This window comes from Chiloscyllium punctatum, chromosome 46 (assembly GCF_047496795.1).
Source record: "Chiloscyllium punctatum isolate Juve2018m chromosome 46, sChiPun1.3, whole genome shotgun sequence".
NCBI lineage: Eukaryota > Metazoa > Chordata > Chondrichthyes > Orectolobiformes > Hemiscylliidae > Chiloscyllium > Chiloscyllium punctatum.
This window is the reverse complement of record NC_092784.1, coordinates 59,193,015-59,261,470: the sequence shown is the minus strand read 5'-3', so window position 1 is coordinate 59,261,470 and position 68,456 is coordinate 59,193,015. Positions and strand designations below refer to the sequence as shown.

Below are 68,456 nucleotides of genomic sequence, written 5' to 3'. Positions count from 1 at the left end.
TCCGGATTAACACTGAAATGAAATATGCTGCAAATCTGAAATAGGAACAGAACATTTTGGGAATGCTCAGCAGGTCTGGTAACTCGTGTACATTTTATTTGATTTATTATTGTCACATGTACCTCAGGACAGTGCAAAGTTCTGTTTTGCGAGCAATCACAGGAAGCTCACACCAAACAAGGACATGGGGTATTAGATTAGATTAGATTACCTACAGTGTGGAAACAGGCCCTTAGGCCCAACAAGTGGACAAGATCGAGGGTTACCCTGGGTAATGCACCCCACCCTGATCAGAGGTGTCCCAGTCTGCAGTGGATGGCGACAGAGGGGTTTGAAGGGGTCCTGACATTAACCTTCAAACCGCAGGAGGACAGCAAGTGTGGTCAAGAAGAGAGGTCGGAATAAACCGAGAAGAGCTCCAAACTACTAAGTCTAACATCTGTGAGGGGGTAACCGTTGGACGCAATTCTGAGGGACAGAATTCATATCCACTCGGAGAGGCAAGGGTAATCAGCGAGGGAGAAAACGAGGACTGCAGATGTTGGAGGGCTTATGCCCGAAAGATCAATTCTCCTGCTCCTCAGATACTGCCTGACCTGCTGTGCTTCTCCAGCGCCACACTTTTCAATGATAGTCAGTGTAGCTTTGTCAGGGGAGATAGTGTTTAACACATCAGGTGATTGGGTGCGTAGATTTGGGTAGTGTAGTTGATTCAGCCTATTTGGACTTCAGTAAGGCTTCTAACAAGTCATTGCATGGGAGACTGATCAAGAAGGTAAGACCCCACAGGATCCAGGGTAATCTGGCAAATTGGATACAAAACTAGCTTAGTGCAGGAGGCAGAGGGTGATGCTTCAAGGTTATTTTCGTGACTTCGTCCAATAGTTTACCACAGAGTTTCGGGCTGGGTCCCTTGCTATTTGTTGTGTACATTATACCACCTAACTTCATGGGTAAATCATTAATCAGTCAGTTTGCAGATGATGAAAATTAGTGGTGTAGCAAATAGCAAGGAGGAAAGTCTTAGACGACAACACAATATTAATAGGCTGATCAGATGGTCAGAACGATGGCAAATGAAGCTTAATCCTGGTAAAGGCAAGATGATGCATTTTGAAAAGACTAACAAGGCAAGGGAGTACATGACAGATTATAGGATCCTGGAAGTACTGAGGTTCAGAGGGACCTTGGTGTGCATGTCCACACATCCTTGGAGACAAAGGATAGATGAATAAGGTGGTTAAGAATGCATAGGGATACTTGTCTTTATTAGCGGAGATATGGAATAGAAGATCAGTAGGGTTATGCTGGAATGGTATAAAATGCTAGTTAGATTACAAAGGAGTCAAATAAGGTTGCAAGAAAAAGTAGCAACCCTGAGGCCTGGAAGCAGTTTAGAACTTAACAATGGAGAACAATGTTGTGAAATTTGAAAGGGTTCAGAGAAGATTTACAAGGATTTTGCCAGGGTTGGAGGATTTGAGCTATAGGGAGAGGTTGGGGCTGTTTTCCCTGGAGCATCAGAGGCTGAGGGTGACCTTTATAGAGGTTTACAAAATCATGAGGGGCATGGATAGGGTAAATAGATAAAGTATTTGCCCTGGGGGTGTGGAGTCCAGAACGAGAGGGCATAGGTTTAGGGTGAGAGGGGAAAGATATGAGAGAGACCTATGGGGCAACCTTTTCATGCAGAGGGTGGTACGTGTATGGAATGAGCTGCCAGAGGAAGTGGTGGAGGCTAGTATAATTGCAACATTTACAAAGCATCTGGATGGGTATATGAATAGGAAGGGTTTGGAGGGATATGGGCCGTGTGCTGGCAGGTGGGACTAGATTGGGTTGGGATATCTGGTTGGCATGTACCGAGTTGGACTGAAGGGTCTGTTCTGTGCTGTACATCTCTATGACTAAGTTAAGAGGGAGATAATCCAGAATGAGTGTAAACTTGCAAGGAATTTACAAGCAGACTGCAAGAGATTCTACAAGTCTGTGGAAAGAAAGGCGAGTGAAGACAAGTTAAGACCCCTTACAATCTGAAATGGGAGAATTAATAATAGGGAAACAAAGAAATGGCAGAACAATTAAACAACTATTTTATTTAAAACAAAAACAGAACTTGCTGGTGAATTCAGAGGGTCTGGCAGTGTCTGTGGGGAGAAATGTTTCATAACTGACAGCAGCAGTTAATTTGTGTCTTCTTATGTAAAGTCAGAACTAACTGCCAGGAATGCTCGAAAAAGGGAAGGTCCTTTGGGGAGGAGGAACTTAAAGAAATTATTGCTGGAGAAGTGAAAGTAACTGAAAACTGGTAAATCCCCAGGCCCTGATAATCTACACTCTAAGGTGCTAAATGTGGTGACTATGGAAATAGTGGGTGTGTTGGTTATCTTCCAAAATTCTGTAGATTCGGCAACACTCCCGGCAGATCAGAGGGTGGAAATCTTAATGAGGAAAAGGAAATGAGAAAACCAGAAATTACAAGTTCGTATAACATCAATAGTAGCAAAAATACTGGAGTTTATAATAAAGACTGTGAATACAGGACACTTAGTAAATACCAAAGAGATTACACAAAGTCAACATGGATTTATTAAAGGAAAATTGTGTTTGACAAACTGGAATTTTTTGAGAATGTAATTGGTTGACTAGATGAAGGAGAACCAATGGATGTGGTGGTACTTGGTTCATCAGAAAGCTTTTGATAAAACACTGAGGTTGGTGTGCAAAATCAAAGCACATACGTTTGAGAATTGGTCTGCAGACAGGGAATAAATGGTTCCTTTTCAGAGTGCAAGGTTATACCAAGTGGGATACCACAGGAATCAATGCTTGGAGCCCAACTATTCACAATGTATGTCAATAATTTGGATAAGAGAATCATAATATTTCCGAGTTTTACAACAACAAAATTAGGGGAGCTGATAAGTGGTGAGGAGGAAGTAAGAAGGCTTACAGATAATTAAGACAAGTTGCATGAGTGGACACATAATACAGGGCAGCGAAATAAAGTGTTGAGAAATGTGTAGTTGTCCACTTCAGTAAGGAAAACTCTTCTCTAAGGGTTCAGAGACTTTGGAATTTTCAGGAATGGAACCAGTCTTTTAAGGCTGAGGCAGCTAGATACGTGATAAGCAAGGGGGTGAAGGGGTAGAGAAGAACACCAAGAAATTGGATCAGCCGTGAAATTATTGAATGGCAGAGCCGAGTGGCCTACTCCTAATTCATATGTAAACCACATCAAGTTCCCCTGAGATTATGGAAGACGCTTCATAAATACAAGTTCTTTCTTGTCAAAATGATGAATGGGGGGAGGAAACCTTTTGCCCTTGGCATTTCCTGGGTTATATCCAGCACTGGTTCCAGCAAGAGTTATCTCCCTCTGTTCTGCTTTAATTGACAGAATGCACTGTTTTTGTCACAGAGCAACATGTGCCTGTGATAGGCCATGTTCAGTTGTAAGTTACTGACAGAGGGGCATAGCAAAGTCCCTCAAGGTAGATCTTTGCCATCTTTTTGACAGATTACATAGTGGTTTCCAGTGCTGGGCAAGGAATTTACACATTTCCAACCAAGACACTGACAACAGGTAGATGACCACTGATGCAAGATAAAAAAAACCCAAGAAGCTTTAAAATTTTATTTTAGAGCAGTGATTTAAAGCAGGGTATTATGTAATCTCCAGATGATGCTAATATTAGACTTCTAAACATACAAAACAGGAAACGTGACCATAAACACACCAGTACCGATGCAATAACGGAACAGAAATACTTGGTTTTTGTAACAGAAACTGCTCTGGAAGGAAAATTTGAAGGGGAGTGCATTGGGGACTATGAGTTATTTACTTAAACTGGTTGAAGCATGGCTCATTACACTTAAATTATTTAATAAATTACTAAAGACACTGAAAATTGTATAAATGAAGCCAGGTATTTGGTTGTGAGACAATCACCAGATTACCACTCACTCGGTACTAAGCTTATGTAGTAACGGAGCCTCCATCCCTGCTAGTGAACTATGGCAATTCTTCTGGTAGCATCTGTTGTTAACTACAGTGCAACAACTACAAGGATACATGGCCGAGAGGTTTCTTCAAATTGAGTACTAGGAAGCCAACAGTTCCAACAAACAAAGGATCGAAAAATTTGTTCAAAATACTCCCAGAAAACGCACATGAGCCTGCCAGTTGTGGAGAAAAATAACACCTGATGCACAGGCCTGGTACTCAGCTGGCAGGATTAATACAAGAGACACTCTCCACTGCTGGTTCATCAGATTCATGGGGTGACTTTCCTGTGGAATTTCAGGAACCCTGGTAAAAAAAACAATGACCTTGTGGAAATTTGTACCCGCCCATTACTCGGTGCATTTGAAGTGGACGTGCTTGATTGTGTTGGTACCAAAGCCCATTTTCACAGGATCATTGAGGATAGTAGGATACCATTTAGCCCATCACGCCCCAGCTGCTTTATGCAAGCTTTATGGACTTTGTCCCACTCCCCTGCACTTTCTCTCTAGCTGTCCAACATTGAAAAAAAACTTCTCCAAATCTGTTTGAAAGATACCATTGAGTCTATTTCCCCAATGCTTTCCAGATCAGAACTCACTGCATTAAAAAAAAAAATCATCTTATCTACAGTTCTTTTTGCCAAATACCTTAAACCTGTGGCCTTTAGTTACTAAGTCTCTGAACAATGGAGACTTTTTTTTAAAAACTGTGTCTCCACCATGTTTGTCACTTAACAAATAGAGAGTATGGGATGAGTGATAGTAGGCACATAAGCACTCAGTCACCAATGTGCACTACAAATCCTGCAAAAGTCTTTCAACTTGCCCATGTCACCAGAACAAATCCTCTTTACAGGCTCCTGTTTATCTTTAGTTAGATAACTGGAAACATTGTCGAAAAGGGTGGGGCTGGAAAAGCACAGCAGGTCAGGCAGCATCCAAGGAGCAGGAGCGTCAACGTTTTGGGCATAAGCCCTTCAGCAGGTTCCTGATGAAGAGCTTAAGCCCGAAACATCAACTCCTTGGTTGCTGGCTGACCTGCTGTGCTTTTCCAGCACCACCCTTTTTGACTCTCATTCTCTAGCATCTGCAGTCCTCACTTGGTCCTAACTGGAAATATTGTTTCTGTTGTGAATTCAGTGTAATGTAAAGGGGAACATTTTATATTGATTGGATAGCAAGTGGGCAACAAGTGAATTGGTTGGTGATTAGATTAGATTACTTACAGTGTGGAAACAGGCCCTTCTGCCCAACAAGTCCACACCGCCCCGCCGAAGCGCAACCAACCCATACCCCTACATCTACCCCTTACCTAACACTACAGGCAATTTAGCATGGCCAATTCACCTGACCTGCACATCTTTGGACTGTGAGAGGAAACCGGAGCACCCGGAGGAAACCCACGCAGACACGGGGAGAACGTGCAAACTCCACACAGTCAGTCGCCTGAGGCGGGAATTGAACTCGGGTCTCTGGCGCTATGAGGCAGCAGTGCTAACCACTGTGCCACCGTGCTGCCCATGATCTTGATAGTTAACTGTCAATTATTCTAGATTAGAGTGGTGCTGGAAAAGCACAGCAGTTCAGGCAGCATCCGAGGAGCAGGAAAATCAAATCAGGAATAGATGAAGGGCTATTTCTGATGAAGTCTATTTCAGTCTATTCCTGATGAAGGGCTTTTGCCCGAAATGTCGATTTTTCTGCTCCTCGGGTGCTGCCTGACCAGCTGTGATTTTCCAGCACCACTCTAATCTAGAATCTGGGTTCCAGCATCTGCAGTCCTTGTTTTTACCTAACTGTCAATTATTATCTAATTGGTGAATTTTTTTATGGCAAGGCCTTATTCAGAGTCCAGCTGCTAACCAGTTATAACGGTCTTGTATAATATAAAATGTAGTTCTGCTTTGGTATTCTTGCGCATGTCCTGAGGAGTGTTAACAATGACAAGCTTTAATAAAATGTCAGTTTCTTCCTGCAATGGGTGTGATTCATTTTAGTCTCCCAAAGACTACCCAAATCACTAGTAGTTGCAAAGATGCCAATACTAGCTAATTATAGAAAGTTTATGACACATATATATTTTTAAATAACAATTAGCAGGTTTCACAAGTGCATTTTACTTGGAAGTATCCATTAGTCCAAAGAAAATCATTTTCGGTGCCTGAGGTTTTGTAACGTATCAATGTTGCACAGAATCGACATTTTGCAAATCTGACTTGGCCTTGAAAAGTCACTCTGTATCCATAACAGACCTGAAACCAACCACTGATTTTATTTTTAAAACTTAAGAATAATCCCTGTCCAGCCATTTAAAAAAACTTAATACAATAATACCATTTGTCTTTTCTATGTTTCCGACGTGTGCTTTGTAACTTCCAATGATCTTTTCTGTATCATCTGCAACCTGGGTCACCAATATTATTGGAAACACACCAGCATTGCGATAGGAGTCAGAGGTTCCTTACCCATAGGTTCTACTCTTGAGTAATAGCACAACCCAAAGCTAGGAGAGTTATTTTTAAATTCCCTTTATTCTTTCACAGGATATACATAAAATTCTCTGTACAGTCTATGACTTCCTGAACGTTAGTCATGGAGCTGATCATTCACTAGAAAATAACCCAAAACCTTAAAGCCTTTTGATTGCATTTTCTTTTAACGAAGTCTGTGTTTAGTAGGTAATCACTTTTTTCCCCCACCAGTTTACCACTGTTTAACTGGTAAAGAAAACAGAATTGAATGGTACCTGACATTGCAACATTGGGATTTTCTTCATTACAAAGTGGGTGGCATGGTGGCACAGTGGTTAGCACTGCTGCTTCACAGTGCCAGAGACCCAGGTTCAATTCCCACCTTGAGCAACTGTCTGTGTGGAGTTTGCGCATTCTCACAGTGTCTGCGTGGGTTTCCTCCGGGTGCTCCTGTTTCCTCCCACTGTCCAAAAAATGTGCACGTTAGGTGAATTGGCCATGCTAAATTGCCTGTAGTGTAAGGTGTAGGGGAATGGGTCTGGGTGGGTTGCTCTTAGGAGGGTCAGTGTGGACTTGTTGGGCCAAAGGGCCTGTTTCTATACTGTAAGTAATCTAAAGTAATCTAAAGTGAATTACTCAGTTTGATCATGTCATTAGCATTACAAAGGCCTTGTACGTTATTAACTACTTATTTTTCGGTGAATGATTTTGATTTTTCTTCTTCAAAATGTATAATTTGGAGATCTGAAACAAAACACAGTACTGGAGAAATAGGTCTCACAGTATCCATGGAAAGAGAAACAGAGTTAACATTTCCGGACTAATATGATTCCTCCCAAGAGTCTCAGAACTGGTTCTTTTGGCACAGCTGTTGCTGATCTGTGAAGTTTCTTCAGCACTTAACAGCAATTAGTTTCGGTGAGCTTTTACCCAGTGCCTCTCTCCTGGCCATATGGAACCTTGCTAAAAAAAACCTCTTAATCTTACAAACCTTGTTAGATTAATGCATTCAATTTTTTTGAATTGTTATTTTAACTATGCCTCCTTATACTCAGTGTCAGTTACTGAGAGTTGATTAAAGCCAACACTACAGTCGGTTCTCGAAGCTCAGCTAATGAAAGGAGATATACCAGAGTGGGTCTGCTTGGTGATCCTTTTCAAGTGCTCCTCCGAGGTCAGAGGGCCAACTCACACAGTTTGTAACAGGTGTACTCTGTTCCTACCTCCTACCTTGTACTTGGCACTCCTCCAGCTGTCACTTATTCATGTACTGGTTGACTATTTCATCGAGCATCCAAAAAGCCTCTACTGGGGATCTGTGGATCAGATCCCAGTATGAGAAATGCTACTGTACAAATAGACCAAGAGGTGACTTAATTGAAGCTTTTAATATCAAGAGATTTATTAGGTTTGACATAGAGATGAAACCAGGTGAAACCAGAAGTGGACCATAAAATGTAAGCCAGTCACAACTTCTTACACAAAGCAGGGACAATGTGGTACCCATTAACACATGGAATAGTTGGAGGTGAATAAGACAAACCTCTAGAAGCACAATGGCAAAAGGAATAAAGGGATCTGTTGATGACTGAGATGAAGAGGGGTGGAAGAAGGCTCATCTAGACCAAAAACATCAAACAGATCAGAATGTAATTGCCAGGCTACTGAGGCGTTGAAACATCAACCATTAGCACATGGTATGTTTAACTGAACGACCACTTAGACCAGTCTTGATCATCGTTTTATCGCCCAAAACAAAAAAACACCACTCACACTAAACTTGTTTATATTTTATTGAAGTTCACAGGGGAGGAACATATTATAAATTATGCAACAGCTTAATATGGAATTGTTACACCTCTACCTGGAATCCTGTCAAACCAAGAATTCCACAGGGTTATTTTACTCAGGGAATGTTGACTTCGCTGTGCAGAGTTCACATGACCTCCAGTGACAGATACTGTTCCTGGTCAGAAAAAAAAAAGTGAACTGGGAGGATTTAAGGAAGGAATCTATCCAGCTCTTTGCATTTTCAAGTGAGATCCTAAATAGTGTTAAATATGATAAACTACATTTAAAAAAAAAGAAAGATGAACACTTCAGTTAAGCGGCTTGGATGCTCTCAAAAGACATTCACATAACACAGACTAACGAAATTCCAAATTAGATGTGAGGTAATGCAGACATCAACACTTTGGTATGGGGGTGGGATGGCAGTAGTTGTGAGATATGTATCACCCTCAAAAACCCCAAAATATCTGATATCTTGCACACACTTGGAAGATCTTATAACTTTTACAAAGTTCACATATTTTAAAACCTCCAAGAGCCTGGCGCCATTTTTGGGCCTTAGAAGGAATGATTGAAAAAAAAAACTGAATGAAGAGGTAGCTGCTTTAAAAATATAAAATTTTTTAAACCACCAATTTGTGGCTGACTTTGTTCTTGAAACTTGGGCTCTTCTTTGCTCCCTTTTAAATAATCGTAGGTGAAATGGACGGCGGTAATCATCACCACTACAGGACAATCCACATGCTGCGACCACTGTCTGCCAAACGCTTCAGCGAGCGGCCTAGAGAAAAGCCAACATTGAAACTGAATCACCATGAGTGGTCACTGTGCTGTTCAGGCTGGGATTTCAATGCAGATCCAGAACTAATGAGACCAGTTACTCACTGGCAGTCACTGAGATTGAAAACCAACACAAACAGAATAGTCATGTGATTATGAGCCACTGGGAGTGGTTTACCAGGCCTGTGACATTTTGAAGTGTGGGGTGATCATCTGTCCATCCATCCCCACCCCTCCTTATGGCAATGGATTTGAAGACTTAATACATGACCTGAAGGTAAAACCCTGTGATCCAACTCTGCTGGAGTGCAGCTATTCGAACCCTGACGAGCATTTTCCCCAAGACCATTAACTGAACTACCCTTGTCTTGGAGCAGCTGGCTGTGATGTATCATAACTGACTGCAGCACAGAGTGACAGGGCACAGGTATACACAGGTCATTCTACTATAACACACGCATCGTTAACGCAAATTCGCTGTAACACAATTGACGAATTGGGGACATTGTTTCTAAAGTGTAAGCTTTTAAAACGTGTGTTGGCAGCAATGCAATTACATTGCCAACGCTTGAAGCACTGTTTCTAAAACGTGATTTTTCTATAATGTGGGGTTGCACAAGAACACAACCATCGTGTTATAGAAGAACTACCTGTACCAGAGATTCCCCACAAAGGACTGTTTTATTGTTGATCAGGCACTTCCTCAATAGATGAGCAAAATGTAAGTGACATGCCCAGAATTCAATTCTGTTGTTAACTCTCACCCCCACCAGGACTCTTTCAATTTCTTTGACCTGCAGAATCAAAAAGATAGCAGTCTTAAATGGTAGTTCAGGCAAAATCCTTCAACCAAGCAATAGGGGCATTGAGACTATTGGAACTATGTGTTTGCTTGGTGAACTGGAGAAAGCAGGCTGCAAGTGGTCCCCGGTTAGATCACAAACATTGCTGCATTGCAATAAGTTTACACATAGGTTAGGGCCGCGCACACACTCTTGGCACAAAAACATACCTTTATGCAGAGCTTCATTTGTCATTCTGTTGACATTGCGAAAGGTACTTTCAGGGACCAGCCATCTCATTGCTATATCAACACAGCTTTTCCGGAAGGTACTCCAAACACTGCCACTATATAAAATGATTGCCAAGGAGAGAGAATGGGAGGACGGTGGTGGTGGTGGTGGGGGGGGGGGGGGGGGGGGGAAAGAGAGAGAGAGAGGTACATTAGTCTAAATTTTCATTCCAAGGTCTTATTGAATGAAATTCACTACGTAACTTACCTTGTTTGCCCCTGTACTGCAGTTAAGTCACCAACTCCCATAGTTGCAAAGATACCAGTGTTTAGATTCCATGTGCCCTTCAAACAAGTATGATAGGTCTTAGGTCTGAAAAATCAGTGACAGAGTTTGATAATATTTCACAGATACACATTCAGCTTACTAACACAGGATTGTTTTGGGGGACACTCAAAACTAAATTGTAATACACAATGGTTCCAGTGCTGAGTGTGGGAACATACTGCCAGAGTCACAATGTGGTAGCTAGCCAGAATAGAAAATTTTAGTCTAGAATTCTGCAACTCACTCCTTGAGTGCGTGCTGGTATTCAATAATAATTTTAACAAAGAGGAGAGGATATATACTTAAAGGAGAGAAAACTACAGGGCCTGTGGGAATGAACACAGAAATAGAACTGATTAGATAGGTCTTTCAAAGAGCTGACATAGACACAATGGGCCAAATGGCCTCCGCCTGTGCTATAAGATTCTGTTCTATGTTCTTTGAGGCCAAGGGAATATTGATGTGGACCTTTCCTTCAGCTGACAAAAAGGAAACATGATCTGTGAAAGTAGTAGTTTCCAAAGATCAAATGAGCTACTGCTCCAGAATGTACTGACTCCACTATCATATGGTGGTTAAAATAAATCATAACACATCCATCCATTCTCATGTAATTGAACATCAGGTTCACCCGGATGCTGCCTGGTACAGAGGGTTCTAACTATGAGGAGAGGTTGAGTAGATTAGGATTATTTTCGCTGGAAAGGAGGAGGTTGAGGGGTGACCTGATTGAGGCCTACAAAATCATGAGAGGTGTAGACAGGGTGGATGGCAAGCAACTTTTTCCCCCCCAGAGTGGAGGACTCAATTACTAGGGGTCATGAATTCAAAGTGAGAGGGGAAAAGTTTAGGAGAGATATACATGGAAAGATCTTCACGCAGAGGGTGGGATGCATTGCCAGCAGAGTTGGTAGGAGCAGGAATGATAATATCATTTAAGATGTATCTAGAGAGATATATGAAGGGGCAGGGAGCAAAGGGATACAGATCCTTAGAAAATAGGCGACAGGTTTAAATAGAGGATCTGGATCAGCGCAGGCTTGGAGGGCCGCAAGGCCTGTTCCTGTGCTGCAAGGTTCTTTGATCTTTGAATTTTCTCAGCCATACTAAATATATGACCTTGTTTATATATTCAAATATGAGCTCTCCAACCATACAACTTTCAAGATCACTACACTCCAGTCCTAGCTTCCTTACATTCTGAATCAATATCGCCCCACACCATGGGCAGCTGTGCCTTCAGAATCCCTGAGCCTTAAATCCTTCTCAGCGTGTCCATCTCCAAAGATGCTCCTTAAAACCCAGCTCTTTGACAAAAAATTAAGTTTTGGTAAAGCTTCTGTAAAGTGCTTTGGAACATTTTAATTTAAAGGTGAATTGTGATTACAAATTGTTATTTGCTGTTTACTGCTCAGTGGTATCTCAATTCCTGAAATCTACAGTACTATATAGAATGGACCTTCTGTATTGCATTCCTGTAATAAACATGTCTAAACTTGAATCATACTCACTCATTAGGACTTGGTTGCAAGAAAACCAAACCTCGAAATGGACAGCCAATTAATATTGCATGTGAAGAGGATACTGACTGATTGGAGGATGTTTGGCATAGGGATGCAGCAGGAACTGCTGTCAATCTCAATTGATTTAATTCATGCTTTTTATCCACCTTGTCCATGCCAACACCCTTCTCTGCTCCAATAAAAACAATGCAAGCTTATTCAGTCTTTCCTCAACTTATATTTTCCACCCCTGGTATCCCCTCCAGTGCAATCACATTCTTCCTGTAATTCACACCGGGCAAGTAGATTTTGATTCAACAGGGTTTTCCAGGGGGAATGTGGCAGGGATTGGTAGTCTCCATAACACCATCCTCAGTGAAAAAAGTGCACAGTGCACACTATTGCAGTTTGGTTTCTTGCTGGAATGCAAAACAAGCAACTTTGACTTTTTGAGTCTTTACAGCATTTAATTTCCTGATGTAACAGAATTTATTATTAGGTTATTTACAACAGAAGCAGGAATAGAATAGAGCTGGTCAACTCTCTCCCAACAAGGTATGCAAGCCCAACGTCAGAGCAGAAGCCCTACAGCAGCTTCCCAGCACTTCCAATTCTGATCCAAGCCACCCACAAGGCAGACTGACAAGCTAACATCAACTGATGCAAAACAGAGACTGCAACTCTACAAGTATGGGCACGAACTACCAACTGAGCTCAAACTCATTGCAGATTCCACCTTTAGAAGTAACAAAGCAAGAAAACTTGTATTTCGTCAGCCTGGACTGGATCTCGATCCCACAGCTGGAAAAGTCAGTGTGGAAACCTACTCAATGAACTCCTGAAAGGAACAATATTTCAGATTTCCCACAGAAATTAAGCATATAATGCAAGTCCAACAGGTCTACCATGTTTCATAACTGAACAGCACACACACTGAAGGTTAATTTCCCTTACCTTATTTGCCCTTCTTCATCAGAAGGGTAAGCCAAAAGTAGCAGTCCTATGTTAATGATGACATGGTTGGTTATAGGGCACACCTTGAAACAGAAACAGATCACTATCATACTGATGTTCATGACAGTCCCAAAATCCAAGGAAACAAGAATTCAGTGCACTGTACTTAGTCTGAAATCAACTGGTTTAGGTGCACACCTTTCCAATTTGCCAAACACAGCCTTTTAAGAAGTCAGTATAAAGATATCCAAAAGACTATTTAGTAGAAAAGGGAGCATGGGGTGGGGGCACTTGTGGGCTGGATTGGGGGGGTTAGGGGTGGGAGAGGGAGGAATGCAGGGATGTGTGTGGGTGGGTGTGCACGCACAAGGGTGGTGTGTGTGTGGGCGGTTGCTGCTTAAAACAAGGAAATGCTCGGACTTTAAGAAAATTTTGACCTTCCAGCGTCTGCTGTATTAAAATCAGATTACTGATCAGTAACAGTAGTCCTACAAACTCAAACTTATTTTGTAAGTTTTGTAGCCATCTGAAAGCTTTTTAAATTTATCACACTAGAAGAAATCTACACAGTTTCTAAATTCCACGTTACCCCAAAAGTCCCTCAATCTATAAACTCAGCACACTAAGAGTTACTGTGAAGCCATGTCCTATTCCAGGCTGTCCCAAAACACATTGCTTGTCTGGTCTAAATTTACTTACCTCTAGAATGACAATATCGTAGTCACTGAAGGAACAGTATCGCTTTGACCAGGATGCATCATTCCTTATAATCTCATTAATGACATATTCAAAATCAAGTGTCAGCTGCTCCACAGTGAGATACTTGCCCTGGAAATTCACAAGATATAGGAGATGGGTTGCCAGGGAATAGAGAAAGGCCAGGCACAAGACAGTCATGTATCTGTCTTAGCCATATGTCACACTAAAGAGATTCCTCTCATGGAAATGAGAAGTAGTCAACATAAATCCACCCTCGCACCCCACTCCCCCCTCTCAATACAGCAACCTTGATTACGCAGTAGGCAACGTATACCAGCATACACTCACTCCAGACTGCAATAGCTGTGCCTCACTGAATAGGCCTCTCATCCAAGTCAGAAGGTTGTGGGCTCAAGTTCCACTCCAGAGACTTGAGAACAAGGAATGCAGGCTGATAATTCCAGTTCTGTACTGCAATATGTATATCTGTAAAGATATACAAATTCTATGCAATACAGTTTAATTATTCACAATAATTTGTTCACTGATATAGCAGATTTACCACTTTTTAATCACAAAATCAACTCAGGCCAGAATGCCCTCAGCTAATATTCATCAAGAGAAGATGATAAACTTGGGACCATAATACTTACAGCCAGAAGCAGCCAGTAATAAAGGCGATCTACTTTCGAGCTGTGCCTGTTATAGTGCAGAATTGTCACTAGGTACAGAATACTGATACTTCAGAAATTTACAAAAGAAATGCACAAATTGAAATACTCAAATGTCATTACGTTCCCAGCTGATAGTACAACTGGACAAGTCATATTCCAAAATGAAATCTAGGCTGATTGATCATTTTTAAAAAATATTAATGTGATGGTCATTCACCAAACATCTCATAAGGCTGCAAAGTTTCTTTAACAACAGAAAAGAAATTTATTACATGAAAGACAGCAACAAATATAGAAAACCAAGCTATCTAGATACAGCACATAGAAGAGTTTCAATCACCCAGCAAAGATTTATGCTGTCTTTCAACACAATCCATTACAGAGACTCAAATCTGGTGAAATTACCCCTATCACTACATCAAAACTCTGGTTCAACTTAATGAATTCTCCCAAGTCCTTTCCTGTGAACTGCGAAGTCTTCTTACATTAACCCACAGTTTTTAAACAATCTGCAGATTTCTAACCAAACACCCCTGGTTTGAAAGGTTCACAAAGTAAGCCTTTCTACTGTCTTGTACTCACTTCCAGGAGGAAAACTATATTTGTATCTGACTCTGGTCTGGTTTCCTCTGAGCTGTGCAGAAAGCTTTCAATCTCTGAATTTTCAAAGTTAAAATCAATCCTTGATTATTCTGACCCGAAAAACAAACTACTGGCCGTCAAATGTCAATGTTATTGTTGTAAACTAACATAGCAGAAACAACTTTTCATTAACACTCCAAAGAGGTCCCTATTCTCTCCTCGCATTTCAGATTAAGTCACTGATTCAGAAGGACTGCCTGACCTCGTTATTTCTTTAAAAAAACTCCACAAAATGTAACCCATCTATACTCCACTATTCTAAGATCCAAAAAACACGACAAAAAAATTCTATAATTAATCACACACTTCTCGTCACAACCACAATTCAAATTATTCCCTTCAAGGACCACTGATGAACAAATTACCAGTAACTCACTACTGACAAGGCAAAAGACCACCTTTAAACAAATTTGCAAGAATGAAATCTTAAAAACTTTTACTGCTGGCCTCTTTTACATTTCAGTATTACCCCATCTTTATAATCATTGTGACAACACACCAGGTTGCTGGACAGTGCCTGCAATTAGAGCACGGTGGTTTACCACTTTGTAAGGTACTGCACCAACAGTTCTGTACCCTTTGCACTTTGCCAGGGATTTATTGCACATTGGTTAAATTACCTGATATAAAGCACTTTCTTTAACAGGTTTCAGATTCCTTCCCCTCAAGTCAGTCACTACAAAATGCAGTGAGATCTTATCATCATACCCTGTGAAAAACAAGATCTGCTTTAGTCTCCCGTCAACAAGTTCCTCTGAAAGCAAACTAATTATTCACAAGTTGCAAGATTAAATAAATCCTTCGAGATCCTCAAATCACACAATTAGGTAAACATTTTCTTCACATAAACAGAGCTACACTTCCTCAGTTTAATCCTTTGATGTAACACATGCAAATATTAATGACACAATGATGCAAATGAGCTAAGTTGCACCTACCGTTGCATCAGAATCATGTGGAAGATGAGCTATCCGAATGAATGGTCATGGGTATGGAAGCCAGTGAGAATGTGCTGCTCAGGCAGCTTGAAGATGGAAGTGAAATTTCTGTGGTTAACAGATGGCTTGCAAAGTTGACCCTTTCACTGCTTGAACATAGTGGAACTGAATAGTGATTTTGTTGCCAATTACTTGGCGTGACAATGTTTAAAGATTAAGGGAACTTACTTAATAAGTAAAACCCACATTGTTTCCTCCTGCCTGTAGCTCAGCAAACTGTCAAGGAAAGTTATTGCTAGCATTCCAACATGTTGAGGAAGCGACTCTTTCCTTTTTGGAAATGGGCAAGATTTGGGAATAGTTGGATGTTAAAAGAGAACTGGAATTAAGCAATGATTGAGGAAGAAATCGAACACCAGCATACAGAATAAACCCAAACATTAACTCAAAGTCTGGTCTGTGACAGGCAGGAAGAGCAAATGAAACTGGGTGAAAATTCTAACTCTTCAAGCGTTGGAGTTAAATTCCAACACTGTGACAGCAGAAAATGTTCTGCACAGTGATAAGAGGCTTTGCTGTGTTTCACCACAGTTCCCGATAGACACAAAATTGTCCTTAAAAACAAACTGTTGCTGCAATAGCAGTGTTCTCGTTCTGCTTCCGAGATGTTGCTGAACAACACTCATTCAGAGCTGCTAAATCACCCAGTAACTAAGGACATACGGTGTAGGGAACAAGTAGGTTGCCTTAAAAGGTGCACACGTGCAAGCCTGTGACCACGTGGGCATGGGCCCATGCAGTGCAAAAGACTGACCACACACATCAAGTAGAAGTTAGCAACAGCATTGCTTAACAATCCTGCAATTACTTCAAGTGGACCAATCTCCAGCACCTCCACCAGTGCAACTGCAGCAATTTAAAAAAAAGTGAAAAAGAACAAATCTGGAATGTTGGCATTTAAATTAAAGACAGGATGCTAGATTTCACAGAACGGGGATTGTACTGAGAGATTTAACCAGCAGTTGGATCTGCAGAAGTGTCATTAACTCCTGCCAACAAAAAAGAAGCTTTTCACATTCCAGGGGGGTTCCTAGTGAATGAAGAATTTTAATGGCAATTACTGCTGTAGGGAATTATGTTAATTGACTTAGATATAGCAAGATCCCACAAACACCAGGAACTGATTGGCCAGAATCTGGTTACATCATACTCACCAAGTCTCACCAAGGTCACAGGGCATTCCTCAGCTTTACTGAGTGCAAGTGCTGTAGGACCTCACACATCCCCGAAACATGCAGAAGGGATCTTGGTTAGCTGCATTCAAAGGGCAGCATATCTGAAATATGGGATGACCGTAGTACTATGCTGAGAAGTGTGTGCTCAAGGTTCAGGAGTTAGACTTCAACACACAGCATTCTGAATTGGGAGAGGTAACACTCACAAAAGAATGGCGATGATTCCAATGAAAGAATTGAGAGTTGTTTGAATTAGTGCTCACAATTACCAAAAGGCAATCCCATTGATTTCAAGCACCCTCCAATAATACCAGAGTGATATGGGCAAGGAACTGAGAGCAGGTTCTCTGCTGACTCGTCATTTTGAGATAGACAGTGAACACACCACCAGGGAAGAATCTTGCAAAGGGCATTCTGACAAGGAAAGCAGGGAAAACTAGTGGACAATCACAACATTATTGCAAACTAATTAGGCAAACACTATCCTGACAACCAAAACTTGAGGCATAAATAATATTTTAGCACTACTACATAACTCACCATCATCATCATCTGCAGCCATACCAGAAGGCTCCAGAACATAATGCAGCTTTATATAGTTCACATACCCAGGCTCTGTTTGTGCAGTTTCATGGTGTTGGCTGCTAGTATTGTTCATTGTACCTGTCTCACACTGAATCAACTCATTTGCCATTTCAGTCCTCAGTTCAGCAGCAGGCAATACACCATTACCCAGTGCAGGATTCCAGTGCGGTGCAGTACAAGAACATCTCAATAGTTGTGAATGTGAATGCTCAGAGTTCAAGGCAGAAGCAGAGGTGTTTGCAACACAACTGGAACACTGAATCTCTGACTTTGCTTCAGAAGAACAAGAGGAGAGTGTGAAATTGGACAGCTCACTTCTCTGCGTACCAAGGGCCTTGTGACAGTCGTCTGTGGTGAGCCCTTGCAGAACACCTTCCTTTGGTTTGGAGCCAGCTTGACTTAAACTACCCGATACTTCTGTGGTGTTGGTGGCAGCTCTCGCTCGCCTAAATATGTCAGCTGCAAACTCCTTCGCTTTACCGGCAGCAGAGGATCGCTCACCATGGGAAGTGTTACATGCTGCCAGTCCACCATGCTTTGAGCTTTTTAATTCCCAGCTCAGCATTTCCTCAGGACAGTATTCAGGGTGCGCACAGCTGGTAGTGTCAGCTTTGTGTAGGATGCAGTTTGGCCCTCCATGGCTGGATGAAGGATGACTTGGAGCTTCACAATGAAGATAACTCGACATGACATCATCCATTACTGGTGATACAAGATTAGGATCTAGCTCAGAATGACCTGGAGGTGCAGTGTTTTCACTACTCTTACTGTACAGAATCTGCCCTTTCTCATCTGAAACACAAAGCCAAGACAGAACAGTTGTCAAGTAAATATAAAATGAACATCTGGTTAAATTAGTGCATAAACTTTACTATAAAAATACAGTGACCCGACAGGTATCTCACTCTCTTTAATCCGGTGTTTCCCTCTGGTTATTTTGTCTCTACCAGTGGCTAGAAGGGTAGGAAGCATTCTGTCATGGTGTTTCAGCCAGAATACGGAGCAGCCTTGATGGACCAGCGGGGTCTGTCGTTCTCCATTATTTTAATCAATCAGGTGAATGTCACCAATATTGCTGCGTTAGTTGACTTCAGTTGGATGTGGCAGCTAAGGCATAACAATCAATCACAGTGGCCTCAGGTTGGACAGGAAAGCTAATGACTCTGGTGGAATTCTATATGTGTACACAGGGTGGCTGGGTTCAGATTGGGGACGTGACTGGGGTTACAATGCCCAATAGGATAGAGGTGTATTTATACCGAGATTCTAAAGAAACCAGGGAGAAACTTTATGTGTATTGATGATCATTAAGAGGGTGGAGTATAGCAAAGACTTGTCAGTACATTTAAAAAACACAACTGTGGCTGTCCTATGATAAAATCTTTACAACGACAGCATACCTTTCACATCAAAAGAAAAACTCCTTCCAATAATGGCATTGGATCTGAGAACGCATTTTAATACCCATTCAAAAGTTGGGCACCTTCAATATCACTTAGTGCAGTGGCAGTGTCACCTCAATCTTGCACTCAGGTCTCAGGGTTAGGATTTGACCAATGGTCATCTCAAGTGTTGCTAACAAGTTACAGATTACCCTTAAGTAGATGCCCAGAGCCAGCAGTGGAAATGGCTGCTTCAGTGAACAGAGAGGAATATTTCTGCCCGAATTAAAATAATTTGGACCCTTTTCTGTACTTGTGACTAGCTCATTCATACGTACTGTCTAGGTTCCTAAATCAACAGTTATGACATACCTGTTGTGTTGACAGATATGGCACAAGCTACCAGAGAGTAGCTGGTATTGAGTAACACCACTCCATCTTTCTTGAGCTGAAAGGCAGGCTGAAATGTGGGGAAGGGATACACCACCTGGTACTTTGTGTGAAGCATGAAGCCATGCTGTAGACAGTAGGCATTCTGCTCATCTGCAAAAGACACAATAGCATGTTAGGTCTGAGCAGAGTGAAGTATAACAGCTTTAACAGACATCTTAGTGTGAAATAAGTATCTTTCTTCAAACCTGTGCTAAGCAAAGCCATATCCTTGCAGTCAGGACAGAATGCAAATGGCGGCGTAGCAACTGTTGTAATATAAATATCTCGATCATTCTCATCACTCATCACCATGTTTATCAGCAGATCATTCACTGAGCGGATGCTGCATTAAAAGAAAACAGAACTTGGATTTAATATAATGGGATGAAAATATTATATATTCAAAACTTTGCCAGAGGAAGGCCAAAACTTCACCCATACCCCTCCCAATCCCACACCTAACACTCAAAACAAACAAGTCAGTCACACATCTCTGTAGTATGTGGTAAAGGGAAAAACAGAGACAGGAGAAAAACACACTGCACAAAAAGATACCAGAACAACAAGATTCCACAAAAAAGAAAAATAGGTTAATTTGCCTTGGTATGTTGTTTTAGGAAGAAATATTGACTAGGGTAAAAGGGTAACTCCTTACTTCAACCAGCATTAAACGCATTAACGTCAAGCAAGTGGAGTTAACAACTCAGTGGATATTTGCACTCCAGCCTCCTGAGTGGGATTTGAACTGACAGCCTTCTCACTCAAAGGAAAATGTGCTTCCCACTGAACCACATTTAACAATTGACTCCAAATCTCAGCAGGTTTGCTGCAGCAAAGGAGAAGGTTGAAAATTTTCAGAACAGCAGCTGCCAAACAAGCTAGAAACATCAACTGCTGAAATATCACTTTCACTGAAACAAACATTTGAGTATTGCAGTCAGGAAGGATATAGAGTGTGCAGTGGACTGAGATTCATCAGAATGAGACCATGGCTGGAAGATCAATTAAGCCCATAACAGAGAGGCATCACCTTAATATCTGAGCTAGGCTGTTCCGGGTGAGGTCATTTCACACAAATAGTCATGGGAATCTGGAACTTGCTCCTCACAAAGCTGGGGGAGTCAATGAAAATTTAGAAGTAGAGTGATAATTTTATAGTAGGCAAAATAACCAAGGAACATGCAATCAAGGAAGGTAGACAGAGCTAATACAAATTAGCCAGGATCAAATGTCAAGCTAGACAGGCTGAAGGACCTCCTAAATGTTGGCATGAATACTCACTTGAACCCAAATACGATAAGTTTTGAGGGATCGCTTGGCCATTCACACACTGTGAGATACAAGTCGCTGTACACTTCCTGATCTTTGAACAGGTGCACTTGCCTCACCTAAAGTTCAACAACAAAAATTTTAAAAGATTTGTTTTTCTTGTACAGTTGAGTTCTCCAGAATGTGAATGTTTCTAAAATTAGTATGCGGTCAAATGTAGCAAGCATATATATGTGCATAGACACGTGGGAACATGATAAGTTCATAGACGAGATGAGATGTGAGAGATATGCAAGAAATATCGAAATATCATGGCCGATACCAAGTCTGCCCTTAGTAACAGATTTTAAAGAGGTAGTGGCTATGGATTTAATGGTATTGGATAAAGAAAAATTCATTTTCATTTTGCATTTTGAAGATTTGGCAACCAGATTTTATTTTTCAACAATAATACACAGGAAAGATAGGAAAATAGCTTGGATACAGTAATGAAAAAGTGGATGGGGACTTGACTTGGACCAGCGACAAAATTTAACACCAATAATTGGGGAGGGGTGTTGGCGGCACAAGATTGTTCACCCACGAATTGGGGATTGTGTCCAAATATGAACATAATAGTTCTAACTACAGCAGCAGAAAGCCCTTTCAGCAATGGGGTATATGAAAGGAAATATGCAGTAATAAATGAATGATTGATTAAAATTTGGCAGATCAGCCAAACTATAAAATATCATCTGCACTAGTGTTGGCTGTCCAAGCTAAGGATTTGTTGTAGATGGCTGCAGGATACAGTCTATTATCAGTTAGTCTTTGACAGGAATTCTGAAGTTCCTTTGGTATTAAGTGATCAGCCCCCAGCTTGGGAAGGTTTGAAAGTAGATTGATGTTTATAGAGCATTTGAATGCACTGTTTGCAGGCAGAAAGGCTTTCATTGAAGGTGAAGTCTCAAAGAATTTGACAAATCTTAAGGTCATCAGAAACCAGTTTCAACCAGGGAGATAAGGTTTATTATACAAAGAGAGGGTCTTAATGAATGGAAAGCCCTGGAGATTATTGGTAAAGACAAAAAGATAATATTGGAAACCCCGCAAATCAGACTGTTCACGTACACTCATCAATGTTACAGATTTGCAGAGAGGAGACAATTACCTCTCATAACCAGTGACTTCCCAGCTATGAGGATCAAACTGCTGCAACTGACAGTTTGCCTGATGATAGACAGCTCAATTCTGATCATTAATGAGGCCATTAGCCCCGAAGGACAATTACCAAAATTGACTACTAAGTCAAATATTTACCAGAAGGGGGCTAGTCAATGGAGAAATGTAACCATTATAAGAGCGAGCAGAGATGGCCACTGGAAAATACAAAAGTTGGATAATGGGCAGGTGGTTAGGTCCATGGATTGCAAACACGAAGTACAAAGATGGATGGCATGAAAATGCAGTGTCAGCTCAAATACTGGGTCCAGGAGTGAACATGCCCTTGCAAAGAGATTATTAAGATAAGAAGTGGGGTGATCAAATTGTAGCAGTCCAAAAAGAAATAGAATGTAAGACAGAGTTTTACAAGTTTAACAAGGACAAAATTAATTGCACAAACTGGGAATACTACCAGGAACAGAAGCCCATGCAATCAGGAAGTCTTGGAGCCCTCCAGCAAACCACAAGTTACAACATTTTCAGAGAATGGAGAAATCTCCAAACTGAAATGGGTGGATAGCAGCAGTCATCTACCTCATTGTATTAGTTTGTTCCTTTCTTTGTAAAGCACAGTTTATGCATACTGGAAAAAAATCTGAAACTTGGAAGAACAGAAAAAAAAAATAGATTTTTGCATGTCTCGTGAGGTAATGTTATACACCGATTTATTTATAGGAATCTCCTTTATTCTCTTTATGCCCCATCTGACCTTCAAACTTCTCTTTTTCCTTCCTGTTTTTAGAGACACTTCTTAACCTTTCTTTCTGCCAAAGTTTTCATCATCTGTCTCAATACCTCCTTTGGTGACTCAGTACAAAATTTTGTTTGATATTCACTTCTGTGAAACATCTTCAACTTCTAATAGTTTAATGGCACTTGATCAATGCAAGCTGTTATTAAGAAACTAAAACTGATCAACACAAGACCATCAGACAGAGAAAATGGACAATGTCAGGACAAAGGAGTTCAGCACTGGAGTTTAGAGTATTCTTTATTTACAAGGAAACCTTTGATACACACCTTTTTCAACTTGTCATGGATGTTGAACTTCCACCAGTACAGGTAATATACATAGTATGGTAACTCATCAATATCCTGCTCTGGTACATCCCGAGTGTAGGACAGCACATACCGACCACATTTTGTAAAGCCAAGGAATATGTGACTGCGGTAAGGGAATGGGAACAAGGGCATATGGAGACAGATTAAACTACAGAAAGTAAAAATGAACATTACAATTCCTGATTAATAGGAATGAGCTTTTCAGACATCCAAAATCCAAGAAAACATTCAGATACATATAAAATCTACTTGTTAAAGTCTAACACCAATTCCTGGGTGCACTGCCTAATTTTTCTCTGCCTTGCCTGAAAGCATTGGTTAGGAGAAAGTGGGGACCACAGATGCTGGAGATCAGAGTCAAGAGAGTGATGCTGGAAATGCACAGCAGGTCAGGCAGCATCAGAGGAGCAGAAGAATTGATGTTTCGGGCATTCCTGATTCCCAAAATGTCGATTCTCATGCTCTTCGGATGCTGTGCTTTTCCAGCACCACACTTTCAACTCTGAAAGCACTGGCTGTTTAATCAAGTGTAACTCCATACAGTTGCCCTTTGGTTACTTTGCTCATGAATCACAGGGAGGAACACATTTTCTCCATTCAACTTCACTTGACAAATTTCATTGGGTTATCATTGCATTGTGTGTGTGTGTGTGTGTGTGTGTGTCAGGGTCAGGAGGGAGTTGTTACATCCTACAGTACTCATTTTGTGCACGTGGAGAAATAATTATTTTTCTCTGTCAAACATAAGGAAACTGATATGTATTCCAGCTTAGGTACTTCTGCCCAAATGAGAACATTTTCACTCAGCACAGACCAAGAAATGAAACCTCCTGATCTGCAAGGCTTGTTTGATCAGGCCATCCGTTTATATAATGAATGGTAGAATAAGCTTCAGGGGCTGAATAGCATCCTTCTGTTCCCACATACCCATGAGTTAAATTCTCTGACCCATGAGGAAAACTATTCGGTTGTGCACTTTGAACCTTTCTACATCACGAATAACTGAGTCAAATTGCACAGATATGTGGTCAAAATTCAAATCCAACAATCCTGAGAACATGCAATAGGCTCCCAGTAGATTGCAGCCCTGCCATAAACACAATGAGAGAAACTACAGACTGCTGAATTGTTGCCTGTCACTAACCCAGCGAGTACAGTTTTGTGGAGATTTGAGGTCAAATCTGAAATTAGAACGTTTCTCATTATCTTTACCATCGTCTGCAATTTCAATGGAGCACCCCAGCAAGGGGAAACCATTCTGTTCAGAAACTTTTGTACCACAGAGGCAAACAATAAAAATTTTGATATTAATAGCTAAATACTGCAGAGCTTAGTTCAATCTCCACATATATGCCATGAGATACTAGAGCAAAACAAATGCATTTGTCTGAAAAATCCTTTGGCAGGGGCCTGCCTAAAATGAAGGGTTAACGCCTCCACACAATGGTGCAATGCTACAGGTGAATCCACTGGTATCTCACAGAATAACGGCAAGAGCCTGGAGCCTGGCATTCTCCTCAAGCTAAGTCAATGAATGATCTAAAAACTCTTCTTCCATTTAAAACAAAAGGTTGAAAATGCCAGAACAAAAATATCTACTGACTTAGGAAATAGTTTACATACCCAGCTAGTAAAAAATCATCATTCACAATGTTCTTCAGGGGAACGCAAAGAATGGGAGGCAAATTTTGGAACATTCGGTGAGAGAACTGGCCTGTTATCTGTCAAAGAAAAAAAAGGTTACATTTGTTTGTTGCCATAAGGACACATGATAATTGGTACTCGTTTGGATAAGAACTGGATTCAAATATTTTACCTGCGATTTCACATAACCCTTCACCTAACCCAACTGGATAATGACAAACTGCTTGGTAAAAGAAAACATCACCCAATCAGTTAAACTGGGACTAGGAACTCAATGTCCATTCACTCCTCATCACGACTCCCTTCTTAGGAGGGCAGAATGATCAAGAAGATTCTGTCAGACCAGAGTAAATTGTTGGAACTTCTAAGCTCAGCTTTTAATTAATAAATTAATAATCAATGCAAGTATAAGCCTCAAGGGCATCCTGATTATGCCAAGAGCAATTCCCTTCAATTCCTGGTTCTGAAACAAGCTCCTTCATAGTCTTTATGCCTATTAAAACCTGGATTAAGAATCAATAGAAACCTCTGATATATTTATTAGAACTGAAAAACATTTGGAGCAAATCATCTCCCACATGAATGGCATCCAAATCGTCAACTCCTCACTCAAAAATAGGTCTGGAGAAGTCTGCTAATTTAAAAATTTTCTTCATTAAGCTAAATTTTCTTACTGACAGGTTAAAGTTCTGCATTTATCAAAATTGAAACCAGTAGGTAATCAAGAAAAAAAACTGCTAACCAGTAAAACAACTGGATGGGAAAATAAAAAGATACTGCAAGCCTATTTTTTTTAGAATTTATTCACAGGATGAATGTGGGTGTCACTGGCTGGGAAAGTATTCATTGACCAGTCCTAACTGCCTTTCAGAAGTTGCAAGCTGCCTTCCCTAACTGCTTCAGTCCTTGGAGTGTAGGGACACCTACAATTAGATTAGATTACTTACAGTGTGGAAACAGGCCCTTCGGCCCAATAAGTCCACACCAACCCATTCCCCTACATTTACCCCATCACCTAACACTATGGGCAATTCATCTAACCTGCACATTTTTGGATTGTGGGAGGAAACCAGAGCACCCGGAGGAAACCCACGCAGACACGGGGAGAATGTGCAAACTCCACACAGTCAGTCGCCTGAGGTGGGAATTGAACCCGGGTCTCTGGCGCTGTGAGGCAGCAGTGCTAACCACTGTGCCACCGTGGGAAGGAGTTCTAGATTTTGACTCAGCGACAATGAAGAAATGACAAAATATTCCCAAGTCAAGATAGTGAGCATTTTGGAGGAGTACTTGCAGATAGTGCAGCAACATGCACCTGCTGCCCATGTCCTTCTGGGTGATGGGTTTGAAAGATATTATTGAAGGAGCCTTGGTGAATTTCTGCAGTACATCTCTATAGTGTATTTCACAACTACTGGGATGTCCCACACTATTTCACAACTGATGCAGTTATTTTGAAGTGTAATCACTGCAAGCGGAAACGAGTACAGGCTCAGCAAGATTCCACAACATGCATGTCACACCATGCAGCTGCGGATGGTGACAGCGGGCTCCAACTTCTTTGCAGCACACGGCTGAAACTCTTCAACCTTACCACCTGCCACTGGCATCTGTTAGAAGGATTTACAGATTGAAAATCAACCAGTTTGGCCACATTATGGACACACCTTCCTTGGTCATCTATCCTGGAATGGGATTTAAACCTAGGGTGGGAAAGAGGCACACTACCAAGACTTCCCACTCAAACTCATTTTGCAAAGAAGGGACTTAAACCCTGGCTCCAGAGGTGAATCACTATTATCTCAGCCATTGCACTACTCAATGCTGAATATTTGTAGCAGGTTACAGAGTGATTTCATTTTTGATGTGCAGAGGCAAATCCAGAATCCATTCTACATCATTAACATCCCATTAAACAGTGACCCAAATATGTAATTAAAGTTAATGTCTGGTGGTACTGGCTAAGAGAAAATGATAAGATCTCAGTACCTCATGTTTGTACTGTAGCATCAACATGAACCAAAGCCTGGTTCAACACACCCTGTGCAAGACGACACCTTTGACAATATGGCACTCCCTTGGTGCTACCACGGAATGTTGTTAGCTAATTTAAGTTGTCTACTCAATCCCAGAAATACTTTCCAGGCCAGCTTGCAACCAATGGAGCCAAGCTAATGAGGAAGATGTAGTAAGGCAATGATCAGAGGATTATTAATTCATTTACTTACAGCTTACAAGGTACACAGTGCTCGAAATACTGAGGGCATATTCTAGTCATGGCACTTAATGATTTATTTTCTTTGGCACAATACAAAAACATTCTGTTTTTAATGACAATCTACAGCACAGAAACAAGCTGTTTGGCCCACATCAGTATTCAGGCTTCACACAAACCTCCTCTCAGCTCAACAGCATATTGCTTTCTCCCTCAGGTGTTTACCATTTTCTATTTGAATAGATATAGGTTAATATCTCAGCTAGCCCATGTATACAATTTGAAAAGAGCCAAATCATTCTCAGACTCCGGATGCAGTCCGGCCAACTATCGCCCTCTCAGTCTACTCTCAATTCACAAAGTGTTGGAAAGGGTTATTAACCGTGCTATTAAGCAGCACTTACTCTGCATTAACCTACTCCCTTATGTTCATGCTCCTGACCTTATTACCTCCTTGGCCCTGAACTTAAGAGGGTGAGGTGAGAGTGAATGACTTGTGATCAAGGCAGCATTTGAAAGAGTGCGCCTTTAAGCCTTAGGTCAATGGAAATTGATCTGATTTTGATTTGATTTATTGTTGTCAAATGTACCTAAGTACAGTGAAGTACAGTGTTTCACAAGCAGTACAGGCAGACCATAACATACAATGACATACAGATCATAGGATGCTTCAACACGAGGCATACAAGGTTACAGCTGCACAGGAGGTGAACAAAAGCAAAGCCAACATTAGATTTGAAGTTAAAAATCACTCAACACCAGGTTATAGTCCAACAGGTTTAATTGGAAGCACACTAGCTTTCGGAGCAACGCTCCTTCATCAGGTGATTGTGGAGGGCTCGATCGTAACACAGAATTTATAGCAAAGATTTGCAGTGTGATGTAACTGAAATTATATATTGAAGAATTGATTGTTAAGCCTTTCATCTGTTAGAATACAGTGATAGTTTCACTTCTTTCATGCGTAAATCACAAAACCCTTTTTTTAAAAAGTTGCATTCTTGGTTAGCTGTTAACAATGGTGATAGCTAGATACTATGTTGAAGGTGTTAGCCCCCTGTGTTCTCTGTCTATGACCTGATGTTTAGATTGATTCTAAATCTAAAAAGCGAGACAACAGAGTTTTACAGAATCTCACTTTTTAGATTAGAATCAATCTAAACATCATGTAATAGACAGAGAACACAGGGGGCTAACACCTTCAACATATTGTCCAGCTATCACCATTGTTAACAGCTAACCCAAGAATGCAACTTTAAAAAAAAATGGTTTTGTGATTTACACATGAAAGAAGTGAAACTATCACTGTATTCTAACAGATGAAAGGCTTAACAGAATCAATTTTTCAATGTATAATTTCAGTTACATCACACTGCAAATTTTCACTCTAAATTCTGTGTTACGATCGAGCCCTCAACAATCACCTGAAGGAGCATCGCTCCAAAAGCTAGTGTGCTTCCAATTAAACCCGTTGAACTATAAGGTACATTTGTGGGCGGCACGGTGGCACAGTGGTTAGCACTGCTGCCTCACAGCGCCAGAGACCCGAGTTCAATACCCGCCTCAGGCGACTGACTGTGTGGAGTTTGCACATTCTCCCCGTGTCTGCGTGGGTTTCCTCCGGGTGCTCCGGTTTCCTCCCACAGTCCAAAGATGGGCAGGTCAGGTAAATTGGTCATGCTAAATTGCCCGTAGTGTTAGGTAAGGGGTAGATGTAGGGGTATGGGCGGGTTGCGCTTCGGCGGGGCGGTGTGGACTTGTTGGGCCGAAGGGCCTGTTTCCACACTGTAAGTAATCTAATCTAAAACCTGGTGATGTGTGATTTTTAATTTTGTACACCCCAGTCCAACACCGGCATCTCCAAATCATTAGATTTGAAGTTAGAGATGTCTATTCAGCTGTCTATTAACAACAGGGAATAAGCTGTGTCTCGAACCTGTTGGTGCATAGGAGTGACCTTACGAAGGTCTACTATCATGCGAGGTATAGATAAGGTGAATGACAAGGGTCTTTTCCCCAGGAGGGGTGGGCGGAGCTGTTCAAAACTAGGGGGTATATTTTTAAGGTGAGAGGAGAAATATTTCAAAAGGGAAGGACAACTGTTTACAGTTGTTCATGTGTCGAATGCCAGAGAAAGTGATGGCGGCAAGTACAGTTACAATGTTTAAAAGACATTTGGCTAAGTTAATGAATAGGACAGATGTGGAAGAATATGGGCTAAGCACAGGCAGATGGAACTAGTTTTGGTAGGGAACATGGTCAGCACTGATTGGTTGGACAAAAGGGTCTGTTTCCATTCTGCATGCTTCTAATAACTGGATAGCCCCAGAAAGACCTGATCTCAAAACTAGAATTTTTGTTTTCAAATGGAATACAGGGAGAACAATCCATCTGGATATAGAACTGACCCAAAGGTAGAAGACAGAGTGTGGTGGTGGAGGGTTGTTTTTCAGACTGGAGGCCTGTGACCAGTGGAGTGCTACAAGGATTGGTGCTGGGTCCTCTATTTTTCATCGTTTATATAAATGATTTGGATGGGAGCATAAGTGGAGTTAGTAAGTTTGCAGATGACACCAAAATTGGACGTGAAGTGGACAGTGAAGAAGTTTACCTCAGGTTACAACGTTATCTTGATCAGATGGGCCAATGGGCTGAGAAGTGGCAGATGGAGTTTAATTCAGATAAATGCAAGGTGCTGCATTTTGGGAAAGCAAATCTTAGCAGGACTTATACACTTAATGGTAAGGTCCCAGGGAGTGTTGCTGAACAAAGAAACCTTGGAGTGCAGGTTCATAGCTTCTTGAAAGTGAAGTCGCAGGAAGATGGGATAGTGAAGAAGGTGTTTGGTATGCTTTCCTTTATTCAATACTCCTGTACTCAATACTCACAGTATGGAGTACAGGAGTTGGGAGGTCATGTTGCGGCTGTACAGAACATTGGTTAGGCCACTGTTGGGATATTGCGTGCAATTCTGGTCTCCTTTCTATCAGAAAGATGTGAAACTTGAAATGGTTCAGAAAAGATATACAAGGATGTTACCAGGGTTGGAGGATTTGAGCTATAGGGACAGGCTGAACAGGCTGGGGCTATTTTCCCTGGAGCATTGGAGGCTGAGGCACGACCTTAGTTTTATAAAATCACGAGGGGCATGGATAGGGTAAATAGACAAGGTCTTTTCCCTGGGGTGGGGACGTCCAGAACTAGAGGGAATAGGCTTAGGGTGAGGGGGGAAAGATATAAAAGAGACCTAAGGGGCAACCTTTACATGCAGAGGGTGGTACATGTATGGAATGAGCTACCAGAGGAAGTGGTGGAGGCTGGTACAATTGCAACATTTAAGAGGCATTTGTATGGGTATATGAATAGGAAGGGTTTGGAGGGATATGGGCCAAGTGCTGGCAGGTGGGACTAGATTGGGTTGGACCGAAGGGTCTGTTTCCATGCTGCACATCTCTGACTCTAGGCGGGGTTGACAAGTTTAAACAATAATAACACAAAAATAATGATGGAAGCAAGTGCAACAAAGAACTTTCCCTATTATACAACACTGGAGCAGTGATTTGCAGTTGAAATGAATTGAACCAAAAAAAAACCATGATGAGGGTGACCACAGTTTATGGGTGCTCTAGACGATTTGCAGTAAACTGCAATGTAAATGACGCACTTTAATCAACCCTGGTCAATGGAAAGTGATTAATTATTCTATTTTGGTGATTTTATTTGAGGATGATGCTGCTGTAGGTGAGAGGGAGATTTGTTTGGGGTTATTTTTATCTTTATTTTCCCCCCCCGCCACACACACACCCCCCCGTCTTACTGAGGGAGGGTGGGATTCACCCGGCAAAATGCACACTTGTTATTAACTGCGCCCCCATTCCAGTACCTTCAGCCGGGATAAATTCCTCAGGACATTGCTTTTCTTCCTCGCAATCGGGCGCTTGTTCCAGCTCGGCGCCATCTTCTTTCCCCTCCCCCCCCAACCCCCGGGCGCCACCGAACCTGCTGGGCGAGGCCAGGGCCCGCTTTCTATTGGCTGCCCCCGCCCCCATCTCACCCTCCCATTGGACGTCCGCACGTCCATCACGCCAGTCGCCAGCGAGTTTGGTTGAGAGTGCAGGTCGCCCCGGTTGCTAGGTGAGCGCCCTCTGCAGGACCGGCGGCGCACTTCGCCCTTTGACGCACATTCCCTCCAACCCCCACCCCCTCCATTCACCCTCACACCCCCCTCCATTCACCCTCCAACCCCCACCCCCTCCATTCACCCTCCAACCCCCACCCCCTCCATTCACCCTCACACCCCCCTCCATTCACCCTCCAACCCCCACCCCCTCCATTCACCCTCCAACCCCCACCCCCTCCATTCACCCTCCAACCCCCACCCCCTCCATTCACCCTCACACCCCCCTCCATTCACCCTCCAACCCCCACCCCCTCCATTCACCCTCACACCCCCCTCCATTCACCCTCCAACCCCCACCCCCTCCATTCACCCTCCAACCCCCCTCCATTCACTCTCCAACCCCCACCCCCTCCATTCACCCTCCAACCACCACCCCCTCCATTCACCCTCACACCCCCCTCCATTCACCCTCCAACCCCCACCCCCTCCATTCACCCTCCAACCCCCCTCCATTCACTCTCCAACCCCCACCCCCTCCATTCACCCTCACACCCCCCTCCATTCACTCTCCAACCCCCACCCCCTCCATTCACCCTCACACCCCCCTCCATTCACCCTCACACCCCCACCCCCCTCCATTCACCCTCACACACCCCCTCCATTCACCCTCACACACCCCCTCCATTCACCCTCACACCCCCCTCCATTCACTCTCCAACCCCCACCCCCTCCATTCACCCTCACACCCCCACCCCCTTCATTCACCCTCCAACCCCCACCGCCTCCATTCACCCTCACACACCCCTCCATTCACCCTCCAACCCCCACCCCCTCCATTCACCCTCCAACCCCCACCCCCTCCATTCACCCTCCAACCCCCACCCCCTCCATTCACCCTCCAACCCCCACCCCCTCCATTCACCCTCCAACCCCCACCGCCTCCATTCACCCTCACACCCCCCTCCATTCACCCTCCAACCCCCACCCCCTCCATTCACCCTCACACCCCCCTCCATTCACCCTCCAACCCCCACCCCCTCCATTCACCCTCACATACCCCTCCATTCACCCTCCAACCCCCACCCCCTCCATTCACCCTCCAACCCCCACCCCCTCCATTCACCCTCACACCCCCCTCCATTCACCCTCCAACCCCCACCCCCTCCATTCACCCTCCAACCCCCACCCCCTCCATTCACCCTCCAACCACCACCCCTCCATTCACCCTCACACCCCCCTCCATTCACCCTCCAACCCCCACCCCCTCCATTCACCCTCACACCCCCCTCCATTCACCCTCCAACCCCCACCCCCTCCATTCACCCTCACCCCCCCCTCCATTCACCCTCCAACCCCCACCCCCTCCATTCACCCTCACACCCCCCTCCATTCACCCTCCAACCCCCACCCCCTCCATTCACCCTCACATACCCCTCCATTCACCCTCCAACCCCCACCCCCTCCATTCACCCTCCAACCCCCACCCCCTCCATTCACCCTCACACCCCCCTCCATTCACCCTCCAACCCCCACCCCCTCCATTCACCCTCCAACCCCCACCCCCTCCATTCACCCACCAACCACCACCCCCTCCATTCACCCTCACACCCCCCCCATCACCCACCAACCCCCCACCCCCCCACCACCCTCACACCCCCCCCATCACCCCCAACCCCCCACCCCCTCCATTCACCCTCACACCCCCCCCATCACCCTCCAACCCCACCCCCTCCATTCACCCTCCAACCCCACCCCTCCATTAACCCTCCAACCCCCACCCCCTCCATTCACCCTCACACCCCCCCTCCATCACCCTCCAACCCCCACCCCTCCATTCACCCTCCAATCCCCCCCCCCTCACCACCCACCCCACACCCCCCCTCACCCCCAAACCCCCACCCCCTCCATCACCCCACACCCCCCTCCATTCACCCTCCAACCCCCACCCCCTCCAGCACCCTCACACCCCCCTCCATTCACCCACCAACCCCCACCCCCTCCATTCACCCTCACACCCCCCTCCATCACCCTCCAACCCCACCCCCCCCCCTCCATTCACCCTCACACCCCCCCTCCATCACCCTCCACCCCCACCCCCTCCATTCACCCTCACACCCCCCCTCCATCACCCCCAACCCCCACCCCCTCCATCACCCTCACACCCCCCCCATCCACCCTCCAACCCCCACCCCCTCCATTCACCCTCCAACCCCCACCCCCTCCATTCACCCCTCCAACCCCCACCCCCCACCATTCACCCTCACACCCCCCTCATTCACCCTCCAACCCCCCACCCCCTCCATTCACCCTCCAACCCCCACCCCCTCCATCACCCACCAACACCCCCTCCATCACCCTCCAACCCCCACCCCCCCCATCACCCTCACACCCCCCCTCCATCACCCCACCCAACCCCCCCCACCACCCTCCAACCCCACACCCCCTCCATTCACCCACACCCACACCCCCCCCCCCATTCACCCTCCAACCCCCACCCCCCCATTCACCCCTCACACCCCCCTCCATTCACCCTCACCCACCCCCACCCCCCCTCCATTCACCCTCCAACCCCCACCCCCTCCATTCACCCTCCAACCCCCACCCTCCAATCACCCTCACAACCCCCCTCCATTCACCCTCAACCCCCACCCCCTCCATCACCTCCAACCCCCAACCCCTCCATTCACCCTCCAACCCCCCCCTTCATCACCCTCCAACCCCCACCCCCTCCATTCACCCTCACACCCCCCTCCATCACCCTCCAACCCCAACCCCCTCCATTCACCCCACACCCCCCCACCTCCTCCATTCACCCCTCACACCCCCACCTCCTCCATTCACCCTCACACCCCCCCTCCATTCACCCTCCAATCCCCACCCCCTCCATTCACCCTCACACCCCCCTCCATTCACCCTCACACCCCCCTCCATTCACCCTCCAACCCCCACCCCCTCCATTCACCCTCACACCCCCCTCCATTCACCCTCCAACACCCACCCCCTCCATTCACCCTCACACCCCCCCTCCATTCACCCTCCAACACCCACCCCCTCCATTCACCCTCACACCCCCCTCCATTCACCCTCCAACCCCCACCCCTTCCATTCACCCTCACACCCCCCTCCATTCCACCCTCCAACACCCACCCCCCTCCATTCACCCTCACACCCCCCTCCATTCACCCTCCAACCCCCACCCCCTCCATTCACTCTCCAACCCCCAACCCCTCCATTCACCCTCCAACCCCCCCTTCATTCACCCTCCAACCCCCACCTCCTCCATTCACCCTCACACACCCCCTCCATTCACCCTCCAACCCCCACCCCCACCATTCACCCTCACACACCCCTCCATTCACCCTCCAACCCCCACCCCTCCATTCACCCTCCAACCCCCACCCCCTCCATTCACCCTCACACCCCCCTCCATTCACCCTCCAACCCCCACCCCCTCCATTCACCCTCACATCCCCCTCCATTCACCCTCCAACCCCCACCCCCTCCATTCACCCTCACACCCCCCTCCATTCACTCTCCAATCCCCACCACCTCCATTCACCCTCACACCCCCCTCCATTCACCCTCCAACCCCCACCCCTCCATTCACCCTCACACCCCCCTCCATTCACCCTCCAACCCCCCTCCATTCACCCTCCAACCCCCACCCCCTCCATTCACCCTCCAAACCACCCCTCCATTCACCCTCACACTCCCCTCTGTTCATCCTCCAACCACCCCCTCCATTCACCCTCACACCCCCCCTCCATTCACCTCACACATCCCGCCATTCGCCCTCCAAACCCCCCCCTCCATTCACCCTCACACATCCCGCCATTCGTCCTCCAAACCCCCCCTCCATTCACCCTCACACACCCTTCTGTTCACCCTCCAACCCCCCCCGTTCACCCTCCAACCCCCCCCTCTGTTCACCCTCCAACCCCCAATCCATTCACCCTCACACACCCCTCCATTCGCCCACCAACCTCCACCCTCCATTCACCCTCACACACCCCTCTATTTGCCCTCCAACCCCGACCCCCTCCATTCGCCCTCCAACCCCGGCCCCCTCCATTGACTCTCTGACCCCCACCCCCTCTATTCACCCTCACACCCACTTCCATTCACCCTCCAACCCCCCCTCCATTCACCCTTACACCCCCCTCCATTCACCCTCCAACACCCCCTCCATTCACCCTCACACACCCCTCCATTCGCCCTCCAACCCCCACCCCCTCCATTCACCCTCACACCCCCTCTCTGTTCACCCTCCAAACCCCTCTCTGTTCACCCTCCAAACCCCCCTCTGTTCACCCTCCAACCTCCCCTCTATTCACCCTCCAAACCCCCTCTCTGTTCACCCTCCAACTCCCCCCTCTCTGTTCACCCTCCAACCCCCCCCATTCACCCTCACACCCCCCTGTCCATTCACCCTCACACCCCCCCTCCATTCACCCACACCCCCCTCCATTTACCCTCACACCCCCCACCATTTACCCTCACACCCCCCTCTCAATTCACCCTCCAAACCCCCTCTCAATTCACCCTCCAAACCCCCTCTCTATTCACCTCACACCCCCTCTCTATCAACCCTCACACCCCCCTCTCTATTCACCCTCACACCCCCTCTCTATTCACCCTCACACACCCTCTCAATGCTCCCTCACACACCGTCTCAATTCATCCTCCAACCCCGTCTCAATTCATCCTCCAACCCACCATTCCACATTCATCCTCCAACCCCTCATTCCACATTCACCCTCACACCAATTCTCTATTCACCCTCCAACCCACCATTTAAATTTCACCCTGACACCCCCCTCCACATTCACCCTTCAACCCCCTCTCCATTCACCCTCCAAACCACCATTCCACATTCACCCTTACAATCCCTCCACATTCACCCTCCAACGCCCTCCCCATTCACCCTCACACACCCCCCCATTCACCCTCACAAGCCCCTCCCCATTCACCCTCACACCCTCTCCCCATGCACCCTCCAAAACCCTCTCCATTCACCCTCCAAAACCATCTCCATTCACCCTCCCAACCCCCTCTCCATTCACTCTCACACACCCCCATTCACCCTCGCATTCCTCTCCCCATTCACCCTCCAAACCCCTCTCCATTCACCCTCGCATTCCTCTCCCCATTCACCCTCCAAACCCCTCTCCATTCACCCTCACACATCCCCTCCCCATTCACCCTCACACACCCCCTTCCCATTCACCCTCACACCCCCTTCCCATTCACTCTCACATCCCTTCCCATTCACTCTCACATCCCTTCCCATTCACTCTCACATCCCTTCCCATTCACCCTCACATCCCCCTCTCCATTCACCCTCACACCCCCCTCCCCATTCACCCTCACACATCCCCTCCCCACTCACCCTCACACACCCCCCTCCCCATTCACCCTCACACCCCCTTCCCATTCACCCTTACATCCCTTCCCCATTGACCCTCACACCCCCCTCCCCATTCACCCTCACACATCCCCTCCCCATTCACCCTCACACACCCCCTTCCCATTCACCCTCACACCCCCTTCCCATTCACTCTCACATCCCTTCCCATTCACTCTCACATCCCTTCCCATTCACTCTCACATCCCTTCCCATTCACCCTCACATCCCCCTCTCCATTCACCCTCACATCCCCCTCTCCATTCACCCTCACACCCCCCTCCCCATTCACCCTCACACATCCCCTCCCCACTCACCCTCACACACCCCCCTCCCTATTCACCCTCACACCCCCTTCCCATTCACTCTCACATCCCTTCCCCATTGACCCTCACACCCCCCTCCCCATTCACCCTCACACATCCCCTCCCCATTCACCCTCACACACCCCCTTCCCATTCACTCTCACATCCCTTCCCATTCACTCTCACATCCCTTCCCATTCACTCTCACATCCCTTCCCATTCACTCTCACATCCCTTCCCATTCACCCTCACATCCCCCTCTCCATTCACCCTCACACCCCCCCCTCCATTCACCCTCACACACCCCCCTTCCCATTCACCCTCACATCCCCTCCCCATTCACCCTCACACCCCCCCCTCCATTCACCCTCACACCCCCCTCCCCATTCACCCTCACATCCCCCTCCCCATTCACCCTCACACCCTCCTCCCCATTCACCCTCACACCCCTTCCCCATTCTGTAGGTCTCTGTTTGAGAAGGCTATCGAGGGCCCTACCATTAATTGTAGAAGTCCTGCCCTTGCCTGTGTTACCAAATTCCACACTTCACATTTATCCAAACTTAACTCCGTCTACCACTCCTCAGCCCATTGGTCCAATTGATCAAGCCCATTGGTCCAATTGATCAAGATCTTTGGTAATCTTAGAATGAAGTGGAGGGGTGAAAATGTTTTATTTCACTCAGTGTGGGCAGTGCTGCTTAAAATAAGTTTTTAACTTTTGTTCATGGTATTGCTGGCTGGACCAGCACTTCCTGCCCATCTCTAACTGCCCACTGACTTGAGTGACTTGCCAGGACCACATCAAGGGTGTTAAGAGTCAACCACAGGGTTACATGTAGACCAGAGTGGGCAAGGATGACACATTTCCTTCTCTGAAGGACGTGAGTGACCTAGGTGTGATTTTTTTTTCAAGAACTGACAATTGTACCATGGTTTTTTTTTAAAAAAAATGTCCAGATTTTATTGAATCACCATATGCCATGGTGAGATTTGAACCCCTGTCACCAAAGCATCACGCTGGGGCAGAAGGGGGTCAGGGTCACTAGACCTGTGACATTATAACTATGCCAATGTAGTGAAAAAAGTCAAAGGAATAACTTTCTTAAAAGGGAATTCAATGGTACTGGAGATAGAAATGATTGTAGGGGGCAGCAAGAGCAGTGGAATTGGGAGGTGGGGGGGGGGGCAGCGTCTGACTACAGGGAGAGCGCTTTCAAAGACCCAGCACAAGACACAAAGGACTGAATAACTTCCTTACGTGACGCATGTCAGTGTAGGTTTTCCCAGCTGTGTCGTGTACATGCTGTATGGATTGATATTGGGAGTACATTCAAAGCTTAGTTCATTGACAGTAAATCCACAGCAAAAATGTCTGGTTAAAAAGAAGGATTTATTCTGTTATGCAACAAGGTCAGCATCCAATTTATTAATGATTCAGGAGAGTCAATGCTATGAATGTAGGTTTGCTCGCTGAGCTGGAAGGTTCATTTTCCAGACGTTTCATCACCCTACTAGGCAACATCTTCAGTGGGCCTCAGGTGAAGCATTGTACATGATTCCTGCTTTCAATTTATATGTTTGGGTTTCTTTGTGTGGGTGATGTCATTTCCTGTTCTTTTTCTCAAGCGGTGATAGATGGGGTCTAACTCGGTGTGTTTGTTGATAGAGTTCCGGTTTGGAATGTCATGCTTCTAGCAACTCTATCAACAAACACACCGAGTTAGACCCCATCTACCACCCCCTGAGAAAAAGAATAGGAAATGACATCACCAACCCAATGAAACACAAACATATACATAGAAAGCAGGTATCATGTACGGTGCTTCACCTGAGGCCCACTGAAGATGTTACCTAGTAGGGTGACAAAACGTCTGGAAATGAACCTTCCAGCTCAGCGAGCAAACCTACATCCAGAACCTCAACCTGAGCTACAAATCTTCTCAAAATTCGCTAAATCAATGCTATAAATTAAACAGTGTACTGTCAGCAGTGAGTGGTTAAAAACATCCGATACATTTACTTTTTAAAATTATTAAATGGAATGTGGGCCTCACTGGCTGGGCCAACATTTATAGCCCCTCCCTAACTGCTCTGGACAAGGTGGTGGGAGCTGCCTTCTTCAACGGTTTCAGTCCTTGGGGTGGTAAAGACCACACACGGTGCTGCTATGGTGGATGTCCAGTGAAACTGAAGAAACAACAACCTATTTCCAAGTCAGGATGGTGAGTGGCCTGGAGGAGAGCTTGCAGGGGGTAAAAGTGTTCCTATGTATCTGTTGCCCTTGTCCTTTTCGGTGGTACAGGTCATGGATTTGGAAGGAGCTGTCTGAGGATCTTCGTGATTTTCTGCAGTGCATCTTGTAGATAGTACACACTGCTGCTACTGGAGCGTCGGTGGTGGAGGGACTGAATGTTTGGTGCCAATCAAACATATGCTTTGTCCCAGATGGTGTCGAGCTTCTTGAGTGTTATTGGAGCTGCACCCATCCAGGGCAAGTGGGGGAATATTCCATCACATTCCTGGCTTGTGCCTTGTAGATGGTGGACAGGATACAAAAGGATGTTAATCACTGTAGAGTTTCCAGTTTTAGCATTGCACTGCAACAGAAAAATCACAGAACCCCTACGGTGTAGAAAGAGGCCCTTCAGCCCAACTAGTCCACACTGACCCTCTGAAGAGTATCCCACACAAACCCATTCCCTACTACTCTTACATTTGCCCCTGACTAATGCACCTAACCTACACATCCCTGAGCACTCTAGCACGGCCAGTTCCACCTAACCTGCACATTTTTGGATGATGGGAGGAAGCCGGAGCACCCAGAGGAAACCCATGCAGACACAGGGAGAATGTGCAAACTCCGCACAGGCGGTCGCTCAAGTGTGGAATTGAACTCTGGTCCCTGGTGCTGTGAGGCAGCAGTGCTAACCACTGAGCCACTGCACCTCCCCGATACAAGCAATCTCAATGCAAAGCAAGGACAAACAAGACAAAGATATACCAGAACCTGAGTGACGCAGGTGTTCTGTGCTGCAATTCTTTTAATGTTTCTACATCTGTGAGAAGGATTGGGGGATGTGGGGCTTCACGGTGTCTCACTTTATAGTGGGGAGGAAGATATAGGTTAGTAAGAGCAGAATTAGTTCCAAGCTCCAATGGAAGGGTACACAGCTTCCTCTGGACACTCTCATGTAGCTGGGTGATGTGAGCCCTTGCAATCCTTCAGCAAAATGTGTGTGTTTCACTTCAAAGTTCAAATGTTAGGAATGGAGGCAGGGGAATACTAACCGGAACCACGTAATGAAAGGGACATCTTGCATTTCTACAACACCTCGCATGACCTTAAAATGTTGCAAACTGTCTTACAGCCAATGAGGTACTTCTGAAGTCTAGTCATTGGTGTAATACAGGAAACCTAGCAGCCAATTTGCACACTGCAAGCTCTCACAACAAGCAAAAATTGGATAATCTGGTTCAGGTTGGTTTGAGAATAAATATTGGCCAGTGCATTGGGGGTGATCTCCCAGCTCCCCTTTGAAATAGTGGTCATGGGGTCTTTTCAGCCCCCATGGAGAGTTGGAGGGTTTGATTTGTGTCTCATCCGAAATATGGGTCTGAAAGAAAGATCATGAGATGATTGCCTGCTTGAGGGACAGAGCCTGGATTGAAGCTGGCCAGATGGGACGCCAGCAAATCTCTCTCTGTGGACCGATCTACAAACAAACAAACAGTTTCGAGAATGCAGACGTAGAGAAGCAAAGCAGAAACAAACAATTATGTGTTTACCCTTAAACCACAGTCCAAGCCTCAGCTCGTATGCTCCTGCTTTCCTTCTCACTGCAAGTGCATGCACAAAACTCACAGGATGCAACCAAATTCGAGAAAGAATCCCAGACGGCTGGATCATCAGTGCAGACCGTTCCACCTCCTCTGTGCTCCTGTGCCTGGTCTCGGTTGATATCCCCAATGCAGGTCCACTTCACGTCTGAGCCTGGTCTTGTCACACACCATTTCGAATGATCCACGCTGCTTTTGAAGCTAAGCTGTGTGTTGAAGGTAATGACCTTCACGTTGTACACAGAGTACGTCATGGTGCAGTTGGATGGGAGAGTGTGTACAGAGTTTGGCCAGGTCTGAACCAACAGATCGCTCTGAAAGGAGTCTGCCACCCAGCCAGAGTATAAATCTGCAATACAAGGGCACATTCATGAAGCTCTCTACCTCTTCCAATCAGCCCATCGACATTCAACAGTCACTTACAAATCCAGGCAGGAGAACGAACTATAATAAAAGTGAACAGTGAGAAATGTGATACTCCAACACGTGGTTGAGATTGTCACAAGGCTCATCCCTTTTTTTGGTAAAAGCTGTTCCTTGGCTCGAGGAGATTCTGTCCCTGTTTTTTTTCAGAGGGGCAATCAACTGGGCCGGGCTCCAATCAGTCTGGTTTGGTACAGAGATGTAAAGGATTTTGTGAGGCCTTTTGTTTATATGTAAACAGATGGGACTCCAGGCCAAAGTGGTCATGCTTTAGAAGTGGCCCGTATAAAGAGAGAGGAGTGGTCAGCTCTCTAGCCGAGGTGAGCTGAGCAGTTTTAGTTTAGTCTTGAACTGGCAAGTTCAAAAGGAAGCTGTGTGGAAACTGTCTCTCTTTTCTGCCCTTCAACTTCAACCTGGAAGCATGTTGAAGGTTTTAAAGGGAGTTTGCTTATTGGGATTGTTGCATATATTCAGAACAACATAATTAAGTCTAGCTGGACAGGCTGAGTTCTGTCAGGGTTCATTATTCTGTTCTTTGTTTTTCATTGTGTAATTTTGTGAATAATGTTTTGTCTGTTTTAAAATCTAGTAGTCAACCTAGCTATCTTACTCCGGGTAATTTTCACTGTACACTTACCGAAATAAATTACAAAGTTAGGTTTGGGGCTGCCTGCTTAATAATGTTTTGAGTGGTCTGGCCTAGTCTATAGCAAGATAAATAACAATTCTATTGAAAGGGAGCTGGATGAACACTGGAGAAAGAAATGGATAAGTATGTTGATTGAGTGAGATGGAGTAAGGATGTGAGGGCTCATGTGGAACACATGCACTAGTACGGATCAGATGGGCTGAATGGGCTGTTTCTGTGCTGCACAGTCTATGAAATTCCATACAATAATACCTGCCTCTTCTAATTAGGATTAGACTTAGTGTCTGGAAACTAAGGATGCAAATGGGAGGCTGGAATTAAAATAGCTAGAGTGTTGGAATCCTCCCCAGCTACACTCAGTTATACAAAGAACAATACAGCACAGGTATAGGCCCTTCGGCCCTCCAAGCCTGTGCTGACACATTATACTCTTCCATACTAAAACTGTCTTCACTTACAGGATCCATATCCCTCTATTCCTTTCTTATTTACGTATTCGTCCAGGTGCTTCCTGAATGCTGCTACTTTATCTGCTCCCATCACTTTCTCTGGTAGCACAATCCAAGGCATCTGCTGTGTAACGTGTAGCAGCAGAAAGAGCTCGATTTAAGACTCATACAGTAAAGGGGAGATTTAATCAAGTTCAAAATTATAACCAGCTTTTAACAGATTAGAAAGAAGATAAATTGTTTGCACTAACAGGAAGGTGCAGAGAAGAATACAAATTGAAAGGTAATTGGTTTAAGAACACAACAAAGCCAAAGGAGAGTTTTTCTCTTTTTTTTAAATGCTGAGAGAGAGTTATTGGGATATGGAACATGCAGCCTGAGGGTTGTGGTGGTAGATTCAATTGGATCTTGTACTGCCAACACGCCTGAGTTGTCTCCAATCAGTCCACACCATTGCTCTGCTCCCACGGCCCCACACATTTTATTTACATCCAACAACCTTATGAAGTTGGCTATGGGACATAACTCTACAGGAATGGGACAGGTTTAAGCAGGAAGTAGGAACAAATTACTGCAGGTGTTGCTTTTCAAGAAAACATAAAATGCTGGAAATCATAGCGGGTCAGGCAGAATCCAGGGACAGGAAAGAGAGAGAGAGAAAAAGAGAGAGACAGACAGACAGAGAGTAAGCTACCATTTTGAGTTAAACTGCTCTCTCTCCATGGATCCTGTCTGACCCACTGTGTTCTCCAGCATGTGTTGTTAAACAGGAAGTGACTGTGAACTGGAACAGTTGGTAAGGAGCCAATGCCCAAGATTAATTTGGAGAGAGGGCGGAACAGGGAATCAGGGAGAAAGATTGTGAGAAAAGAGAGAGAGAGACAGTGACAAGTACCTTACCATCCCCAAATTTCCTGCTCTTCGCAAAACTGGTGAAATGTTTTCCAGCTGCTGATGAGAGGACGAGTTTACTCTGCCAGGGAGGGGTCTCCAGCTTTTCCCCGGTCGCTGCCTTGTTCAGGTTCACCAGGTCTTTGGCAAAAGAGGGTGGGATCAAATAATCGTAGACATGAGGATTATTGTACAACAACTGCGTACCTGCAAAAGGAAGCGCAGAGCCATTAGACGTTTCTGGATATACACACACCAATGCAACCCTTTAAATGAATAAACAATTAAAATAAAAATTTAAAGGCCAATTCAGAACATGTTCCTTTTCCCCTCGCACTGAAGAGGTTGGTGAATTATTCTGTCTTCCTGGAGGTTGATGTTTCACAGGACATAGGAGCCTGCTATTGAGTCTACATCACACACACACACAGTCCATTCAGCCCATCCACATCAGCAGCAGTACCTACCCCACTTCGAACCCCCATCTACTTAACCCCCTTCTCCCTCATGGTTATCCAGCTTCTTCGTAAAAACACAAGAACACAGCAAGTCAGGCAGCATCAGGAGGCGGAGATGTCGAGGTTTTGGGGGTAACCCTGGCTTGCTGTGTTCTTCCAGCCTCCTGCTTGGATTCTAGCATCTCCTTGTAAACACATCTACATTCTGCGCCTTGAGAGCTCTGAGGCCAAGGGTTCCACATAGTCACCGTTCTCTCTGAAAATGTGTGCGCCCCAAATATTTACCAATTTACCAACAGTAGGACCCCATCATTATGAGGCCTGAAGATCTACCGTCCCTAGGCCTCTTGGGCCAAACTGTGTCCAATGAATGTTGGTTAAGAATCCAGGTTGAATATTCTTTTTAAAAATACTTTAAAAAGCTACCATAGCTTTGTAAGTCCTTGCCGGGCTGCTCTGTCTTTAGATTGAGATCGGTAAAAACAATGACTGCAGATGCGGGAAACCAGATTCTAGATTAGAGTGGTGCTGGAAAAGCACAGCAGTTCAGGCAGCATCCGAGGAGCAGGAAAATCGACATTTCAGGCAAAAGCCTGGCACCAGCTTTAGCTCAGTAGCTACATCGATTTCTTTGAAATCTGTCTGGTCGCATGTTTGGGTCCAGTTAACTGCGGGCGCTGCCGGGCACTTCATTCCTTCAGTAACTTTAGATTGAGATGCTTGGGGATGGATTAACCAGAGGGTCGCATAGCCTCAGGCAAGAGAAGAGGATGAGAAGACAAGTCTATCATGGTAACCTCAGCCAGTGCAGGAATCGAACCCACACTGTTGGCATCACCAGCCATCCTGCCAACTGAGCTAACCAACCACCTAAAAATAGATAATCCCTTTGTAGCCCCGGAGTTTGATCGAACTTATTTCTAGTACAGGTCATTCTGTTATAACGTGCATTTCATTAACACAAATTTGCTATTTGATGAACTGAGGACAGTGTTACTAAAGCACAAACTTTTAAAACACGTGTTGGCTGTAACGCGATTGCATCGCCAACACTTCAAACGCTGTTTGTAAAGCACGATTTTTCTGTAGGACAACGTTGCACAAGAATGCAACCATCACATCATAGAAGAACCATCTGTACGGCAACTCCTAGCTTCCATGAGCAAATTGACATATTTAGGGAGGCCGTACCGTCTGTACCATGACTAACAGAGTCTCAAAATAGGGCTTTTCATTATCCTGAAGGTAAAGCAGCAATGCTGACTGAGTAATCCTCTCACCAATATCTTTAAACTGGTCATATCGGTAGGTAACACACAGGAAGGACTGTCCATTTTTCTCTCCATTGTGTGGCCAAATGTAGGATTGGTCAGTTCTGGGTGGGAAGTACGGAGTGCTGTGGACCAACCAGAAACCTTGTCTGTCATCCAAAAGGACAACTCCTGAGAATAAAACATACACTAATCAGGAAACACCTCCAGCATTCATATAGTTCAACTCACACTGGGTGAATTACTCTAGTCTTGGCACAAAGGAAGCACCAAGAACTGACATCCTGTCAGCCAGTGGTTTGAGTATTTGACTCTGAAAAAGTTGAGAATACAACAACCACCTGTATTTATAGAGCTCCTTTTACAGAGTTAAATGTCCCAAGGCATGGCAGAGGAACATCATCAAATAGGATTGGATGATGAAACAATAGATTAGATTACTTACAGTGTGGAAACAGGCCCTTCGGCTCAACAAGTCCACACCGCCCCGCCGAAGCGCAACCCACCCATACCCCTACATTTACCCCTTACCTAACACTAGGGGCAATTTAGCATGGCCAATTCACCTGACCTGCACATCTTTGGACTGTGGGAGGAAACCGGAGCACCCGGAGGAAACCCACACAGACACGGGGAGAACGTGCAAACTCCACACAGTTAGTCACCTGAGGCGGGAATTGAACCCGGATCTCTGGCACTGTGAGGCAGCAGTGCTAACCACTGTGCCACCGTGCCGCCCACATAAAAACGCATATTGCTGGAGAAACTCATCAGGTCTGGCTGCATCTGTGGAGAGAGAAGCAGAGTTAATGTTTTGTGTCCAGTGACCTAGTCTAAAGGTCGACATATCCATTGACTTCTTTGTCTAGGACCTGAAATGGTTGCTGGGTTTCTCCAGCAATCTTCGTTTTTATTTGGTCATGGACCAAGGTAGAAAAGAGATGACCATGCTGCATAAGAATCGAAAGAGTGACGTGTTTGTAGAGGATTATAGAGCTGGAGGAGGTTTCAGAGATAGGGAGAGAAAGGGAAACCATGGAGAAACTTGAAAACTGAATATTAGATTGGCTGAACTGAATGAAAGATGGATGATGAGAATGAGTACTTTTTTTAAAAACTTCATTTGTGTGATGTGGGGTGTCACGGGCTGGGTCAGCATTTTATTGCCTGTCCCTAAGTTGCTCTTGAGAAGTTGGTGGTGAGCTGCTTTCTTGAACCACTGCAGTCCACCCACTGTTAGGGAGGGGATTCCAGGATTTTGACCCAGCGACAGTGAAGGAATGGCGAGGATAGTGAGTGGCTTGGAGGGGAACTTGAAGGTGGTGATGTTCCCATGTAGCTGATGCCCTTGTAGATGGAAGTGGTCATGAGTTTAGGCAGCAGAATTCTCAAGGTGGCCAGAGAATATTGTAACAGACAAGTCCTGAGGTAACAAAACCTCAGCCTTAGACAAGGATGGAAACGAGGAATGACAGAGAACAGGCCAGAGAAATCATTGACTCAGTCATGTATTTCAAGTTGATATATAATGATGTAGAGTGGAGGCAGGGGAAAACGAGTTCCTGACATTTGAAACAAACACTCAGAATAATCAGAACATTTCTTCTGGCCTGGAGCTTGAGAGGAAACAGTACAATCCAGGTATTGCTCATCACCTTTCGTATGTCCACCATAACTGTTCGAGGAGAGGTGGATCTGGTCATTATAGAGCACATATGCTACTTGGTCCCTCTGGAAAAACAAAGCAGAGGAAGGAGATGAAGATAAAATCACAAAGCCCCACCAATTACAAATTTCAGCAGTGAAATGGATTCTCATTGCATTTTATGTTACAGGTAAGTGTGTTCTTGACAATGAAACCTATATCCCATGGAAGAATCACTTCAGAAATGATATTTGACCACACATAGAAAATGCCTGACCGACTGTGCTCTTTTTCAGCACCACACCTTTCAACTCTGATCTGCAGCATCTGCTGTCTTTACTTTCTCCCACACATGGAGAATGTCTGAGGGAATTAGAGTCACAGAGATGTACAGCACAGAAACAGACCCTAAGGTTCAACTCGTCTATGCAGACCAGATGTCCTAATATAATCTGGTCCCATTTGCCAGCATTTGACCCATATCCCTCCAAACCCTTTCTATTCATGTACCCATTCAGATGCCTTTTAAATGTTGTAATTGTACCAGCCTCCACCACTTCCTCTGACAGCTCATTCCATACATGCACCACCCTCTGCATAAAAACATTGCCCCTCAGGTCCCTTTTAAGTCTTTCCCTCCTCACCTTAAATTTGTGCCCTCTAATTTTTGACTCCCCCACCCTGGGGAAAAGACCTAGTCTATTTACCCTATCCATGCCACTCATGATTTTACAAACCTCAGCCTCCGACACTCCAGGGAAAACAGCTCCAGCCTGTTCAGCCTCTCCCCATAGCTCACATCCTCCAACCCTGGCAACATCCTTCTAAATCTTTTTTGAGTCCTTTCAAGTTTGACAACATCTTTGGGAGACCAGAATTGTACGCAGTATTCCAAAAGTGGCCTAACCAATGTCCTGTACAGCCGCAACATGACCTCCCAGCGTCTAGACTCAATCCACTGACCAATAAATTAAAGATCAGTGACTGGATGATATTTTACTAGACTGGCCTGATATATGGGCAAATCCTTTGGGTATGTACCGCTTCTAATTAAATCATTCTTCCCTCTCGAGTGGAGCTGAAAAAGAATTGAATGGCAACTTTTTAATTTCAGTGGAGGGGAGATCTCACTGAGAGCTGAACACTAATCCCTCAAAAACTGATGATCTGGTCATTATCAGATTGCTGTTTGGTGGAGCTCGCTGTGCACAAATTAGATATCGTGTCAGTGGCTACACTCCACAATGTACCTCATTGCCTGTAAAGTGCTTAGAGACAGCGGACATGGTGGAAGTTGCTATATAAACGCAAATGATTTCTTTCTCAAATCCACTGTGAGAAATGTCAGAATTTGGTTCCCTGGGCTGATTAACGTTTGAGCGCAAACCTGATACACTGCTCAACCCTGATAGTCAAACAACCCTTTAGTTACCTGTAGTTTGGATTTCTCATAGAGCTGCTGTAGAGTTCCTCCCACAGCAGAGCCTGTGTCATTAATCAATCGGTTTCCAGTTCTCCAGCCATTGCTTGAGGAGTCCATGTACATGTATTGTAAACCTGTTTCACTGACATGTTCGGGTAACTTGTAAACAATGTACCTGAAAGCAGATGGGTGGGTGGAGAGAGAGAGAGGGTTGGAGAGGGTTGGTGACAAATGTTAACTGCAAAGACAGCTTGTGTGATAAACACCACTCCACCATTCCCAGTCAGGAGGAGCTCACAATTCAACATCCGTCCTCACTCAGAACGCAGAGCTTGACACCATCCAGCCTGTTTGACCGGCACCCCATTCACCAACGTCAACATCCCCTCCCTCTACCACCCACGCTCAGTAGCAGCAGTGTGTCCCATCTACAAGATGCGCTGCAGAAATTCACCAAAGAACACTTCCATCTAGAAAGACAAATGCAGCAGATACATGGGAATACCATACCCTGCAAGTTCCCCTCCACTCACCATCCTGACTTGTAAATATATCTCCACTCTTTCACTGTCACTGGTTCAAATGCATGGAATTCCCACTCTAAGGGCATTGTGGGTCCACCTACAGCATATGGACAGCAGTAGTTCAAACCCACCTTCTCAACAGGCAACTAGGGACGGGTAACAAATGCTGGTCTTGCCAGTGATATTCATATGCCTTTAAAAATCTTAACACAGGATTACACCCCAGAAACAAGTCGAAAATTGACAATCGTTCCAAGAAGGGGAAGTTCCAATTGTGTAATATTAATGATGTAATTGTGTAATATTCTGATAAAATTAATTCTCAATCATAGAAACCAAGTGTTGGCTCGGCATTTAGCATTGATGGAAATAACAATTACAATTACAAACAATGTCCAAAGTGTCACTGAGTCACCATCACAGGTTCACAAGGACAAGATTATTGCCTTTCTATGTTAATAAACTCAAACATTGAGGGACAGGTTTTGTGAAATGATCAGTGGATCGGAGCCAAAACACAAGTCAGTCGGACAAAACATGATTGCTGACAATTTAAATCTCAAATTCAGGAAGAGGTTATAGAGTCAGAGTCATACAACATGCAAACATTGGGGCTACACCGTGGTTAGCACTGCTGCCTCACAGCGCCAGGGACCCGGTTTCAATTCCCGCCACAGGCAACTGTCTGTGTGAGTTTGCACGTTCTCCCCGTGTCTGCGTGGGTTTCCTCCCACAATCCAAAGATGTGCAGGTTAGGTGAATTGACCACGCTAAATTGCCCGTAGTGTTAGGTGAAGGGATAAATGTAGGGGAATGGGTCTGGGTGGGTTGCGCTTCGGCGGGGACTTGTTGGGCCGAAGGGCCTGTTTCCACACTGTAAGTAATCTAATCTAATCATACCCTTTGGTCCAACCAGTCTATGCCAACCAAAATCCCATACTAAACTAATTCCACCTGGCTGGGCTTGGCACATATCCCTTCAAACATTTACAATACATTACATTACAGTGTGGAAACAGGCCCTTCGGCCCAACAAGTCCACACCGACCCGCCGAAGCGCAACCCACCCATACCCCTACATTTACCCCTTATCTAACACTACGGGCAATTTAGCGTGGCCAATTCACCTGATCTGCACATCTTTGGACTGTGGGAGGAAACCGGAGCACCCGGAGGTAACCCACGCAGACACAGGGAGAACGTGCAAACTCCAGACAGTCAGTCACCCGAGGCTTGTTTCTTGTTTATGTACTTATCCAAGTGTCTTTTAAATGTTGTAACTGGAGCCACATCCATTACTTCCTCTGGAAGTTAATTTCATATGTGAACCACACTGTGTAAAGAAAGTTGCCCCTCATCTTTTTAAAATCTATTTCCTCTCAGCTTAAAGATGTGTCCCTTAGTCCTGAACTCCCCCACCCGAGGGAAAAGAGAGCTGCCATTCATTTTATCTATGCCCCTCATGATTTTATAAACCTTGATAAGGTCACCCCTCTTCTTTGCTACACTGCTAGAAAACATTTTTTGACTCAGTAACAAGGCAAGATTATGTCAATCAGTTACTGAGTTAACAATCACGTGTGAAAATGGAGCTGGCATTACTGAAATTCAAAAACCTCAATGAGCTGGAGGAAGAGAAGGAAATGGTCAGAGCTCAGAGAGGAACCGCTATCACTCAGTGAGGAGACAGAATGGAGCTTCAGTGTGGAACTTCTGCTTTTGTTGATGTTGCACCATTACTCTGACAGTTTGTGTTGACCGCTCCGTCCAAATCAGCCCAACATTATCACTTCCCGATACTAGTCAGCTACTGGCAGCACTATCACATGCTGCAAATCTTTGCTTGTCAGCACTGCCGAGGCACAGGCTGTAGCTGGAGACGGGGAAGTACTGTACAAGGGGACAGATAGGAGGTGAACCTTTGTCCCCTCCAATTTCACCTTTCACTATCTTGACAGTAACACATTGACTGATCACCACAGTCTGTGGCCATGGCTAGAATTCTCTTTATTTGTTTATAGAAATACTCATAAAAACTGGAAAGTCTGTTTTCCACCATCTGAACCCACATCCCCAGTTCTGAGGAAGAGTCACTTGACCTGAAACGCTAACTTTGATTTCTCTTCACAGATGCTGCCAGATGTGCTGAGCTTCTACAACAATTTCTGATTTTGTTGCCACAGCATTAGCCTGAATTCTCAGTGTCTAGTCCAGTGACATAGTCCCTCTCCCTCATCACATATTGTATGTGTTTTATATTTTTACTGATTGAGCTTTCATAAACCACTCCTGAGTTCTTTTGGTGGCACAGTGGCTCAGTGGTTAGCACCGGGTTCGATTCCACCATTGGGTGACCACTTGTTTGGAGTTTGCATATTCTCCCCGTGTTTGCGTGGGTTCCCTCCAGGTGCTCTAGTTTCCTCCCACAGTCCAAACATGTCCAGGTTAGGGTGGATTGGACATGGGAAATGGTCCATAGTGTTCAATGATGTATAGGCTAGATGGATTAGTCAGGGTAGCTGTGGGGTTACAGAATATGGTAGGGAGCTTGGTCTGAGTGGGATGCTCTTCAGAGGGGCAGTGCAGACTCGATGGGCTGAATGGCCTCCTTCCACCCTGTTGGGATTCTGGGATTCCATGGAGTTATCTCCCTAATCAAGTGGTCTTTTCCTGTTTCTCTGTACAAAAACAGAAATTGCTGGAAGAACTCAGCAGGTTTGGCAGCAGCTGTGGAAAGAGAGCCAAGTCCAGAACATGTTTGTGTTGTCTCTTGCTGCTCAGAAAGGTCACTTCTCTTGTTTTCTTGGTCCTTATTTGAACAAGTCACAGATGTGGCAAGCAAAATGTTTCAACTTACCAGTCCACTGGCTGCCCATCGTCATTGTAACAGGAAATGTCAGAGGTAGCAAAATACACAGAGCAGGTTACAGTCAGACAGGCAAGTGCAGACCAGTAATTGGAGTTGGCCATCTGAAAGACAAGAATGTCCAAGACTAACAGGCTGGAAATATACCTCTTGCAGCAAAAATCAACATTCATTGCATTAATTTCCACTGAATTTATCCGACTCCATTGCAATGCTCCCCTTCCCTCCATAACTGTGGTCCCTTGATATCCAGAGTTGGTATTATCTAAATGACTATCACTTTAAGGCTCCCCACTCTTTTCAATGATGTGGAGGTGTCAGCGTTGGATTGGGATGGTCAAAGTCAGAAGTCAGATGACACCAGGCGATAATCCAACAGGTTTATTTCAAAACTTGTGATTTCACCTGTTGGACTATCACCTGATGCTGTCTGACTTCTGACTTTTCACTGTTAGTAGAAACCTGTTCTAATGCAGCACTAGCCTACAGCTGGACGTGTGTTTAGATCAGAGTGGTGCTAGAAAAGTACAGCAGGTCAGGCAGCATCCGAGGATGAGGAAAATCGACGTTTCGGACAAAAGCCCTTCATCAGGAATAGAGGCATTCCAGCATCTGCAGTCCTCACTTTCGCTGACTACATCTAGAAAAAAATGAATTTAATACACGCCGTGAAAAAAATGAATTTAATACACGCCGTGACGTCGAGCCCTTCTTCCGCCGCCTCCACCTCCGAGCTTACTTTTACAATCAGGACTCCCGCCCACCTTCCGAGGACCCCTTCGCCCACCTCCAACACACTGCATCCACCTGGACACCCCGCGCTGGCCTATTACCTGCCCTCGACCTCTTCATTTCCAACTGCCACCGGGACATTAACCGCCTCAACCTGTCTACCCCCCTCCCCCACTCCAACCTCTCACCCTCACAATGCGCAGCCCTCCAATGCCTCTGCTCCAATCCCAACCTCACCATCAAGCCAGCGGATAAAGGGGGCGCAGTGATAGTCTGGCGCACTGACCTCGACACTGCTGAAGCCAAACGCCAACTCAAGGACACCTCTTCCTACCAGCCCCTCGACCATGACCCCACCCACCATCACCAAACCATCATCTCCCAGACCATACAGAACCTCATCACCTCAGGAGATCTCCCACTCATAGCTTCGAACCTCATAGTCCGGGAACCCCGCACTGCCCAGTTCTACCTCCTTCCCAAGATCCACAAGCCTGACCACCCTGGCCAACCCATTGTCTCAGCATGCTCCTGCCCCACTGAACTCATCTCTACCTACCTTGACACTGTCCTATCCCCCCTAGTCCAGGAACTCCCCACATACGTTCGAGACACCACCCACGCCCTCCACTTCCTCCAAGACTTCCGTTTCCCCGGCCCCCAACGCCTCATCTTCACCATGGATATCCAATCCCTCTACACCTCCATTCACCATGATCAGGGCCTCCAAGCCCTCCGTTTCTTCCTCTCCCGACGTCCCCAACAGACACCTTCCACCGACACTCTAATTCGTTTGGCCGAACTAGTCCTCACCCTTAACAATTTCTCCTTCGAATCCTCCCACTTCCTCCAGACCAAAGGGGTAGCCATGGGCACACGTATGGGCCCCAGCTATGCCTGTCTCTTTGTTATCTACGTAGAACAGTTGATCTTCTGTAATTACACCGGCACCACTCCCCACCTCTTCCTCCGCTACATTGATGACTGCAGTGGCGCCACCTCGTGCTCCCGCGAGGAGGTTGAGCAATTCATCAACTTCACCAACACATTCCACTCTGACCTTAAATTTACCTGGACCATCTCTGACACCTCCCTCCCCTTCCTAGACCTCTCTATCTCCATTAATGATGACCGACTTGACACTGACATTTTTTACAAACCCACCAACTCCCACAGCCAACTGGATTACACCTCTTCCCACCCTACCTCCTGCAAAAATGCCATCCCGTATTCCCAATTCCTCCGCCTCCACCGTATCTGCTCCCAGGAGGACCAGTTCCACCACAGAACACACCAGATGGCGTCCTTCTTTAGAGACTGCAATTTCCCTTCCCGCATGGTTAAAGATGCCCTCCAACGCATCTCGTCCACATCCCGCACCTCCGCCCTCAGACTCCACCCCTCCAACCGTAACAAGGACAGAACACCCCTGGTGCTCACCTTCCACCCTACCAACCTTCGCATTAACCAAATCATCCACCGACATTTCCGCCACCTCCAAACGGACCCCACCACCAGGGATATATTTCCCTCCCCACCCCTTTCCGCCTTTTGCAAAGACCGTTCCCTCCGCGACTACCTGGTCAGGTCGACGCCCCCCTTCAATCCACCCTCCCATCCTGGCACCTTCCCCTGCCATTGCAGGAATTGCAAAACCTGCGCCCACACCTCCTCCCTCACCTCTATCCAAGGCCCTAAAGGAGCCTTCCACATCCATCAAAGTTTTACCTGCAGATCCACCAATATCATTTATTGTATCCGTTGCTCCCGATGCGATATCCACTACATTGGGGAGACTGGGCGCCTCCTAGCAGAGCGCTTTAGGGAACATCTCCGGGACACATGCACCAATCAACCACACCGCCCCGTGGCCCAACATTTTAACTCCCCCTCCCACTCTGCCGAGGACATGGAGGTCCTGGGCCTCCTTCACCACCGCTCCCTCACCACCAGACGCCTGGAGGAAGAACGCCTCATCTTCCGCCTTGGAACACTTCAACCCCAGGGCATCAATGTGGACTTCACCAGTTTCCTCATTTCCCCTTTCCCCACCTCACCCTAGTTCCAAACTTGCAGCTCAGCACTGTCCCCATGACTTGTCCTACCTGCCTATCTTCTTTTCCACCTATCCACTCCAACCTCCCCCCGCCCCCAACCTATCACCTTCATCCCCTCCCCCACTCACCTATTGTACTCTATGCTACTTTCTCTCACTTATCTCTCCACGCTCAGGCTCTCTGCCTTTATTCCTGATGAAGGGCTTTTGCCCGAAATGTCAATTTTACTGCTCCTCGGATCCTGCCTGAACTGCTGTGCTCTTCCAGCACCACTAATCCAGAATCTGGTTGCCAGCATCTGCAGTCATTGTTTTTACCTAGGCATGTGGCAGAGCACTTACCACGTTAACATCCAAAAAAGTGGAAGAATGCTCCAGAAAATCCAACCTCATTCATTTGAAATGTTATGTCACAAGTTGCTTAATTTAAAACTAGCAACACAGAAAAGATTTATCCCGTGCAGTAATCTGTCAAAATTCAAGTGGTCAAGAACTATTTAATGTAAAAATTAACAACTTTATTTCTTAAAATATAACAGAGAATAATTAACTAACAACTATTTACAAGTCTTTCCTCTTACCTATCTTTTACCTTCCCTTCTATAATATTAGCCCGATAAAACTCCCGATTAAGATTTACAAAACAACACTTCTTGTCTGAAAACCAAGCCCCTTTCAGTTTCCTCTGAATTCGTGTCTTCTTCTTCTTAGGAAGTCTGCTCCACAGGTTACTGATCTGTTCGGGTACCTTTTAACAGATCTATTTTTCTGGGCAGTGTGCAGATGTCATTGGCTTGTCAGTTCTCCTCCCAACTGTTCAATTTTCCCCGGTCTTATACCCCCAAAGCATCAGATTGTGTCACTGGCTTTTTAGATTATTGATATACTCAATTCAAACTGGACTGGAATTTGGTATTTTTCAGGGTATAATTTAAACTGATTGGCCTAATCCAAATCTGTTTTGTAGTTTCCAGGCAACTAGCTACCCCAGTAGCTGGAGCACATGTTACACTGTGTCTTATTGAGAACACTTGGCGCTGTCACTGCTAGCTTTTGCTCTCTTAAAGGTACAGTACACCCACATCTTCATAACAGGAACAAAAACAAAGTTGCTGGATGAGCTCGGCAGGTCTGGCAACATTTATGATGAGAAATCAGAGTTAATGTTTTGGGTTCTGAGGAAGGGTGACGGACACGAAACGTTAACTTGGATTTCTCTTCACAGATGCTGCCAGACCTGCTGAGCTTCTCCAGCAACTTCTGTTTTTGTTTTAGATTTACAGCATCCGCAGTTCTTTCAGCTTTCATTGAATTGAATCCAAGTGATCAATCTGGAAACAAAAAGCTGGTGTCAGTGACAGTGACTGTGTAGCTCTTGGATGATCACAAACTGCTGATCCAATTCAACAATGTCCTTCAGGCACTCACGTTTGGTGCTGGTGCCTGGTCTCAGCATATATATAACTCCATCAAGCTGTGCGTGGATCCCCGGTACGCAAACACCAAGTGTCACTACATTCTGAGGTTCTACCTGTCCCCGGTGTTGCGAAGGATGGGCCTGGCCTCGCTGCTGCGTTACGCTCCGAGTAGTTGGACCATTCCTTATCACCTGTCCTTCGTGGAGAAGTTTATGAAGAAAAACCCCTTTGACCACAAGTCCATCAGGAAGTGGTCAGCACGTAGTGTCCTTGAGACCCTTCGGGAAAAGGAGAGGGTGGATCCTGTCGAGCGGTTCCCTGAGCTGACTGTCAAAGCCATTTGGCAGAATGCCTCATCGCCAGAGCTTTCCAACAAGCACCAAGACATGGCTTGGCTTGTGGTGAGAAGGGCTCTGCCTGTGAGATCCTTTATGCACGCCCAGACTCTCAGCCGCACCGCATGCTGCCCTAAAGCGGCTGAGGGGGGGACAAGACTGTCACACACCTCCTTCTGGAATGTGCCGATGCAGAAGAAGTCTGGAGAGGAATGCAGTGGTGTTTGTCGAGGTTCGTCCCGAGCAGCGCCGTGACGCGGGACTCCGTGCTCTACGGTCTGTTCCTCGGGACGCACACCGAGACGAACATTAACTGCGCCTGGAGGATCATCAACTCAGTGAAGGATGCTCTCTGGGCGGTCCAAAACCTGTTGATCTTCCAGGTGAAGGAGTTGACCCCGACTGAGTTTTGCAGACTGGCACATTCCAAGGTCCAGGACGACGTTCTGAAGCTTGGGGCAGCTGCCACCAAAGTGCGGTGGGGAAAGACCACTGTGTAACATCTGCCTGCCTAAGAACAGGGGGCCCATGCAGTAAGGGGGCTCTGCTGACCCCCTGCTAAAAATGTGGATAATAATCGTACAGACCTGTATATATGAATGATTACTCTGTCTCTGTATGCAAAGAAATGGAATGTTTATGCGTGTATGGCATGACCAATTGTACAGATCATCAAAATATTTTATGAAGAAAGAATATTTTTGAAATAAAAAAAACCTCCAGCCCCACACTACAATACGGTGGATATTAACTGCTGAGAACATGCTAGGAACAACACACAAAGTACAGGGGATAGGCACAGGATTGTCAACAGATTTACCTAGTCTGGCCTGCAAGAAAAAAAGTGTGAGCAAATCCCTGGTCATTCTTTAATTAATGTCAACTTTGTGACCATGACCATCTCTAGATTGTTTAAACTTGATGACTACCCAGCACTGACTTACAGAACTAGAGACATGGACAGACAAGAGGTATATAACCAGAAGTTGCCCTCCCACTGGAATGTCTCAATAAACAATACACACCTCACCGCCTCTCCATAAAGAGTAAGGTGACTGAATCACAATATATTGCTGAGTGTCGGGTACAAATGCTGTGGGAAAAAAAAGCAGTTGTGTCAGATCCGAATTGTAATGGATGTGTGCAAGTTCATTTTGAACAGAAGTCGAGAGGGGGTGGGGGAGGGGTGCAGGCGAGGCTGTACGATTGAAGAGCAGGAACAACAGGAGGCAGTCTACAAAGAATTCAGATTGTGTTTGGGGGGGGGGGGAAGGCCCTCAATTGACTTCTGGAGTCAAAGTTAACTTTGTACAGCAGAGTCCAACACCGGCATCTCCAAATCAACACAACACGGACAGACACACCGACAGACAGACACACACACATAAACACAGACACAGACACAAACACAGACAGACACACACATAAACACAGACACACACATTAACACAGACAGACACACAGACACACACATAAACACACAGACATAAACACAGACACACACATAAACACAGACAGACACACATAGACACAGACACAGACAGACAGACACACCGACCCACACACAGACAGGCACACACATAAACACAGACACAGACAGACACACACATAAACACAGACACACACACACACAGACACACACATTAACACAGACACACACATAAACACACAGACATAAACACAGACACACACATAAACACAGACACACACATAAACACAGACAGACACACATAGACACAGACACAGACAGACAGACACACTGACCCACACACAGACAGGCACACACATAGACACAGACACAGACAGACAGACACACCGACCCACACACAGACAGGCACACACATAAACACAGACACAGACAGACAGGCACACACACACACAAACAAAGACAGACACACGGTTTCCCTGTTGCAGTCGGATGACCAGGTCCCTTTGACCTCCCTCTCACTCAGTGTTAACCCTAGTTACCGCGCTCATGTGTGGTGTGTGTTTTCAGCGTGGAGTCTGTGCCTGTCGGATCCTTACCCCTTCAGCAGATGGCCCCTTTCATCGTCAGAAAGTTAACACCCAGCTCGAACCCTTTCTTTAAAGACTTCACACAGTGTGTCACAACAGAGGCTTTGGACTCACATCTGTTTGGAAGAGTCCATCTGAAACTCTGGGAGGGTACTTGGTATTGAACCAAATATCAACAAGACTAGTTATGTTCCTGCTTTGAGGATTTCTCCACACATGACACAATGCATTTTTTACTCACTCCCCTGCTCGGAATGTTTCCTGAACGAGTCGCTACTGAGCACCGAGTGATAATGAGACAAAGTTGGGAGCAGTTTAAACAAGTTGAAATACCAGATGTCGGTTTCACTCCGTCTCGGTAGGTGTGTCTTCACAAAGTGCCAGACCTTCACACAACAACAAAACGAAATTGTTTTACTGACACAGTCTTCCTCGTCAGCCCAGGTTTCGAAGTGTAAGGACTGGCAGATAGGATCATCAGCAGCATGAGGTTAAACAAGGTTTCACTTTCAGTCATTACAAACTAGCCTCTGTCCATCGTGTTGGTGATGTGGAAGCGCCAGTGTTAGACTGGGATAGACAAAGTTAAAAAATCACACAAAACCAGGTTTATTTGGAAGCACTAGCTTTCAGACCTCTGCTTCTTCATCAGGGGCAGGATCATAGGACACAGAGTTTATAGTGAAAGATCAAAGTGTCTTACAATTGGTGCGAAGTATTGAACAAACCTAGATTGCTGTTAAGTCTTTAATCACTGGACTTCAGTAAGGCGTTCGACAAAGTTCCCCATGGGAGACTGGCTAGCAAGGTTAGATCTCATGGAATACAGGGAGAACTAGCCATTTGGATACAGAACTGGCTCAAAGGTAGAAGACAGAGGGTGGTGGTGGGTTGTTTTTCAGACTGGAGGCCTGTGACCAATGCCTCCACAAGGATTGGTGCTGGGCCCTCTACTTTTTGTCATTTATATAAATGATTTGGATGTGAGCATAAGAGGTATAGTTAGTTAGTTTGCAGATGACACCAAAATTGGAGGTGTAGGGGACAGCGAAGAGGGTTACCTCAGATTACAACAGGATCTGGACCAGACGGGCCAATGGGCTGAGAAGTGGCAGATGGAGTTTAATTTAGATAAATGCGAGGTGCTGCATTTTGGGAAAGCAAATCTTAGCAGGACTTATACACTTAATGGTAAGGTCCAAGGGTGTATTGCTGAACAAAGAGACCTTGGAGTGCAGGTTCATAGCTCCTTGAAAGTGGAGTCACAGGTAGATAGGATAGTGAAGAAGGCGTTAGGTATGCTTTCCTTTATTGGTCAGAGTATTGAGTACAGGAGTTGGGAAGTAATGTCGCGGCTGTACAGGACATTGGTTAGGCTGCTGTTGGAATACTGCATGCAATTCTGGTCTCCTTCCTATCGGAAAGATGCGGTGAAACTTGAAAGGGTTCAGAAAAGATTTACAAGGATGTTGCCAGGGTTGGAGGATTTGAGCTATAGGGAGAGGCTGAACAGGCTGGAGCTGTTTTCCCTGGAGCATCGGAGGCTGAGGGGTGACCTTATAGAGGTTTACAAAATTATGAGGGCCATGGAGAGAATAAATAGACAAAGTCTTTTCCCTGGGGTCGGGGAGTCCGGAACTAGAGGGTGAGAGGGGAAAGATATAAACGAGATCTAAGGGGCAACTTTTTCACACAGAGGGTGGTACGTGTATGGAATGAGCTGCCAGAGGATGTGGTGGAGGCTGGTACAATTGCAACATTTAAGAGGCATTTGGATGGGTATATGAGTAGGAAGGGTTTGGAGGGATACGGGCCGGGTGCTGGCAGGTGGGACTAGATTGGGTTGGGATATCTGGTCGGCATGGACGGGTTAGACCAAAGGGTCTGTTTCCATGCTGTACATCTCTATGACTCCATGACACTATGACTTAGAGAATGAGGATGCAGGTTTTGAGTGATTAATGTGTAAATCCCATATTAATCAGAGGCTTTGTCCCTGGATATGGCTCAAACACACAAGACCATCACCTACTGGACGGGTACAGGGAGGTTACTGGAGAGGAACCCAAACTGTCCAAGCATCCGGACTGGCACTGACATCACCATCAGTCTGAGGGACAAACTCTGCAAAGGTTACAAACACGATGCATTCAACCAGCAGGTGATTCTGTGAGTGGCCAAGGAACCTGCAAAGCCAGCTCAATACCCTCCGGCTCCACAATGGCTCGTTGCTAACAGTAGAATATTCCATTCAACATTTCCAGGGAGAAGAGTATTTTGCAATTATAAGTATTGTGTGCAGTTCTGGTTATCACACGAGTGGAAGAACGTGGAGGCTTTGGAAAGGGCGCAGGAGAGGTTTACCAGGATGTTGCCTGGTTTGGAGTGTATTAGTTATGAGGAAAGGTTGGACAAACTTGGGTTGTTTTCACAAGAGCGTCGGAGGCTGAGGGGTGCCCCGATAGAATTACATCATACTCTGATAGACATGGAAAGGGTGGATAGTCAGAGTCTTTTCTCCAGAGTGCAAATGTCAAATACAAGGGGGTATAGGTTGAAGGTGAGAGGGGAAAAGTTTAAGGGAGATGTGCGAGACAAGATTTTTTTAATGCAGAGGGTAGTGGGTGCCAGGAACATGCTACCAGGGGAGGTTGTAGAAGTACATATGATTGCATTGTTTAGAGGCATTTAGGCAGGCATATGAATAGGCAGAGAATAGAGGGATATGGACCATGTGCAGGGAGATGGGATTAGTTTAGGATGGCATCATGTTTGGTATAGACGTGGTGAGCTGAATACCATTCCGTGCCGTGAGGTCGGTATAATAAATGTCATTGCCTCCTGTAGTGACACTACAGCAGCATTTAAACTTGTACTCAATTGTTCAAATCCCTCAGTGGTAGTGACCCTCCCTTCCTCTGGAGGGTCTATAATCACCTGAGGACTCATCGCTCCTCTAATCCTGGCTTTTCGCAGCATCTTTCTGAACTTCTCTGATTCCTGTGAAGCTCCCGGGTATGTTTTTCCCACATCTGAGGCACTATATCAATGCACGTTGTTGACATTGGCCCTCCTCACCTCACCCTCCTCCTCCAATAAATCCCTCCAGTACCAGGCAGCTGACGTTCCCACTTGTTTCTGTTGGCCAGTTTGTTTAAGTGCATGACCCCTGCCTTAAATTGTCTTTTGGGTGGTTGGACGCTTTAGGGAACATGTAACGTCCGACCTGTACTCAGGGAGATGTGAACTGCTGTGTGTTGTTCTAGCTTTGAGGAAACATGTGGAGTTTGGATTGGACACAAACACAATTTAAAAAAAGAACTTTTAGACCGATTCAGAAATTTCTCCTCTTCTAAAGCCAGAAATGGCAGCAAGGACACAATGTCCCATATCCAATTGTTATGAAGATGTGTGTGTCTTGTACCTTTAAGAGAGTAGAAGCTAGCAGTGACAGCACCAAGTGTTCTCAATAAGACACAATGTAACATGTGCTCCAGCTACTAGGGTAGCTGGTTACCTGGAAATGTCAAAACAAATTCGAATTAGGCCAATCAGTTTAAATTATACCCCAAAAAATACCAAATTCCAATCAAGTTTGAATTGAGTATATTGACAATCTTAAAAGCCAATGAGACAATCTGATGCTTTGGGATATAAGACCAGGGAAATTTGAACAGTTTGGAGGAGAACTGCCACAAGACCAACTGCTGTAGACTGCTAGTCATAGCTCTCCAAGAGGTACCTGTCTAGGGAAGGAGTTTGCACAGAGACAAACCTCAACACTGACCTGGAGACCCAATCTACCGACGAAGATAAAGAGAAGATTTGGCCGCTGGCTGGTTTTAAAATTTGAATTTTTCTGTCAATCTTAATTGGGCGTTTTATCGGACTAATATTATAGAAAGGAAGATAAAAGATATGTTCGAGTAAGGACTTGGAAATAGATGTTAGTAAACTATTCTCTGTTATATTTTAAGAAATAAGGTTATTACTTTTTACATTAAATAGTTCTTGATCATTCGAATTTTCACAGATTACTGCACGGGATAAATCTTTTCTGTGTTGCTGGTTTTAAATTAAACAGGAGAGTTTATCCCATGGGTAACACAATCACCACATTCACCTTCCCACTGGGATACCATGCTTACACTAACTCAGTAACGTCAGGGTCACTGTCTCAGTCTAACACTAACTCTGTAACATCAGGGTCACTGCCTCAGTCTAACACTAACTCTGAAACGTCAGGGTCACTGTCTCAGTCTAACATTAACTGTAACATCAGGGTCACTGTCTCAGTCTAACACCAACTCTGTAACTTCAGGTTCACTGTCTCAGTCTAACACTAACTCTGAAACGTCAGGGTCACTGTCTCAGTCTAACACCAACTCTGAAACGTCAGGGTCACTGTCTCAGTCTAACACCAACTCTGTAACATCAGAGTCACTGTCTCAGTCTAACACCAACTCTGAAACGTCAGGGTCACTGTCTCAGTCCAACACTAACTCTGAAACGTCAGGGTCACTGTCTCAGTCTAACACCAACTCTGTAACATCAGAGTCACTGTCTCAGTCTAACACCAACTCTGAAACGTCAGGGTCACTGTCTCAGTCTAACATTAACTGTAACATCAGGGTCACTGTCAGTCTAACACCAACTCTGTAACATCAGGGTCACTGTCTCAGTCTAACACCAACTCTGTAACTTCAGGTTCACTGTCTCAGTCTAACAGTAACTCTGTAACATCAGAGTCACTGTCTCAGTCTAACATTAACTCTGTAATACCAGGGTCACTGTCTCAGTCTAACACTAACTCTGTAATATCAGGGTCACTGTCTCAGTCTAATAGTAACTCTGTAACATCAGGGTCACTGTCTCAGTCTAACAGTAACTCTGTAACATCAGGGTCACTGTCTCAGTTTAACACCAACTCTGAAACGTCAGGGTCACTGTCTCAGTCTAACAGTAACTCTGAAACGTCAGGGTCACTGTCTCAGTCTAACACCAACTCTGAAACGTCAGGGTCACTGTCTCAGTCTAACACCAACTCTGTAACGTCAGAGTCACTGTCTCAGTCTAACACCAACTCTGAAACATCAGGGTCGCTGTCTCAGTCTAACACTAACTCTGAAACGTCAGGGTCACTGTCTCAGTCTAACACTAACTCTGTAACATCAGGGTCACTGTCTCAGTCTAACACTAACTCTGTAATACCAGGGTCACTGTCTCAGTCTAACACTAACTCTGAAACGTCAGGGTCACTGTCTCAGTCTAACACTAACTCTGTAACATCAGGGTCACTGTCTCAGTCTAACACTAACTCTGTAATACCAGGGTCACTGTCTCAGTCTAACACTAACTCTGAAACGTCAGGGTCACTGTCTCAGTCTAACACTAACTCTGAAACGTCAGGGTCACTGTCTCAGTCTAACATTAACTCTGAAACGTCAGGGTCACTGTCTCAGTCTAACACTAACTCTGTAACATCAGGGTCACTGTCTCAGTCTAACACTAACTCTGTAATACCAGGGTCACTGTCTCAGTCTAACATTAACTGTAACGTCAGGGTCACTGTCTCAGTCTAACAGTAACTCTGTAACATCAGGGTCACTGTCTCAGTCTAACACTAACTCTGTAATACCAGGGTCACTGTCTCAGTCTAACACTAACTCTGAAACGTCAGGGTCACTGTCTCAGTCTAACAGTAACTCTGAAACGTCAGGGTCACTGTCTCAGTCTAACACTAACTCTGAAATGTCAGGGTCACTGTCTCAGTCTAATAGTAACTCTGTAACATTAGGGTCACTGCCTCAGTCTAACAGTAACTCTGTAACATCAGGGTCACTGTCTCAGTTTAACACTCACTCTTTAACGTCAGGGTCACTCTCTCAGTCTAACACTAACTCTATTCCAAAGAGATTTACAGGATGTTGCAGGGAATGGAGGTTTGAGTTATAAGGAAAAGCTGGATGGGCTGGGAACTTTTTCACTGGAGTATAGGAGGTTGAGGGGTGATCTTATCAAGGTTTATGAACTTAGAGGGGGTATAGGTAGGGTTAATGGCAGGTGTCTTTTCCCTAAGCTCATGGATTTCAAGACCAAAGGGCACATTTTTGGTGCGAGAAAAGAAAGATTTAAAAAAAGGTATGAGGGGAAAATGCTTTGCACGGAGGATGGTTTGTGTGTGGAATGAACTTTCCGAGGAAGTGATGGATGCAGGTACAGTTACAACATTTAAAAGACATTTGGATAAGTCCATGAATAGTAAAGGTTTGGAGGGATATGGGCCAGGAGCAGGCAGATGGGACTAGTTTAGTTTGAGATTATGGTCAGCATGGACTGGTTAGACCGAAGAGTCTGTTTCTGTGGCTGTTTGACTCGTTGACTCTATAATAATGTAGTGGACTGGCTTCTCTGATAACACGAACAACACACATCCCAACCCCAAATGCAGCATCAAAATTTACCTGCACTCTGCTGGGCTTGCTGCTGCTTTTATTCACGATCTAGATCAAAGTTCTCAAAATAATTGTAATTGTGTTCTACAACCATTCTGGAAGACAATGCAGAAAGTGGAGTAGATAGGGGACTGCTTAACTTTATGTTGTGTCTGATATGGAAAATTAACTGCAGTTTCTAAAATTCAAACGTGACTCACCCTCTGTTTCCAGCCAAGTCCACTCTTGCTGAATTGAAACTGTTTCGAGAAAAGCTGACACACATGTTTGTGATTTGTTATGAACATGACTGAAGTGTCAATAAATGATCTGATTGCCTAAACTGAGCAAAATCAATGCAAACATTTCAGAAATAAAACAAAACCTTCAAGAAATTCCAGCATCTAAGGAGACCTTTCAGCCCATTGAGTCTGCACCAAGCTGAATAAGCCAACTGTGCATTCTAGAAATCAAGCCAAGCCTAGTCAAGCTTTCCTGCACATTTCAGCCCCGATCATGTAAACAATCCTGTAAATCTCTTTGGTTCTCTCTCTCTCTCTCTCTGTCTGTCTCTCTAGCAATTATTCCTTTCCTGTAATGTGGTGACCAGGACAGCATAAAATCTTCCACCTGTGGCCTAACCAATGCAGAGACTTTCATCTTGATGGCTCACTTGGCTCAGAGTCACAAACCATTGAGTGTACCACTGACATGGGCTCACAGCTCAAGGAGGGAGAAGCAGTGGAGGCCTCTGATTCTTGGATGAGAATTGGTCTATTGCTTCCTGCTGGGGTAAGGCGCAGATGACTGGATGGCGATAATTGAGAAGAGGGAGGTCAGTAGAGGGCAGGGATACCTGGTAAGGTTTAGCAGAGTATTCCTTCAGAGCCCCATCGTGGAATTGTCCTGCTAACGGCACTCTTGTCATATCCATATTAACACACTCTCTCATATACAACACAAATACACACTCACACAGTCTTAAAGAAAATTTATACCTTAGAATTAATCACTATCTCATAAATTTAATGAATTGACTTAACTGACTGGAAATATGACAGGAATAAATCAATAATAATCAAAAAAACAAAACAAAATGAATCTTCAAAAATATTACTGATTTATTGTTATTCAGTCAACTGTGAAATAATCATTGTATAAAAACAGACAGACTGCAAACAGTTGCGATAGTCACATGGAATTAAAATTAGGAAGACTTGCATTTCTATAGCTTTTTACACATCCGTGAGTTGATTGCTACTTTTGAAATGTTGTTGCTGTTGTAATGCAAAGAAACCTGTGCCAGGGGTGACTGTAGCACTTGGCACAGCTGAGGTGAGTTGAGCACAGTGCCCTAAAAATATGGCACATTCTAAATGCTAACTTACAAATCACACAACACCAGGTTATAGCCCAACAGGTTTAATTGGAAGCACTGGCTTTTGGAGCGTCGCTCCTTCATCAGGTGATAGTGATGAACCACCAGGTGGTAGTGATGAACCACCAGGTGGTAGTGATGAACCACCAGGTGGTAGTGATGAACCACCAGATGATAGTGATGAACCACCAGGTGGTAGTGATGAACCACCAGGTGATAGTGATGAACCACCAGGTGGTAGTGATGAACCACCAGGTGATAGTGATGAACCACCAGGTGGTAGTGATGAACCACCAGGTGGTAGTGATGAACCACCAGGTGATAGTGATGAACCACCAGGTGGTAGTGATGAACCACCAGGTGATAGTGATGAACGACCTGATGAAGGAACAGCGCTCCGAAAGCTAGTGCTTCCAATTAAACCTGTTGGGCTATAACCTGGTGTTGTGTGATTTTTAACTTTGCACATCCCAGTACAACACCGGCATCTCCAAATCAAAAATGCTAACTAACTGAGTCAGAGAACATTGTGTATATTACGGTGATGTCCATCCTTTTCACTGTGCCTTGGTACACGTGAAAATAAATTCAATTCAATTCAATCCAACTGATCAGGAATTTTGTTTGGCTTGCTGTTTTTCTCGCAGATGAAGGAGAGTTTCACAGAGCACCTGTTGTCATTCCACAGTGTTTTGTGGTTGATGTGGGCACAATCCTCATCATCAACGTTGTTGGGTTCTCCTTCATCCCAAAACCTTTAAACACAAAAACACACAACGGTGATGACAAGGCTGGAATAAGGAGATTACACAGGAAGTAATGTTAGCCTAGAATCCCAACAGTATAGAAACAGGTCATTTGACTCATTGAGTCTGCATCAACCCTCCCAAGAGCTATCCCACCCAGACCTCTACTCTATCCCCATGGATAACCCACCAAATTGACCCACTATGCATGGCCAATCCACCCTAACCTGCACATCTTTAGATTGTGAGAGGAAACTGGAGCACCCGGAGGAAACCCACGCAGACACGGGGAGAATGTGCAAACTCCACACAGAGAGTCACCTGAGGCTGGAATTGAACCTGGGTCCCTGGTGCTGTGAGGCAGCAGTGCTAACCACTGAGCCACCCTAATAGTTACTGCTTGGTTCGCGGGAGAGGTGATTTACAGCTGACACCTTCCAGTTTCACAGGAACACATTGTCACCTTGAGTCTGTATACCCTCCGTCTCCCCCCATTCTGGGTCTCCAGCTGGCCAGCAGGAAGGACATGCCTACTGCACAAGTCTCCTTCCTTCCCACGGGAGCCATTGACAGCTGCAAATCTGCGCTGTGCCGTTTGACTGGGCTCAGTGTGCCCGAGGCAGGGCTGGTGTAACCTGAGGGAGATGGTGGAAACCTTCACACACAAACACAGAGGTTATCCCAGTCAGAGAGAGAGGCTGCTCAGAAATCAAGGGGGGCAAGATTTCGGGTCTGAGCAGGCTGTCTGTCTGATTAGATGTTTAAAACAAAATGAATATCATTTAAAGGGGGAGCCTGCTCAATGAAATAGTTCCCAGGATGCTTTACTAAAATATGGGACTCACATCCTCAGGATGATCCTATATATTGGGCAGACTCTGTCTGTCATTAGATTAGATTAGATTCTCTACAGTGTGGAAACTGGCCCTTAGGCCCAACAACTCCACACCGACCCTCCAAACAGTAACCCACCCAGACCCATTTCCCTCTGACAAATGCACCTAACACTATGGGCAATTTAACATGGCCAATTCACCTGGCCTGCATATCTTTGGACCGTGGGAGGAAACCGGAGCACCCGGAGGAAACCCACGCAGACACGGGGAGAATGTACAAACTCCACACAGTCAGTCACCCGAGGCGGGAATTGAACCCTGGTCCCTGGTGCTGTGAGGCAGCAGTGCTAACCACTGAGCCACCGTGCATAGAAGGTTACATTTCCTTGTGACAAAATATTAATTGTTTCAAAACAATATTCATCTCTGGGAATATTTTCAATAATGGGAGTGCAACTGCGTTTGAGTATTGAATCATTTACTTTTAGAGTCACAGACTCATTGAGCACAGAAGCAGACCCTCAGTAAAACCAGTCCATGCCGAACATACAGGGCGACCCCCTGTATCTGCAGATCCAGTTACCATGGTTTCAGTTACCCATGGTTTACCCCGGCCTGAACTTATAAAAGGGAATGTTCCAGAACCAGGGAGTGGGGGCTGCTGGGAAGGTATGTTTCCCATTGAAGTGAATGGCTTCGCACCTATCCGCAGTTTCAGGCTTCTGCAGTAGATCTTGGAATGTATTCCCCACAGGTACGGGGGGCACTGTAATTTCAAACCAACCCAGTCCCACCTGCCTGCTCCTGGCCCATATCCCTCCAAACCTTTCCTATTCATGGACTTATCCAAATGGCTTCAAACGTTGTAACTGTACCCACTTCCTCAGGAAGTTCATTCCTCACGTAAACCACCCTTTGTGTAATATATTTGCCCCTCGTGTCTTTTTTAAATCTCTCCCTTCTCACATTCAAAATACGCTCCCCCTAGTCTTCAAATCCCCCATCCTAGGGAAAAGGCACCTCCCATGAACTCTATAGAAACCTCTCATTATTTTATAAATGTCTGCTGAAATAAACAGTGAATCAGTGAAAACAGGAGCGTGAGTAGGCCATTCGGCCCTTTGAGCTTGCGCCACCATCCTATAAAGTCAAACCTGATCATCCAACTCAGTCCCCACCCTGTTCCCACTTTCTCCCCATACCCTTTGATCCCTTTAGATATCCAACTCCTCCTTGGCAACATTCAATGTTTTAGCCTCAACCACCTTCTGCAGCAGAGAATTCCGCAGGTTCCCCACTCTCTGGGTCAAGACTTCCTTTTTCTAAAGCCTTTCGATAAATGAACACGGTCTTTTAAGTCAATCAGGCCACCACCCTCCAACATTTTGTAAACCTTCAATGAATTTACTTT

General features: G+C 45.3%; 3 protein-coding genes across 7 annotated transcripts in view; all 3 read right to left on the bottom strand.

The window, feature by feature from the left end:
• Nucleotides 1-8,254: 8,254 nt before the first annotated feature.
• dcaf15 (DDB1 and CUL4 associated factor 15) lies at nucleotides 8,255-30,794 on the bottom strand. 2 transcript variants are annotated; one of them, XM_072564387.1, is made up of 13 exons: nucleotides 30,710-30,794; nucleotides 24,591-24,688; nucleotides 22,926-23,070; nucleotides 20,715-20,821; nucleotides 19,640-19,776; nucleotides 19,374-19,544; nucleotides 17,575-18,411; nucleotides 15,482-15,570; nucleotides 13,546-13,674; nucleotides 12,847-12,929; nucleotides 10,331-10,435; nucleotides 10,063-10,178; nucleotides 8,255-9,051 (listed from the first exon to the last, which is right to left on the bottom strand). In XM_072564387.1, exons 1-13 carry the CDS (start codon nucleotides 30,782-30,784, stop codon nucleotides 8,996-8,998), a joined length of 2,148 nt encoding a protein of 715 aa, XP_072420488.1. In that variant the 5' UTR covers nucleotides 30,785-30,794; the 3' UTR covers nucleotides 8,255-8,995. The 2 variants fall into 2 exon arrangements, with proteins under 2 accessions (XP_072420488.1, XP_072420489.1); XM_072564388.1 differs by lacking the exon at nucleotides 8,255-9,051 and adding an exon at nucleotides 9,058-9,844.
• A 7,516-nt stretch (nucleotides 30,795-38,310) lies between these two features.
• Nucleotides 38,311-58,005, bottom strand: LOC140468164 (deoxyribonuclease-2-alpha-like). 4 transcript variants are annotated; one of them, XM_072564384.1, is made up of 8 exons: nucleotides 57,661-57,950; nucleotides 56,661-56,728; nucleotides 51,086-51,198; nucleotides 47,714-47,879; nucleotides 46,292-46,367; nucleotides 44,646-44,807; nucleotides 42,917-43,114; nucleotides 38,311-40,844 (listed from the first exon to the last, which is right to left on the bottom strand). In XM_072564384.1, exons 3-8 carry the CDS (start codon nucleotides 51,196-51,198, stop codon nucleotides 40,447-40,449), a joined length of 1,113 nt encoding a protein of 370 aa, XP_072420485.1. In that variant the 5' UTR covers nucleotides 56,661-56,728; nucleotides 57,661-57,950; the 3' UTR covers nucleotides 38,311-40,446. The 4 variants fall into 4 exon arrangements, with proteins under 4 accessions (XP_072420485.1, XP_072420486.1, XP_072420484.1 ...); XM_072564386.1 differs by lacking the exon at nucleotides 56,661-56,728 and having other exon boundaries at nucleotides 38,312-39,188; nucleotides 40,445-40,844; nucleotides 57,661-57,949; XM_072564385.1 differs by lacking the exons at nucleotides 56,661-56,728; nucleotides 57,661-57,950 and adding an exon at nucleotides 57,985-58,005.
• A 7,177-nt stretch (nucleotides 58,006-65,182) lies between these two features.
• The window catches only part of LOC140468163 (CD209 antigen-like protein C), a 16,422-nt gene continuing 13,148 nt past the window's right edge, over nucleotides 65,183-68,456 (bottom strand). Inside the window, exons 7-8 of the mRNA XM_072564382.1 lie at nucleotides 68,454-68,456; nucleotides 65,183-66,218 (exon numbers count right to left, since the gene is read on the bottom strand). The exon at nucleotides 68,454-68,456 is cut by the window's right edge and continues 110 nt beyond it. Coding sequence (XP_072420483.1) covers nucleotides 66,062-66,218; nucleotides 68,454-68,456 — 160 coding nt within the window. The 3' untranslated portion in view covers nucleotides 65,183-66,061. The remainder of the gene's footprint in view (nucleotides 66,219-68,453) is intronic.

What these genes read in the sequence shown, in the direction of transcription:
- LOC140468164 (XM_072564385.1), bottom strand. Translation starts at nt 51,198, where the DNA reads ATGGCCAACTCCAATTACTGGTCTGCACTTGCCTGTCTGACTGTAACC. An exon ending in ATGAGAAATCCAAACTACAG is followed by an intron (nt 46,368 to 47,713) that starts GTAACTAAAGGG and finishes TTGTTTTTCCAG; the next exon opens with AGGGACCAAGTAGCATATGT. An exon ending in TGACCAGTTTAAAGATATTG is followed by an intron (nt 43,115 to 44,645) that starts GTGAGAGGATTA and finishes TTCCTTTTGCAG; the next exon opens with GTACGCAGTTGTTGTACAAT.
- dcaf15 (XM_072564387.1), bottom strand. Translation starts at nt 30,784, where the DNA reads ATGGCGCCGAGCTGGAACAAGCGCCCGATTGCGAGGAAGAAAAGCAAT. An exon ending in CTTATCGTATTTGGGTTCAA is followed by an intron (nt 19,777 to 20,714) that starts GTGAGTATTCAT and finishes CTTTTAATGCAG; the next exon opens with CATCCGCTCAGTGAATGATC. An exon ending in GGCTGCAGATGATGATGATG is followed by an intron (nt 15,571 to 17,574) that starts GTGAGTTATGTA and finishes TGTTTTTCACAG; the next exon opens with GGTATGATGATAAGATCTCA.